The 72,089-nt window shown below is 36.5% G+C and overlaps 3 protein-coding genes across 22 annotated transcripts; all 3 read left to right on the forward strand.

Moving 5' to 3' along the window:
* The first annotated feature begins 1,294 nt into the window (after positions 1-1,294).
* On the forward strand, positions 1,295-19,459 carry wupA (wings up A). Of its 20 annotated transcripts, none has more exons than XM_034969128.2 (12): positions 1,295-1,433; positions 4,030-4,068; positions 5,703-5,720; positions 6,244-6,372; positions 6,652-6,775; positions 6,974-7,074; positions 10,487-10,530; positions 10,976-11,117; positions 12,498-12,515; positions 14,253-14,294; positions 18,492-18,582; positions 19,232-19,459. In XM_034969128.2, the coding sequence occupies exons 2-12, from the start codon at positions 4,054-4,056 to the stop codon at positions 19,234-19,236; spliced, it is 729 nt and encodes a 242-aa protein (XP_034825019.1). In that variant the 5' UTR covers positions 1,295-1,433; positions 4,030-4,053; the 3' UTR covers positions 19,237-19,459. The 20 variants fall into 20 exon arrangements, with proteins under 20 accessions (XP_034825019.1, XP_034825020.1, XP_034825018.1 ...); XM_034969129.2 differs by lacking the exon at positions 6,974-7,074 and adding an exon at positions 7,449-7,549; XM_034969127.2 differs by lacking the exon at positions 6,974-7,074 and adding an exon at positions 7,986-8,086.
* A 4,453-nt stretch (positions 19,460-23,912) lies between these two features.
* LOC117982737 (ornithine decarboxylase 2-like) lies at positions 23,913-31,421 on the forward strand. Its single transcript, XM_034969122.2, has 10 exons — positions 23,913-24,099; positions 25,832-25,949; positions 26,576-26,707; positions 27,234-27,354; positions 27,424-27,597; positions 28,351-28,482; positions 28,866-28,967; positions 29,930-30,156; positions 31,042-31,183; positions 31,411-31,421. The coding sequence occupies exons 1-9, from the start codon at positions 23,913-23,915 to the stop codon at positions 31,181-31,183; spliced, it is 1,335 nt and encodes a 444-aa protein (XP_034825013.1). The 3' UTR covers positions 31,411-31,421.
* A 486-nt stretch (positions 31,422-31,907) lies between these two features.
* LOC138402213 (ornithine decarboxylase 2-like) lies at positions 31,908-48,587 on the forward strand. The gene is made up of 10 exons (XM_069498970.1): positions 31,908-32,033; positions 35,245-35,434; positions 38,188-38,305; positions 40,030-40,161; positions 41,865-41,985; positions 42,881-43,054; positions 43,770-43,901; positions 44,542-44,643; positions 45,275-45,501; positions 46,890-48,587. The coding sequence occupies exons 2-10, from the start codon at positions 35,248-35,250 to the stop codon at positions 47,029-47,031; spliced, it is 1,335 nt and encodes a 444-aa protein (XP_069355071.1). The 5' UTR covers positions 31,908-32,033; positions 35,245-35,247; the 3' UTR covers positions 47,032-48,587.
* The last annotated feature ends 23,502 nt before the right edge of the window (positions 48,588-72,089 follow it).

The following is a 72,089-nucleotide window of genomic DNA, read 5'->3' on the forward strand; positions in this document are numbered from 1 at the left end:
TCACAGCAGTAGTATATATATAATCAATTTTAAAGGAAAACTATCAGGGCTATGTAAAGTGCGCAGGTTAAGGAGTTATATCTGTTTTTTGAGGATTGTGACTACGGAACCCTACACTGCGCGTGGCCCGCCAGGCACTTGGCCGGTTTTATTTATAATATGGATTTACAAAGCAGCGCGGCACTTTGCGGCTCTGCTTTGTAACTTTTGCTTTTGCACTTTGCAGCAAATTTGAAAACGCCCTTATTGTTCATTTTAAACACCTAGAGAACACACACACATTACACAATACCTTTCCTTATTCCCTGAACGGTTCATTAAAAAAATGATTGCAAGGTCTCGCTGCGATCGCTTTCAAAGGATTAAACAAAACTCGAGTGAGCCAAAAGTTACGCTTGTGCAGGTATCCTGAACAAACAACACGAGTGATAAAGGTACTTCCAACAAAGCCGGAAACTCCTCTACCAGTACATAATATATTAACACTTCAGTTGTAAAATAGCTATTCCAAGTTACTTTGTTGACTTTACTCTGGAGTTTAATAACAATAATTAGGGTTCCGTACCTAAAGGTGCCAACGGGACCAAAATTTGTATTTTCTCAAAATTTGTATGAAAGTCCGTCATTTCCGTCAGAAATAAATGCTTAAGAATTATTGGAAATTCCATTCCCTCACTGATTTTTACAAATTGCAATCGAGCGAAGCCGGGGCGGATTTCAAGTGATCCTAATAAGTTGACATAACTACGGTAAATACATACACTACTGCTTTTATTGCCTCGTTGGTCTTATCACTAATGTCTATCTTATTTGGCTACAAATCATGAAGTCCCGGGTTGGGCCAAGTAACTATTGGGTTTTAGATTTTTCTGTCAAAAAATTCTCATTAGTAGCCCAGAGTTGGGAAGTTAGCGGTGTTCCCTTGCGTTAGAAAGCCTTTTTTCTGTGCCTGATCTCTCTCCAGTCGTGTCGTATTGCCGTCCAACCAGACTTTGAGAATGACGGAATAAAGAGTGCAGTTGTAGGTATTTGTGCACAAAGTCGTGCTCGTAAAGATTAGCCGCTGTAACTGAAATTCTGTCGGGAGGAACATATTATATACCTTTACCTATTCGTAACTCATGGCTGCACACCATGGCTCAACAACTGCCCGGCATGTTCAATGTTTATAAGATCAAATATTCAAATGGAGCTTACACGTTGTGTTATTTCGGTGTTGGTGTCAAAACGACACTGCTCTAAAAATGACTGCGAAGGGGAAGCCGGGGGGAATCGATGCACAGAAGAAAGGGGGAAAGAGGGGAAAAGTGTGCGCGGGGGGGTTGCGCCTACGCATTGCCCACCGCACCTTGCCGCCCGCTGACCGCCAGTCAGCAACTGTGACTCGTGTTGGCTGAACCATCTGTAGGGCCATCTTCTTTTTCTTTTCGTAGGTGAGTCCGTGAAGTTTTCTATACTAACCACTCGAAAAATTGACATGGCCCACCGTTGAGTGCAAAAGTGAAGTGATACGGCCACGGCGTGCAATGGATTTGAAACGTGTGTGTGAAAATAATATGTTCATGGCGAAAATTTTCTACCGCGCGTCAAAGTGGTGCCGTAGTATGTCAAAGTTAAAATAATTCGGATTCCGTGCCGATTGATAAGTTAATCGTATGTTATGACGTCATCGATAAATATAGTTTCAACTTTCAACATCCGATTCTGAGGATCCGGCTTCAGGACTTGGCATTGAAATGAAACGGTTTCAACTTACAGTTAAATTTTATTCATTGATTTTTTAACTTCAATAATAAGGAGTTTCGATGATTCGATGCAATTTTTTTCTCTTGAAACTTTATTTAATTCAGGAAATTATTTGTTTATATGCTATTTTTTTACTTTTATTTGAAGTTCTTAGACCTAAAGTTTATGAACAGCATTTTTGAAACAGTTTAAGTAAACTTTATGATTGTAAATGATACAATGAAAATAGTATTTTGATACAATCAATTAACAATGATTGTAGAATAGAATAATTTTTTTTATTCAAATATACTTTTGAAAGCTTTTGATTATAAATTAGGACTCCTAATTTATAATCGAAAGCTTTGCTTCGAAATATGTTTTGATTCGACCGTAGCATTAACAATTGAAGCCTGATTACGCTTATAATTTTTTTTTAATGATTGCTATATAATTAAAAACTATATTAAAAAGTTTAAAATTCTTAATTTGTTTAAATTTAATTTTCTTTTAAAATAAAAATGTTTTTATTCCGATTAAGATTATTAAAACCTAGTACTAATTTAAAATAATAAGATTATAGTTTTTTTGTCATACAAAAGAATCTATTTTATTGATTTAATGATAGTTTAAAAAATATCTAATTACATAAATACCTACGTCCATAGAGCTCAACGTCTGAAAGGTTTGTAATCTAAGTCGACCGTTTGCGACCAAATTAGGATGCGCGGGAGTGCCAGCCAGCCTATTTCAGTAGCCCGCGCCGCCCGAGCGGTGTCGACTACGACCGAGTTTCCCCGAACTCACTCGAAGTTAAATGCGGCACCAGCCACCAGCATTACGTTAAGAGCGCACGTTGTACCAAAAACCACGTTTTCCACCCGTAATAAATTCAACCTGACCTAATTTAGATCTAGAATGCATTTCAGCCGTATTATGCAACATTTTTGTCAACTCAACAAAACGTAAGGCTTAAGCGTTTTAAAATTACTGGGATATACCTACGTTTTTGCGTAAATGTTAAAATATCAAATATCAGTTTCCTACATCTGGGTATTGGCGAAGGTCCAAATAGCTTCAACTAACAGATTTTAATGTATAGCAAGGTATTCGTCTAATGTGATTGAAATACATTCCATATATAATATTATTTGCAATAATTAAGTTTCTGCTTTCGATAGCTCATCAGCTTGAACAGCCCTTTTATTAGTTATTTGTTTATTTGATCAGCCAATCCAAGATGTAAAAGTTAAAGTATCTTTTTTACATATAAGTATCTTTTTGACACTGATATATTATGATCAGCTTTGTAGACTACTACTAGACTGCTGTAGGTAGACTGTAGCTTCAGATAAAGTTCAAGGTCAATGCCTGTCATCTGCCAATTACCAGACTTAACTTTGATCTGTTTCTCTTTTGAAGAACATTTCACTATGGCCTTTGCCTATGCCACGATATACAAAAGTGCCTAGGTACTATCTATTTTGTGCCTAGGGCTAGGTACCTACTGTAGATTAGAATTATATTTTTGTAGCGTGAGATCTCGGTTTCAATTAAATTAAATTCTTAGCCAATTCAGTCATTTATAATTTCTAAATTGCCTCAGGTCTGGTCTCAGGGGAGGCTTTAGCAACGGTTAGTAACTGTCATCAAGCTCAGCGAAAGCCTTATTAGCCTTATTATTCTACTTCATCATCATGATCAACCCATCGCCGGCTCACTACAGAACACGGGTCTCCTCTCGGAGTGAGAAGGGTTTTGGCCATAGTCTACTACGAGTATCATTCACGATTGGTAGACTTTCCTCACGATGTTTTCCTTCACCGTTAAAGCAAGTGATCTTTAATCATTACAACGCACGTTATCCGAAAAGTTAGAGGTTAGAGATGCCCGGGATCGAACTTCCCGACATCCGATTAGAAGACGGACGTCCTAACCGCTAGGCTATGACAGCTTTATAAATTCTACTTAGAAAATATAATCTACCTAATTCATATCTGTCCTTTTGAAAAATTATCTCTGGAATATCCAAAATTTTCAATGTATTTCTAAGCAAAACTCTCCCCCGAGGAAATCATAAAATACAGGGATTCAATTAAAACGGATGGATGATAAAAGTGGCTTGTTTTCTTTATTAATGGATGAACAATTTTCGTAATTAACTTGGTCCTGAATTTAATTTAAGTCTCGCTATGGAATTTGGTATCGTTGAAAAAATATTACTTTCATGATAATATTACGAGCGGATCTTTCTTTTTTTCGCAAAATAAGCAGTTTAAAAAATGTTACCTATTCTTTTTACAGGTCACCCCAATCCACACAAACACAATGGCGGATGATGAAGTGAGGTAAGCTTGTAAATTAATTATAATTATATAAAAAAATATAAAATACTTTGCTTTTATAGGTTAAAAGTATGCTTTATACGTGAATGGTAAGTATCACTTTCATTTTTCGGTAACCATTAATAAAGTAGTGATAGTGAAAATTGTTACATATTTATTTCCCAATAACTATTAAGTCTATTTATTAAACAAAGTAACAAACAAACAAAAACACTCATCTCTGCTGTTCTTAGTCAATTTTAAGGTAGCTACTTCTTGAAACTAATGTGAAAATTTCTTTAGACGCTTTGGACAATTAAGAAATGGGTAAACACTTCAAGGTCGCGTCATCGACTTGCTAATATTGATAGTGCTCAGAGTGCCAGTAAATGTAAAAACGATTGAATTTTTATGGTTTTAATTCACAAATTTTGAAATTTAAATTTTGAATACTACAATGAATTTGAAAATCCAAAAAGAAACCACTGTCCTTTCAAAGTTTCAAGTTTTCACTTTTGTCGGCAGTCATCACTGATTGTCGATTTTTCAAATTTTCAAATGATAAAATCTTAATTTTGTTAACATTTGTTTTTTTATTACTTTTCTTTCATTGCATCATCGCATCATCCGGTCATCGACATCTGGATTACAACCAATCTGCTTGATGACGACAATCAACAGTATTGAATTCTTTCTCTCATCGAGACACAGGTAGAGTATGATGAGTGACTAACAACAAACTTCCATTACTCACATAACATTACTGTACACAAAGACCAGGTACATTTTTTAAAATCATTACCGTTAAGTACTATAGAAGCATTAAATACATATTCCTACTTACTGAGGAAAGAATTCTTCGCAGTATTTTTTTAAATCATATACCTAATTTAAAGGAGGTGCTTATAACTTTATACGACACCTGTCATAACTATATATAACTATTTATGTAGGTGTTTCTAAAGTTTTTAATACAGAAATGTACAATAATATCAATATTTAACATACTTAATGAGAAATTATATTTTTAGAATTTTTTTATGTAGGCAGGTATACCTGCTTCGAAATATCTGTTGGTAAATAGCCGTATATCGAATGTTTTAGTAGAATATTTATTTTATAATAACTAATCTTTCCTTCGTAATTGAGATTTTACAGATATTTTGTAAATTACATATTATTTTGTTGAAAATGTCGTAAGTTGGTCGATAAATTCGAAATATTTTTTGTTCTTTTTTCGGCCTATTAATATTGTTACAAACACTAAAATATTTAATAATAATACCAAAAAAATGGCGTCAATGTTGATTTATATCGCTTTCGTTATTCACACACCAGTTTTTACACCATTTGTGATTCACACACATTGCGTTTTTCAATGCACAATAACAATATTTTGAATGATTAAAACATGCAATGTTTATTAATATTATTATTACGTAAAATATTTATTATACTACTTACTGCCACACAATGCTTATCTACACTGCACATTTTTAAAGATGATGAATTAAATAATATGTGTAACTTCTTTATTATTAAAATAAACGTTATATTTTTGTTTTTGAAAAAGTTTTTACTAAAACACAAACACACTAACCAACTGAATCTATTAAAGATACCCTCTCTATAATGTTAATTTTTCTTTTACAGAAAAAGCGTCTCGATGAGGTAAAGTAAAGAAGATTAAGAAGAAATACACATACACAAATACACACTCATACTCATACTCATATAATAACAAACAAATAACTCATATAACAACATTTTGTTAAAGAATCTTTATCAGTTATTTTTAAAACAAAATATACATATAAGATATAAAACATTTTTCTCTGTAAACTCCTGATGAAAAAATAATGTCCAAAATATTAGTAAAATGCATTTCACTTGTGTTTATAGCATTAAAATACGCAAAAAATCCATTTATCAAAACACACTCGCACACTATATTGAAGCGAAGCTTCACAGAAGTCTAAAGATGACCCAATTCACAAAAAGTAAAGCGAACTAATGTGACAATGATATTCGCCTCATTGATTAGGCAGCGTGTACACTATGAGCCCATAAATAGTAAGCGAGAGTAAAAGATTTTATATACAATACCTAAGAAGCTTCGCTACTGTCAAATTTCTCACAGCTTAGTATTACCAACCATTGTTCCTAATTCTACTGTGTCATGCAATGTCTCCAGGCGAAGAAGGCCAAACAGGCTGAAATTGACCGCAAGCGCGCTGAGGTGCGCAAGCGGATGGAGGAAGCCTCCAAGGCCAAAAAGGCGAAGAAAGGTTTCATGACACCAGAGAGAAAGAAGAAACTTAGGGTAAGTGTTCAGACAATCAAAGCTGTTTAGATAATAAATGCTGTTGAGACATTTCAAAAATATCCCATCCCATACTCAATTAATTCTTATTGCGGCTAGCTAACTGATTGACTGACTGATTTTTAAAATAGCTACTCCATAAAACTGGCTCCACTGTACCTTTATTCAGTTTTACCTACTCTTAAATGACGATAATAATTCAGACATATCGTCTGTTAAATAAAATAATAATTATTAATAATTCAACGAAAGATCTGATAGTGTCTTGGTAATTTGTAGTTGCTCCTCCGTAAAAAAGCCGCTGAGGAATTGAAGAAGGAACAGGAACGCAAAGCTGCCGAGAGAAGGCGCATCATCGAAGAGAGGTGCGGTAAACCCAAGAACGTTGACGATGCGAACGAAGGTAAATATTCATCTCCAAAAACAAACTACTCTTATATTAGATAAACATTTGTGGAAAGTTACAAATTCACGTATTTTTGTCTAGATATATCCATAACATCTGTAACTGTAATCATTTCTGTCATACATCTCACAAGGCAATGCAGAGTGAGGTCTTTGCAACATTGTTACCCATGTAAACTATCTATTCGCATTGTAGATACAGTTGCAAGGATTTGCAGAGAATACCACACCCGCATCAACAACCTAGAAGACCAAAAGTTCGATTTGGAATACATCGTTAAAAGGAAAGACATGGAGGTAGTGAGACGAGCCGAGCGGAAACCCTATTTATTGACAAACTTACAAAACTTACCAAACTTCTTCATTTTAATGCTGTGATGTCAAAATGCGTGTTGTCTATTGTCTTCGTCTATTTTAATATGTTTCTGCTGGTGTGCCAGGAAATCCCTCTGGCCTCTTATAATCTAATGCGCCTTTTCCTTCTGAGCTAAGTAGCTGTTAAGTCTAAGAACCAATAATTTACTTTCCTTTTTAATAATTCATTAAATTTCTCTCTAAGACTCATACTCTAGCTTACTTTCTATAATGTTAATACGCGAGCGCTGACGGAGACGGTTAGGTCTAGGACACGGAAGCTTAGCGGCGGGAGTAACTTGTGGTTGATGTTGTAGCCGCTCTCACGAGCATCATTACGGGATACCACCAGCGTATCGCGCGGCTCGAGGAGGAGAAGTACGACCACGAGATGGAAGTGGCCCGCAGAGCTCTTGAGGTCTGACCCGCTTTGCGCGTACAGCAGTCATGTATTACGCTCTACGTTTGAGTAGTTCATGCCGACAATGTGACTAGTAAACGACATTTATTTGTTTTCGCAGCAGACTCATTTTTATCACTTTAGGGAGCTGAAAATTAAAAAAAACTTAAATATCTAACTAATGTGGATAACAATAATGAAATTTTTGAATTCGCTAAAATAACTTCGTCCCGTTATCTGAATTGGAGCAATATAGAATGACAAGTGTAGATATTTCATCGAGTTTTAGTTAACAAAATCTTAAATTTTGTCGCAAATAGAATACCCACCTTTATATCATGTAGCTTCGCTTACGCTTCCATACCCTGTAAACCGACACCACCACCGGAATGAGAGGCGGACAGCGTCACTTTCAAAATTGTTTGTACGTTAAAATGTGATTGTTTTTCTTTAGCGGAACTGCAGACGATATGTCAAATGTACTGGCACAGAATATACAACCTTGAGGGGGATAAATATGAACTAGAACGAGCTATCCAAATTAGGAAAATGGAGGTAATCTGCATATTAGGATTGGGAATGCATATTCTGACGTGATCTGAGTTCATTATGATAGTTGTTACGACACGACATGATAGTTGAACGGCTCACCGCACACATGCACACGTCGCTCCGTCGACAAACGCAGGCCACTCACACAGATGCCCATGCTCATCATGCCGGCTAAATAATCTGTCTTTCCTTTTTCTATAGCATTGCTCAAGAGAATAATACAGGAGTATTATGACCGCTTGTATGTGTGTGAGGGCCAGAAGTGGGATTTGGAACATGAAGTCAGGAAAAGAGATTATGAGGTATTGACCCATGAATTATGACCATTGTGAATATCACAGTCATCGATTATGTAACAAACGTGCGCGTGTGACAATACGTGTTTACACTTTGATAATAATATAATGCTTTGTAAGTTTTCGGTTGTTTGCTGTTGGATTGTAAATAACGGTCGAAGCGCGGGTTAGTGGTGTACTCATAGAGCAGGGTGTGCCTGCGCGTTATTCGGCACCCGCGAACTGCGCCCGGTCGAGCCACGGTAAGGCATGCGGTGCAAAATCGATCTGCCGACATGGAGCTTACAAGATTAACACTAACGCCTGCTGCAGCCATCGGCGTAACACTGTTCTCATCCTCATGGACTGCCTCGCTGCATGACCGCTTTTCATCGTACCACCACCATTCACATCTCGATATCATGTCACACTCCATGTTTGTAACTGATGTCGTTAACGGCGACTCGTCGACGGAAGAAACTTCTGGTATTTCGTCGTTGGCATTGATTTTATCTTAGCGGCTTTAATTTTGCATGACATAGCAAATGATTAACAAGCATAAGAATCCCGATTAATATATATCCCTGATAGTATGGCACTTTAATATTAATCGATAATGACGGAAGCGACAGCATTAATCGAGTACCTACCAACCGTCGCTGCATTTGACCGTTTGATGCTTCATGTGTGGTGACAGCTTACTGGCCTTACTGAATTTTCTCTTTTTATTGATAACTTAGCAGTAGAATTACCGATATTGAATTGGAACGTTGGACGGGTTCCTCTATTGGCACACGCAAGTGCATAGTTTAAGTGAAACTTCTTGTTCCAAATCTCCAGCAATTCATGTATGTGCCGTTTGGTTTCGCGCGAAATGTTTGCGTGTTCGGATGCTGACACATTTATGTTACCTCTTTCCTGCGAACCCCGTATATGAGTAGTTGGACACCGAGTGCTAAATTAAAAGTGCCATGCTGTGGTCGATCCTTCTTATTCCTTTTCCTGCCCAGGCCGAGGAGATGGTGCCCTCGCTCGGGTACAAAACCACAACAACACACAACATCGACATACCCACATGATTTGCCGATCGATTTTGCACCGATACTCTTCTAAACACACTGCAACAGCGACGTTATGAATAAACGACTATTTATATGTAGTGAACTGATAATAATATAAATCAGATCGTTATTGTACATTTGTTAGTAAGATATAAATGAATTCGGCGCTCAATATTATACGACTTCGATAGCTATTGATAGGCAGGTAACCAATAAAAACAAAAATTGATGAAAAGTAACGAAAAGGATATTTTTATTGATCCATCATCGAAGTGGTAGAATATTGCCAGCGTTAAGTTTTTGCACTTGTGTTATATCCCGCACAGTGATTTAAAAATAGAAGAAAGTGCTGCTAAAGACCAGCTACCAGTTACAACGCACAAAGAACACGAGACAAAATTACACAACTAGCGGTTAGAGACATTGATATATTTAAGCGAAGAGCACAGGCAAAATACATCTTATCACAAATTGGATTTAGTTATAACTTACCTTGATGTGTATATGCAGACACATGGTGTAAACTGTTCTACAGCTCGCAAATAACACTGCCTAATCTTCGCTCAGTTCTCTACCTATCTTGTTTTGTGCTTTAGTCGTAATAATCAAGTAGTGTTTATCACCAAATTAGTTACATTTAAAACTTATTTGGAAATAAGTTATATCGATATTGCTCACTTCTAGTAGCTTACTTCAATGGTTATTTTAGCGCTTTCGTAGATTACCAATTTATTTTCTTTCTTATGCATGAGATTTTTTATAAATAATTTTAAGCTATTTTCATATTTTTTCGGAGTTTCACTTTTCTTATGGTGTTAAGATCTAATTGTGTGACATAATTTTATTAATAACATAAAACTTAAAAATTCTATATTCTCGTGTTACATTGAATTTTTATATTTTCCAATCTCTAAGCTTTTACACAATTATCTTAATTTTTTTATACTCATTACATATTATTTCAATCAATATTCAAAAGCATTTTTGCCAAAAGCATTCTATTAAACATTGTTTTCTGTTAAATTTATTTTTATATTGACTAATCATCTGCTTAAATATTTTCATAGATCTCCGACCTGAATACTCAAGTCAATGACCTCAGAGGAAAATTGTAAGTATATTACTATCAATAAAAATTTATTAGTAAAACTAGCTGCCCTGGCGAACTTCGTTCCGCCTAACAGTCGATCCAAATTTTTTAAATTTTTTTGCTCCGTAAGAACCATCCCCGTACTTCAAGGAATATTATAAAAAAAAGAATTGGCGAAATCGGTTCAGGTGTTCTCGAGATTTGCGATGAGCAACACATTTAGTGATTAATTTTTATATTATAGAGAAGATTATTACCATACTTTACCACGTCAAATTCTTCCCAGTTGACGGGTTCTCTACAGTCCTGCAAGTTATGTAAATGTTTGCGTATTGTAGACGATCTTATTGCTGGTGTTAAAAAAGTTACTTGTCAAAATTTTCTGCTAAGTTAATATCCACGTGGTTCTTAAAATTCGCATTTCTTCATATGAAATGTTCATCTTGGTTCTATATTTCACTTCTAGCGTCAAACCAACACTCAAGAAGGTGTCCAAATATGAAAACAAATTCGCCAAGCTGCAGAAGAAGGCTGCTGAATTCAACTTCCGTAATCAATTGAAGGTTGTCAAAAAGAAGGAATTCACCCTTGAAGAAGAAGACAAAGAGGTAAGCATATTTAAAATTTTGTACCTATAAAATAAATAATTAATACCTATTTTACGGAGGTGGTTAAGCTTTGTCTAATCATCATCATCATCACTGTCAACCGATTGATGCCGCCGGCCACCTGTATCCAGCTTGTGTAATACTCAAACTCAATCAATTGATTTTGAGAGAGTATGCAAATTTAACTGATCCGATTTATATTGGTCATGGTTATTATACTAATATTTGTTAATCATAAACTACTACGGAACTATAATGGTTAAAGATGGAGCCTTAAAGAACAAAAATAAGGATTAATGTTTATCTCCTTAACCGTAACCTACGTAAAAGAGAAGATATTATTAAATTGGTAAAATGTTTTTGTAAACATTAATAATTGGTTACCATAATATGGAATCATACAAGTTAGATTATATATAAGAATCTAAATATAACTAAGTAGGTATAGTTTAAGGATCTATCATAATTCATAACGAACCAATCATATTTTTTATTTTAAATATGACTATGACTACATCTTCTTTCTATAAATAACCTATAACCTATAGTAATATTTTCTTTAGTAACTATTTTAATCTATTCACTTCAATTAAAATCATCAATATTCCTTGCTGTTAAAAAATACCTATTCTTTTACATTGCATCTTATATTTCTTCCATTCCTGATAGTTCCACAATGTAGTGACTGTTTTATCAAACGAATTCTTAGAATATCTAACAAGAAGATTAACAGTTTAAGATATATTTTAGAAATGACGATAAAATGCAATATAACATTATCATTAATCATGTCCCAACAGGCCAAGAAAGCAGAGAAAGCTGATTGGGCTATCGGCAAGAAGTGAATTTGCTTTACATATGAATTATATTCAGACAACTATTTCCATCGCATCAACTCTATGATGATTAATTTATTCTAATTTATCATTTAATTTTATAATAAAAGTATTTGTTATTTATTGGTTAATTGTTTAAAATTTCCCATGAATGTCAAATCTGAAAAATAGAGGTGAGAAATGTTTGAAGCGCGAGCGTACATTATGCTTCTCCCCTGCGTATATTATGTGAATATTGTGCATAACATATTTTGTTTTATGAAAATCCTACTAGAGCTTCAGCTAAAACTTAAATCTTATAAAAATTGTTCTTCATGGCTTTGCAAATCTTGAGTTGTTAGGTTTAAATTCAATTTTTAATTTTTCTGTGCTAATATAAACACCTTCCTCGACTAACCATTCATTTTACCCATCACCTAAGATTAAGTATATTCCAGGTTCTACTTTACGTAGTCCTCATACATTTTTTTTTCTCTGAAAGTAATATAATTTAAATATTGCGATCTAGGCCCATGAATGGTTTCAATAATTACGATATTTACAGGGTGGTGCTGGCGCTAAGGTAACTCGATAAATCTGAGTAAAAAAAAGTTTTATCTAGATATCACCAGACGCATGTGAAAGATATAGCACATCTTAGATAAAACCATTTGTAGAATGGTTACTGGCTGTATTATATTATTATATCCCTATGACTTTTGATAACTATTTCTACAAAATTATCAAAATGTCTCCGAGTTCACAATATAATTTAAACTTTTCTACAGAGAGTAGAAATATAAGATAAAGAACTATCTATATACCTATCTATATTATTTTCAAATTGGAGTGTAATATTTACCGTAATTATTTGTGTGTCGATTTCGACTATGTATTAAGCCAAAATTAGTAATCGATCTATTATTCTGTCGTTATGTTATAACGTTGTTATTAGTCAAAAATTGTATGATATTTTTTGATAAATAACAACAACGTTGCTTAGTGATAGGTAGATTAAAGATAGGTTGATTATTATTATTATTAATTTTGGCCATTAGTCTATTCGATTTTGTGTATTACCTACCTGCCATTTATATAATACATTTAGTTGTTGACATTCTAAGTGATTCTTTATTACCTGAAATAGCCTGAAATATTTTAGTTCGTTACTTTTTGATATCATCTTGGAAAGTTAACAATTGTTTATTAATTTGTATTTGCGCTGAAAAATACACGCTTATTTTGATAGTGAAATATATTTTCCACTGCTCTATATATACGCTTCTATATACAAATGAAGATACAGTTTTAGGGGTTTGACACTGCAACGAGTAAAAATAGTTGCTTTATTAAAATACAAAGTTTAAATTTCTTAGTAAAAACTGTTACAAAGTTAAATATGTATGAAAACTTGAAGTTGCACAAACTATTACTGTGATTTTTATTCTTTCTTATACATATTAAATTTAAACTACGTTGTAACAGTTTTTTCTTTACTTTGGCCAAGACAATGCTTGTGTCTAGGACTAAGTAGTAATAGTAGATAGTCAAAAGGTTGGAACTTATGGCCTTTCATATTTCTAACCATCCTACAGTCAATACTTCATATAGAATTGAGGGTTATATTTTATTATATTTATTGCTCTATTAAATTGCACATTTCACACTTATATTGTCAGAAAACAATGGCTCTAGAATTTGATAATTAAATATATATTTGATAATTATTATATATTCATAATTTTGCTCTGCTAAATTTAAATAGAGCTATTTATTTTGTGAATAGTAGTAACTACCTATAAGTGATTCGGTATCTCAACATCCTCAGCTACAAGCTAGTATTATTTTTATAAATCAATTTCTTATCAGTTTTTAGCTGACTATGTTGAATCTAAATTAAATGCACAATTGTATATAAAACGTAGTATGCACCTTTATACAGCCTTGTTCTGTTCACGTATATGTCATATGTGTATACTATTGTATTCTAATTTATGCATATATGTATATTTATGTTATAAAAATTATTAGCCTTTGGTTTGTTAAACTCCTGTCCGGAAAACTTTAATTTATTATCTTTAAACTTTTTCTATGCTCTGTTATTAGGTAAAGTCAATATTGGAGACAGAAAAATGCTGTATGCGTTGTAAATATGCCTTAAAACAGACTATATTTATATATATGTACTTGTTTTAAGGTGTATGTAAAATTGTAGAAATTACATTTCGCCGGCAGCGGTGTTGAGTTGGTTTGAAGTAGCTGACGCTGTCGGTGTATATTTTCAAAAACATAATTCTAATATATTCATATTGTTTTACAGAAAAAGCCAGACTGGTCCAAGGGCAAGCCAGGAGACCAGAAGGTAAAAGAGGAAGAAGTTGAGGCATGAAGTGTTTCCCTATCATAAACTATTAATTGTAATGTGACCTAAACACCAGCTGACCAAAAAGCATTTTGAAATGAACCCCTTGCGACTAAGATGTTAGGGGTTAAATTTCCTTGAAAAATTCCTCCATCATTTTGTATGTATTTGCTAATGACCTAGAAACTTCGAACGTCAAAACCATTTTATGATTATTTATTTTTTAAATAATGTTTTTTGTAAGTTAATAATACGTTAAATAAATTAATTTCTGTATTATATTACATTTGGCTATGTGAGCTCATTTTTTCTCCTGTGGCCTATCCTTCCGATCCTTACATAATATAATATTCTCCTGTATTTTGTAATTTAGAGTAAAGGGTGGTAAATAATAAATAAAAATTATTTTCTGGAAAGATAGTAAAGAAAGTAATTAGAACTATATTACTAAACTAGTCTACATTATATACTTAGGTCCTGTTAATAAATATGGCTTACGTAATCTATGTGTTCTAATTTTCATAAGAATTTTGGTAAGAAAATTTAACAAATCTTCCCTTTACTATTAATATTATTATTGTTTTGTGTTTTTCCCACGAGTGTTTACCTCCTTTACCTTTTTACTTTCAATTATAAATTTATTACATACAGTGAAGGTATTTTTATGATAAATAATTACTAGAAAAATAGTATAGTATGATATATACATTAAGTTATAATATAAAATATATATTTAGCACAAAAAGTAGTATTCTACAACAGCACAGGTACACTATATTCAACTACATATTTACTATCAAGTAGGTAATATACGTAGGTACCAGTGGCGAAGGGTGAAAATCTGATAAAGGGAAGCCGGAAACGTACTTACCTAAAAGAATATCAGCTGTTCGATTTTTGTTTTCAAAACTTAATTTAGAAAAATTACTATCGTTACGTAACAAGAAATCTGTTAAACAACAATCTATGTGAATTAAGGCCATTTCTGATTTTGGCTTACCAAACTGAATCAAAATTACCGTGAACTTACCACTTATAAGTTATTAATCACATCCCCAATTTATTATATCAAAATAAAACACCACTAACAACTTAAACAAACAAGCATGGCCGCTTCACAAAAACAAATGTATCAATATCAAATCACCCTTCAAAATACAAAATACTCAAAATAGTAGCATGTACCTGTTAAAACAATAGTATTAATATAATTTTTAATTTGGAGGTATTATAGGGTAACTCGGATCCAACCGAGTTATTTACGTCAAATTTGTCTGACCTGTCAGAGTTCCAAATTCGTATTCGCTACTGGGCCAGACTAAATTGGTGTGCTCTTTATTAGTCGACCGTAGAGCGAGACAGACCTAGTTCGTTCCTTTCGCTTTCGCTAGGGAAATGAAAGAGATAAATACTAAGCAAAAATCTAACTAGGGAATCCGATATTTTACGGCTTGTATGGTGTAGGACTGTAGGTGTATGTTACTTACATTAGCTGTTATGTTTTTAACTTAAATTAGTACTTAATAACAACAAAAAAAAAATAGCATTTGTGACGATCGAACCTTTGTATTTACGAATGTATTACGGAATTTATGTGAATAGTACCTACTTACGCTATATTATGCCAATTCTTAAAGGGAAGCCGATAGGAATCGTGTTATATTGACTCTTCGCCGCTGGTAGGTACCATAGGCACCCATAGGTCTATTTTTAGTATCGCGCCCTTACTTAAGACGATATATTAATGTGTGATACAATCAATATTATATTACAATATGTACAGCAACTATTTATGTGTTTCATCTAGAACTTTCAAAAAAAATTACAGTTAGATAATTGTTATAGAAATACATAATGTAAACACATTAAACGTAAAAATACAAAATCAGACTACCACGTATTACCTGTCAGAAGTTTAGGACAAGAACCCCTGGATAAAGTACCCCTTACAACTATGAAGATGAAATTAAATATACTTACGTATATTTTTACAGTGATTTTATATTTACAACCTAAACTTAACTTTATTGCATATCATGTACAACTACCTAATCTACGAGTGAGAGGTAAGTTTTATAATCCTAATTAACTATGCTTTTAAAGAACAAAAAATAATTTCTAGAGTGCAGATACATAATAGATTAGAGCATAATATTTACTACTAAAAAAACTAATTATATAAAGTAAAGACTTTTTAGTATAAAAGGCAATTGATACCATTATTTACTTTGCTTTATTCAACAAGTATGAAATATTTGTTATTACAAGTACGTAAATTCAACTGTACATACTTCAATAATAATCAAATAAAATAAACAGTAATACATTTGGTTACTGATAAAACAAGTAAATATTTTACATTAATATTCATAGTAGGCTTAATTAAATGGCCTCCGATAAACGTAATAATTTAGATATGCTTTTGTTTTACCGAATGCAACCGTATGTTTTAAATCTTTTATTTATAGATACTTTTGATAAAGCAATAATTTTAACTACATTTTAGGATTCAGGTATTTATGTTTTTAGACACATTTTTTTTATTTTTTTTATTCAGATACAAGTTAGCCCTTGACTCCAATCTCACCTGGTGGTAAGTGATGATGCAGTCTAAGATGATAGCGGGCTAGCCTGGAAGGGGTATGGCAGTTTTTTATTAAACCCATACCCCTTTGGTTTCTACACGGCATCGTACCGGAACGCTAAATCGCTTGGCGGCACGGCTTTGCCAGTAGGATGGTAACTAGCCACGGCCGAAGCCTCCCACCAGACCAGACCAGTTTAGAAATTATAAAATTCCAAACCCCTGCCAGGAATCGAACCCGGGACCTCCCACTATTAAGACCACAGCGCTCACCACTGCGCCAGGGAGGTTGCAATAAGAAACAACAAAAAAAGTACTTAATGATTTGTGAATATCATGGGTCGTCGGTCGTCACGTCAAACGCTGCATAAATAAACGCTCTGAATTACAATAAATAGTTATAAATCTGAATAGCTTTAAAAATGTTATTCAGAAAATCTCAACAAAACACGTCTACATAATATTATTATCATCTAAATAATTCTTAAATATTAACAAAGTATAGGTAGGTATAGGTATATTTACTTATTATCATGTAGTAAATTACATTTTAAACATAAAATGATTAAAAGCTTATACAGTGTAATTGATTTAGCAAAAGCTTAGTGCTTAAATAGCTATACAAGTATGCTGGAAAAAAACTTGAGCAAATGAACAATATTGATTCTCTCTGAAGTCTCTGTGACAGACCGAAAGGTGCGCGAGAGATTTCTACCACGCGGGAGCACGAGCGGGAGAACGGAGCGATTGATTGATCAGTTGTCCCTTATTTTTAACCGACTTCAAAAAAAGGAGGAGGTTCTCAATTCGTCGGAATCTTTTTTTTTTTTTTTTTTTTTTTATGTATGTTCCCCGATTACTCGAAAACGCCTGGACCGATTTTGAAAATTCTTTTTTTGTTTGAAAGGGTATACTTCAAAGTTGGTCCCATTTCAATTTGGTGAAGATCTGATGAACATCTTCGAAGATAGATACTGGAACTCCTCAACGGATAAGAGTAAATTGCTCGCGATCAGTGTAATAGCTTAGTAAACAGTAGATTTTTAACCAGTCATAGCATAATTCCATGGGGCCACTAAAAATTGTGAAATAAATTTTTTTTACAAAAAAAATAAAAACCGACTTCGTTACACAAACACTAAAAATTGAAAAATAATTTAATTTATTACCGATTATATTATGTATACAAGAGTTAATATAGTTCCATAATAATATTTTTTGGGGTCGGTGCCAATGAGGTGCCATTGTGGAGTCCCATAAAAATATGAAGTCTAGACGATTCGCGCAGCTAAAGCTAATTGGCACCGGCACCAAAAAGTATTATTATGGAACTATATTAACTCTTGTATACATAATATAATCGGTAATAAATTAAATTATTTTTCAATTTTTAGTGTTTGTGTAACGAAGTCGGTTTTTATTTTTTTTGTAAAAAAAATTTATCTAAACCATGTTATTTATAATTTTCTCCCACTAGGAACGACACTGTCTGCTCAAGTTCTTCGTCAGATACTGTATCTATTTTGTTAATTAATACATGTCATGCTGGCTGCTACGCTTGTTACTCGTAAAAGTCATATGTATGAGACTGTATTATAATTTCTCGTGCACAGGAGGGTGCCCCTGGCGAAGCGCCCGCGACGCCGGCGGCGGGCGCGCCAGCCGCGGCACCCGCAGCTGCACCTGCACCCGCTGCAGCTACAGGTAAATATAGTAGGTACAGTAAGCGGCAGAAAATATTGTACATCGATTTTTAGAAAGAGATAGCGTTTTAGTAGAGCGTTGTCTCTATCGTTGAGACCGACAAGACGCCACATAGGTACATATGAGTGACATAGACAACGCTCTACGAAGCCGGAACCTCTTTCTAAAGGTCGATTTACAATATTTCCTGCCAGCTACTGAACAATATTATTGTGCTAGCTTATGCCCGCGACTTCGTCCGCGTGGACTACAAAAATTTCAAACCCCTGTTTTACCCCTTTAGGGATTGAATTTTCAAGAACCTTTCCTAACGGATGTCTACGTAATAATAGCTATCTGCTTGCCAAATTTATGCCCGATTCATCCAGTAGTTTGAACTGTGCGTTGATAGATCACCACACAAGCATCAGGCATAGCCCATCGGCCGAAGCCTCTCGCCAGGCCAGACCAGACCAGAGACGATTTTAGAAATGATAAGTTCCAAATTTTTTCAGTCCGTGATTTTATAGTACAGGATCTTTGAATAATATTTCTATATGTGCCCCGCCGAAAGTCGAACCCGGCGATTCACACTTATAAGAACAAAACTCACCACTACGACAGAGAAATTAGCTATAAGAAAAATAATGTTTTTTTTTCTGTTTTACAGCATAAATGGAAATCTAGGCTACGGAAAACCATCATCGGAAATCATCATCGACCGCTCCATCAAGATGATTATATTGTACACGTACTGTTCCATCTCATCGTGATATTAAACCATCATATTCATTATTGCGATTTATGACAACTGTAGTAACGTACGTGTATCATTCAATCTGCTATTGTTGTTAATTTTTTTACAAATATTATATAAATAAAAAATATCATTCGTTTATCAATGTTCTTTAATTTTTTACCTAAATTTTGATCTTTTTTCAAATATTTTACAATCAGAGCTTCGAACATAACTTTTGTCGTCGGAAACAAAAGTCTTAACCTTCTAGGTAGGTACTATTATAAAATTAATGGAAAGAGGTGACCTATTTCCATTAATCTTATGACCCTCAGAAATGAAAAATGTAATGCAGAGCGAACTCTACAATCTAAGGTGTTTCAACTCTATCCGAATCCTATTTAGTACTAGGCCAAGGCTGTATACGCATCTCCCTTCATGACTTCTTCTCAGATCAGAGCGTTTCTGGAACTCTTGTAGTTTAACTTACGTAATTTAACCATTACATCAATTTAAAAGTCAAAAAGTATATGGACTAAGAGCCAGCGCGTGCTAGACCTCCGTTATTTTATAAAAACTGAAAGTTTATCTGCGTATTGTCGCCAACACTGGGAGGAACGTTTGTTTGGATGTACAATGTTTGGATCATGGGTTAAAGTTTAAAAGTTTAAGGGTGTCTGGCAGGGGATTGTCACCATACTAAGTGTCTACCAATGCATGACGCGATTTCTAATACTAATCCGAAGAAAATATAAAAAAAATAGACTTTATACTTTGACGTAAGATTTTTTACACCTTTATCACCCAAAGCCAACATTATCCAAACAAACGTTCCTCCCCAGTGTTGGGGACAATACCCAGATAATCTTTTAGCTTTTATAAAAAAACGATGGTCTGGCACGCGCTGACTATCTCTCTCACTGTGAATGACTGTGTGTGTGTAACTGTGAATGTGTGTGACTTTGACTTAGTTGAAGCTAACTTCAGTAACGAGGTATTTAATACAAAAAAATTACACTCGAGTCGGATTCTTGAAAACCTTTTGAAAACCGAAAAAAAGATCTGCTTAATCAACTCATACAATTATTGGAAAAAGGTTAAACGGTTTATTGGTCTTAAGCCGGGTTAAACTGTTTATAAATTAGGCTGAGTCAGACGGTCGGAGCCCATACGCCCCGACCCTAGTATCTATCTCGACGTTTATTGCTCTGACCCTATACCGAACACATTTAAGGTGAATTATCCTTGTCCTTTCTCGGAGCTTATATTCTCTTTCACGATGTAATGTGAACCGCTTCAGAGAAGGGAAAGGTTGAGGTTGAATGTTTTATCAGTAGACTAGTTTATGCCCGCGACTTCATCCGCTTGGACTACACAAATTTCAAACTCCATTTCACCCTCTTAGGGATTGAATTTTTAAAAATTCTTTCTAAGCGAATATCTTCATCAAAATATTTGGTAAATGCTTGTCATGGGACGAAGTTTATGGCAGACATATTTAGAACTTTTTGAGAGGAACTATTCAACTCCCGTACTTGCCCATAACTTTGAATGCGCGAAAATAGCTTCAAGAGCTGGCGAACACAACGGCGCGGTGTAATTACACGAAATTAAATTTTAAAACAGAATGAAAGCTGTTGAAACTTTACTGTACCGTTCTGCGGGGTGATTCGCCAACTCACTGAGTTCCGAGCTCATTTGACACTTGGAATGCTGCTTCGTATCACTCGAGATCATGTAAGTTTTTAAGGATAGGTCCAATACATCCAAATTTGTTCAGGCATGTAGAAGCTATGGTGAAATAATGAAATTCACATGCCTACATGTCATACATTACACACTCATCCTTTTTTGGGCAGCCGTGCAAAAAGGTGCCATTTTAGACACGCCACATTTAGGTATTCCACCATTGATGACGGACCCACGCCAATTCCACACAACACTCAGAAATCTTATATCTTAGATACACAGCATATTGAAACCATCCTCACTTTGAACTTTCCCATTCACACGACATATTCACGTCTAAAACGTCGTCCTATAGCCTTCGGCAGTTTAAGGGTCAAACTATATAGGACGAAACTTGACGTATATGAAGATTGCACCGTTTACTACGTACCCCGTTTGTGAAATACTTTTAAGGGATGATTTATGCCAACATGTGGCGGGTGCGGGCCGTGGACAGCAGTTTAAAAATGGTAAGTACGAGTATATTACAATTTAATGTTTATTATCTTATCTCCAATATTTTGGATGTCTGTAGCATTATCAAATTAAGTTTTTCTGTCTGTACCCTTTTTACGGCCCATCCGACGTAGATTTAGGTTTTTAAAAATCCCGTGGGAAGGATTTTCACTATTTCCACTCTCCAGGTATACTACTATATAGTCCGTAAAAATAACTCCACAGTACTCACGCGCCATTTTAACTCTACGAGTCAACTGTCATATTATCAAAAGTACGGTTCGCCTTTAAAATAAGGTCTAAAATCGTATTTTGACATGAAATTTGATACAAAAAGTAAAAAATGGCGCATGAGGAGTTAAATTTTACGCGTTTTACCATACATCTATATTCTATACCCACTATACCTATGCGAAAAAATTGCGTCGATCCATTTCTTTGTTGCAACGTAATTGAGGGATAGGTAAACCAACAAACAAACATACTTTTGTATTTATAATAATATGGGTAGTGCTACTGGTATTATAGTGATAGGTAGTAATGTGAAAATATTCTCGATAATTTGATGAAATATATTTTTTCCTTAATTTGATTAAGGTTAATCTGGGTCACGTATTTGTGACACACAAAATCAATGACATAAATTACATGGAGCATAACTTACAAGCTGAGCAACTTAGACCGAGTGGATTTTTTATTAAATTTCGTTGGAACTTTTTAGTGGGATCTGCGTTTAGAGCAAACCTGTATAAAATCTCATTTTTTTAAATCCGGTTTGAGCTAATACGTTGATTAATCTTTTAAAATATCAACGAGTTAGACAGAAGACAGGCGACAGCACATTCCGAACAACGTACGTAACGTAACGTTTTGCGTGCTGCAACTTGATTTTGCAGTGGCAACAACTTGATGTGCCGTCTCTCTCATATTAATTTTGACAGCTTTGTAAATCACGAATTCTTTAAAATAGATCTTTATAGTTTAACCCTCTAACAAATAAACCTGGAATAGCGGTGGAATAGTTATACTCTGTTTTGTCTTTTTTTTTCAAATGTCCAAATTACTGATGACAGAGAAAGACAAAACAGAGTATAACTATTCCACCGCTATTCCAGGTTTATTTGTTAGAGGGTAAGGGTATTAATTTAGTTAAACGTTTAATAAAGATTCATACAAATTTTTAAAGAATCGGGTGGCTAATCTTCGTAAAACTATAATTTTTTCTGCGTTTTACGACTTATTAGTAGTACCTACAACAGCTTATCACCAAAAAACAGCTTCTGATTATGCCTAATCTATATCTATAAGTAGTTTTCCTAATCTTCAGCCTTGAAAAAAAGTAAATGACCTATTTATCAGACTTAGATACTAATATTATTAGATCTTACATAAATAACTGATATCACAACAGAATTTTATAGCAAATAGCTCTTTTGTCAGTGCAACATCTAGTAGGCATGATACGTGCTAATATTTTTAAATTATAAACGCATTAAAGAAACTGTTACCAACACTGCCGGCAGAGGTTGCTGGAAACGAAAACAGTAAGTCTTATATTCATCGACTTTAAAAAAATTAATTTAAAAGTTACCCTCCCGTGAATAAGTTGGGGAAATACGCTTAGGAAAACCTTATGTTTTTATTGCGTCAACTATAGCATAATATGCAAAGAAATCTTATTTTTTACAATGCTATGCCGTGATAGCCTAGTGGTTAAGACGTCCGCTATTCAGGAGGTCGGGGATTCAATCCTCTAACTTTTCGGAGTTATGAGTATTTTAAGCAATATCACTTGAAGGAAAGCATAATTGTTTGATTATTGACAAAACAATATGTACAATACAAATTTTCAGTACTCATTCTGTTTACCTATTCGATAATATTTATAAGCGTCACTTAGAAAAGCAGGTGTTATTTAAATATTTTTAACGAATTATTGGAATGTCCTCCCAAAACCTACGCGAAGAACTCGGGTTCAACGCCTACAGAGGCTATCCGAGAGTTTTAATCTAAAAAACTAATGCCAAAATAAATTAATTAGGCAGAGCACGATTGCTATCTCAACATCTAATTATCTAGTTCAACGATCTAAACACCAAAAATATTCAATAATTGCGCCGAATCTTGTAAGGAGACTGAACTAAAAACTTTTAAAACACCCGTATTTTTACAAATTCACTCCAGTTGGCCTCCTAGGACCTACATAGTTACAGATCGTATGACATTGATAGAGTTAAATATAGATTTAACAATACTTTCTTTAGATACTTAAATTAATAGTTTTATATAACTTCTGAAACTTCAAATCAGTTTTTAAAAATATCGTTACAATAATTATACTTCCTAAGATGTCATTGATATCAAAATGAGGTCTCCCTTTTTTCTATAAAAGAAAAGATATCATAAACATAATTGCATTTTTTTTAAAGAAATGGACAGTCAACTCATTAGTAAGACAAGTGTGATAGTGCTGGACAATCATACACCTGGCGATGTCGCGAAATCCATGATAGAGGAAGGACGACAGAAAGAACCCTTTTACATATTCGATATGGACGAGGTATATCGCCGCGTGGAATACTTCAGGAAAATGATGCCAAGGGTTGAGATGTTTTACGGTAAGAACATTCATGTCGCATTTACTATATAGTGTGATATTTTTTTACAGTGTGAATTTGTGATAACAATTTTGGCATAAATACTATCTGTCCCGGCTTACTCACGTGTGTAGTCGACGTTAGCCCGACTAGTTTCGAACCCATACGGGGTCCTTTTTCAAGGGAGTCCGTCCGCGCCCGCGCCGCGGTTTTGACTGCGGGACGCACGTGCCGCTGCCCGTAGAGCCCGTTGTGAGGGTGGCTGGGGTGGGGGGGGAGACAGCTGCCGATCGTCTCCCGACAGTTCCTGCTGTTCTTCATCACTGGAACCGTCACCGAAATCCAGGCACGCGGAGCTAATGGTGTCCCGTCCCACGACTGATGCCCTTGTCTTAGCGTCAAAAAGCGGTTTCCACGCTGAGGGTAGCATCCATCCATTGTCACGATTGAAATTCGGGTGGCGACTAATTTCGATCGCTTCCCGTATCTTCCGCGGTACTAGAAACTTTTCCCGGGACAACACGGAAACCTTGTCGAATCGTATGTAGTGCGTCGTACCCGAATTCTGGATATGTTCTGCTATTGCTGACCCATTGGTGTCTACATTGGAGCCACCCTCACAACGGGCTCTACGGGCAGCGGCACGTGCGTCCCGCAGTCAAAACCGCGGCGCGGGCGCGGACGGACTCCCTTGAAAAAGGACCCCGTATGGGTTCGAAACTAGTCGGGCTAACGTCGACTACACACGTGAGTAAGCCGGGACAGATAGTATTTATAATGGAAATCACTCACGGTAGTTTAAACGCTAAAATTTTGGCATAGTAAATTTTTTGGACAAGTTGTCAATTATATTATAAATTAATTAAATTGATTTTTTTTTAATGCTGATCGATTCAGTTTCATGTCAGGATTATTTCATTGTATCGAAAGAAAAAAATCGTGACAGCAGAAATTGATCATGTGTAGTATATATAGGTTACTAGCTTTTGCCTATGACTTTGTCAGCGCCGCAAACGAGGTTATGGGCACAATTGTATATATCATAATTCATAGGCTACTTCTCTACGAAAGTATTCCTCGAAGTCTATTTCGAGTAAACTACGCAAAAAAATCAAGGCAAATTCATGTTTCAATCAAAAAATTACCAAATTAATATACTCGCCCCGCGTGTATTATGTTATCAGCTTCAAATGCCATTTCAACGCTGACCTAAAACTTCAACTGGCTGAAATATTTTTATTTTTTACTTATTTGTAAGCTGGTTATTAAAAGCTGTAGGCTAGTAGGTAGTTTTTACCGGTTGGAAATTTTGAAATAAGTATATAATATTAAAGCGTTTCCATTTTAAGCCTAGCGATCCGTACCATCGTACAAGTTATTGCACTATGTAGGTATACTTTTTTATTTGCATGGTGGCCATTTTGAAATTCGCGATCTTGGTTTTTTTATTTATTGTTGATATAGCGGCAATAGAAATACACACTCTGTAATAATTTCAACTCTCTATCTATTACGGTTCATAAGACACAGCCTCAGTAGGTAATAAAGTTCCGTTGGCACCCTTGGATAAGGAACCCTAAAAACTACCACTCAGTCGCGATTTTGTATATTAATTTTATTTTGTTTTAATAATTGACAGAATTTCTCCCTGGATACTTAGCTAAATACCTAAAAATATTTACCAACGCATTTTAGTATTTATCTAAGTACTAGGTTTAAATATTATGCTACCTACTTTATGGATTTATTGCAGCTATGAAAGCCAATGACAGTGATAAAATGATAAAACTGGCAGCTGCACTAGGGCTCGGCTTCGACTGCGCCTCGCCGGGGGAGATTCGTAAAATACTTGAGCTGGGTGTATCGCCTGAGTGAGTCACATTTGTAAAAGTATAATCAGATGGAAACTCTTAGATTCACTAGGATAAAAAGTAGCCTATGTCACTCTCCAGGTTTTAAACTATATCCATGCAAAAAATCAGGCCGATCCGTTCTCTCAGGCGCTCCGTTCAGGCGTGATTGAAGGACAAACCAACAAGCCAACAAACAAACAGGCTTTCGGTGGGGTAGTGACATAAAAAGTACTGACTCACTGATTGATTAACACATCAACACTTAGCCCAAACCCTTGGACCCATATAAAGCTTAAATTTTGCACATAGATACCCTTTATAATATAAAGAAGAAAATATTATACCGAAAATCTCATGGGAGTTTTACAGCAACGGTTTAACCCCGACTGCGCGGCGGTTGATTTTTTAATAATTTTATCTAGGCGCCCAGTGCCACCCGTGCCATCAAGACAAATCTAATAACGTATCATTATCTAAATCGGTTGAGCCGTTGAGCGGACCGAATGGATATAACATACATACAGGTCAAACACATAACTCTCCTTTGGGCTTCGCCGCAGTAGGGTAAAAAGCAGAACGGTTTTTTATATTCGGTAAATTTGAATCATGGTTATAATAATAATGTGTTTAATTATTTTTCATAGAAGTATAATATTCGCCGCACCCAGCAAAACCCCGGATTGGATGATGTACGCGCGTCAGTCCGGTGTTCGACATACAACATTCGACTCTTCATATGAACTGAAGAAAGTCAAGCAGTACTGGCCAGATGTGGGGTAAGACACTTTTTAAACCATTGATATTATCATTAATATTTCCTGTCTATACAGGGTGTAACCAGAACGCTGGCAAAAACGAAGACAGGTGATAGTACTGGCGATTACTGATATGATACCACAAAAAAACGTGAAAAAAATATAAAAAATTGTTATAATTTTGTAAAAGTTTACGATGTATTGCAAATAAGACATCAGACTGACCTAGAGCTTAACGATCGTTGCGTAAGTAGGCCACTCGGAGTCAATGCCGCGTTGTAGGCGGGCATTGACCCGAGTTTTGCACGCTATACATTGCAGATTTGAAAAATACTAAATCACTAAAACTACAAAATGAGGCAAATGGTTATTGGTAGTGGATTGTGTTTAGATAGTATACAATAACGCTAAGTATAATATTATGCTGGCGTTCTGGTTACACCCTGTATAGCAATTAAGCAATAAACCGCCTTCGGAAAGTTTATGACTTGGAAGATTTGGATCATTGTTTATACGTTTACTTTGTTCATTGGTAATTTGTTTTCAGACTCTTAATTCGTATCAAGGTTGAAAGCGACAGTATTTATAAACTAGGAGATAAATTCGGCTGTGACTTTGAAACGGAGGCTACCGATTTACTTGAAGAAGCGGCTTCACTTGGTTTGAAGGTAAAGTTTGATAAGGAAGAGTATTGAGGAAATGATGGAGAAAAAAAAAACATAATACCTTTTTTATAGGTGGTTGGCGTAGCTTTTCACGTAGGCAGCAGTTGTTCTTCAGCTCATAGTCACGTAGAGGGGCTACAAAACGCGAAGGCACTTTTTGACTACGAGGTTCGCGCGGGCAGGGGGATGAACATCGTAGACATTGGAGGAGGTTTCCTGAGTGATCGGATTGATAGAATTGATCAGGTACCTACTTTTCATGTTTTTTTTATTATTCAGATACAAGCTAGCCCTTGACTGCAATCTCACCTGGTGGTAAGTGATGATGCAGTCTAAGATGATAGCGGGCTAACCTGGAAGGGGTCTGGCAGTTTTTATTAAACCCATACCCCTTTGGTTTCTACACGGCATCGTACCGGAACGCTAAATCGCTTGGCGGCACGGCTTTGCCGGTAGGGTGGTAACTAGCCACGGCCGAAGCCTCCCACCAGACCAGACCAGAAATTTAGAAATTATTATTAGAATGTTTGTACATTTATATTTGAACACTCTCTAACTTTCAATGGCAATGCAATCTCCCCTGGTAGTAAGTGATGATGCAGCCTATGGAAACGGGCTAACCTAAAAGGGATGCGCTTATGAAACCCTAACCCTATGCATATATCCCGAATTGGTTTTTAAACAACTGGAACGTTTGACAGTATGGCCAACTAGCTATACGCTACGGCTGAAGCTTCACGCTAAACCAAACTTGATTGATGTCGTCTGTCCACCTAGTGGGAGTCTTCAAACTCTGCGCTTTGCGGTGCGAGGTTGTCAATATTCTACCATCTTGGGGTTCCAACGTCTATCGGTTTTTCAAACTGATTTACTGTTTCTTACCGACCGAGCTATCGCGGTTGCGGCTTTTTGGGCTGCCCGTATTTGAGGTGACCGTCGTCGACTCGAAAAGAAGAAGACTGATTTACTTCACCAAATAAATGGAACCGTAATCAACAGGTATCCAAACTGATAAATACGACTTTGGAAGAACTGTTCCCGGAGCGGAGCATACAAATAATAGCGGAGCCGGGGAGGTATCTGTGCGATACCTCGTGCAATCTGTACTGCAACATCAACAATATTCGACGGGTAATTTATAGCTTTTGTAATTAATGCCTCAATTATTTCTCAGCCATTATTATAGAGGTAGCATTTATTTAGCCCACTGGCTAATCCTGGTGTGCGACAATAGTGCCAGTTTCTGAGGTACCATGCTCATTAATTATTATTGATTAATCATTGTAGGTTGGCGGTTAAAACTGCACCCGTTTGGTGGGGTTTTAACCGCCAACCGTTCAGCTAGGCTCAGGTACTTATTATCGATCGATCAACGTTTGTAAACTGCTCATAGCTACATTTACAAAGTACTACATTTGTAAACTAGAGCTACATTTGTAAACTGTAGCTACAGTTGTAAACTGTAAACTGATGCCATGTAAAAACTTAAAAAATCTTACTTTTGTCTTTCTCAGGCCACACGTGGTGGTGAAAAAGTGAATATGATATACTTGAATGATGGCTTATATGGATCTCTGAGGTATAGTGATCCATGGCAAAAGGTGAAAAGATTCGGGGTAAGATTTAACGTATTTTGATACTAGATAATGCCCGCGACTTCGTCCGTGTGGATTTAGGTTTTTATAAAATCCGTTGGAACTTTTTGACTTTCGGGGATAAAAAGCAGCCTATGCTTTACCGGGATGCAAGCTACCTCTGTACCAAATTTCATTAAAAACGGTTGAACGGATGGGCCGTGAAAAGCTAGCAGGTAGACAGACAGACACACTTTCGCATGTATAATATAAGTATGGATTTTTATTTCACAAAGCTTAGTGCATGACTGCGATCCTTTTTTAACATGGTATGTTGCTGGACCCACATCACATAGTAGAATAGCTTTGCCGGTAGGGCAAGAAGCACATTGTCGAAGCATTTCACGAGATCAGACCTGAGCAAGTTTTTAAGGTTCCGTACCCAAAGAGTGCCGACGGGACCCTATTACTAAGCCTCCGCTGTCGGTCCGTCCCTGTCCGTCCGTATGTCTGTTAGTCAGCGGGCTGTATCTCATGAACCGTTATAGGTAGAGAATTGAAATTTTCACAGTGTGTTTGTTTCATTATTGCCCCTATAACAAGAAAACATACCAATTTCAAAATGGCCAACATTAAAATTTTAAAATTTTAAAAGTAGGTACATAGTGTTATATACTGTACGATGTTACGGAACCCTTGGTGTATGAGTCCGACTTAAACTTGACTGACTTTTTTATTACCTACTAGCTGATGCCCGCGACTTCGTCCGCGTGGAATTAGGTTTTTTAAAAATCCCGTGGGAACTCTTTGATTTTCCGGGATAAAAAGTAGCCAATGTCACTCTCCAGGTCTTCATCTATACCCATGCAAAAAATCACGTCAATCAGTTGCACCGTTGCGACGTGATTGAAGGACAAACCAACAAACAAACACACTTTCGCATTTATAATAAGGGTACTGATTGTCTAGCAGTAGTCGGGAAAAAATTCTGTATTTTTTTGTAGAGACATGAAAGTATAATAAATGAGAAGCTAGAGAAAACAATCTTGTGGGGTCCCAGCTGCGACTCTATGGACCAAGTTATGCAAAATGTGGATGTTATGTTGCCTGCCTGCACTCCTCTTGATTGGTTGATATTTAATTCACAAGGAGCGTACACATTTGGATTCGCTACACAGTTCTCATGCTTGCCAACACCTCAGATGCGATCAGTTGTATCACAAGTATTGTGGTGAGTACCTATTTTTAAGCTGTAATAGATAATATTGTGTAGAATGAAAACAGGAACCCTTATAGGATCACTGCGTTGTCTGTCAGTCTGTCAAGACCCGTCAACAGGATCAAACCTATAGGGTACTTCCCGTTGACCTAAGATTATGAAAGGCAGGTAGCAACGGCTTATAGCACTAGTAAAGGTACTAAGAATCTGGAAAACGTGTGTGAGTTTATGGTTATTATAGTCCAGTTAATTTAGCTCAAAAAATAGGGGTAAAGTTACATTAAAGCGCATAGAGCTTAAAATTTGTACGAATGTTTGGAACACCACTATAATTAATGAAATGTGAAAATTCCCCATCGATCCGACACTATGCGAAAAAAGATATTTGCATAAAGATAGTTTGAATAAAGATTGTGCAAATATCTTTAAAAAATTAAATTTATATCTTTAAATTTTGTTTCCTAAGCATCTCCGTTTCTGAGGTATTAAGAAAGTATATTGAGAAATTCGCAGACAACTTTAAAAACTAAATTCACACGAATTTAAAAAGAAAGGATTGTATAAGATATAATTATAGCATTGCTCATCGTTACGTCGTTGGACATTAAAAGGTAAACAGGCATTTTAGTATGGAAACCATACCCGCGGCGGTGGACACAAGCGAAATTAACAGTACCTACTTATCTATGTATTAAAATACGGCTCTGACAGGGCTGGCTCTTCCAACATAAATGGCTCTGATCTACACTGACACAGGGTCATCAGAATCACGAAAAAATTCAAATCATTTTTACAATAATATCTATGATTTAAAATTATGTTGGTTCATGTCCGCAGAGCGTGTCAATTATGCCTAATTATCTTAGTTTAAATGAAAGTAATAATGATTTGTTTCAGGGCAAAACTGAAAGACAGCAAAGTATTCAGTGAAGAGGATTTTGAACAAAACCCTGACATATCAGCACCACTTCCTTCGTCCTTACCTCCAATAGTTAAAATGTCAACCTTTGTAAAATCAAATACTTTAAAAACTAACTAAGTAAATTAAGTCTAAATCCTCATCAGTGCGGCTGTGAGGTTTTTTTTATACAAAATGGTGGCCGCGTTTCCTTTTTGGATGGCCAAACAAGCGCAGATGCCTTCGAAGGTGTTTTGAACTACCAGAACATTGCACTAATTTTTCCTAGGGCTGCCGATAAGTGTCAGGGCTGGCACATAACTGAAACAACGTTGAATTTGTATTTATTATGCATTACTTTAGTTCAGATTAGGTACTGGTATATGGATAGGTGTTTAACTTATTTTTATTTATTGTTAATACTTATGTTAAAAAAACAAACAGGCATGTTTAGATGTACCATAAAGGTTTTTTATCTGGCTCGTCATATATGTATATATTTATTATGATCTTTTTATTTGACTACTTAGTTAATTTTAAGTACTTACCTCTTGTCTGCGATCATGCCTATTTACTTACCGAATGGATAGTAGATCCCGCCAAAACATTTCATGTAAATGTTGCTAAGACTCACAAGTTCACTCGCTGGGTCTTAGTCCATAAAATGTGTATGGACGATACTAGATTTTTTAGCCCATCATAAATAAAATGAGGATGAGACTATTTTGTCTATCAATTCAAACATCAGATATAGAGCACTGATACTATTACTACTAACTCTTTGTCAGACACACAATAATCGTTTTATGTTGTTTGATGAGCAGATATTACTTATAGAACTGATATCACAAATGCATTTCATACTAAATAGTTATTTCATCGATGGAACATCTAGTTCATGTTAAATGCTGTTACATATTTTGCTAGCGTAATATTATTATAAGAAGAGATTTGTATTACCACTAGCTAGCAATAGAGACAAAAACAGTAGGTAAGTAAGTCTTTTTTTCCGTTATTTGTTTAGGGGCTTTTATATTTATATACATGCCAGCCCAATTAGTAAGTCTAATTTTCGAATTTTAAAAACAGGTCTCATTATCTTATCACATCCCCGGCTTACTACTGAGCACGGGTCTCCTCTCAGAATGAAAAGGGTTTAGGTAGGCCATTAGCACCTTTGCCAACATTATCGAGAACTTTCATAATATGCAGGTTTCCTCACGATGTTTCCCTTCATCGTTAAACCAAGTCATATTTAATTGCTTAAAACGCACACAACTCTATTTTTTTTTAATTAGAGGATAGAAAATTTAGAGGTGCGTACCTACCCGGAATCGAATCCCGGACTTTATGTACAGGAGGCCGATGTCTTACACTAGGTCTTACCCACTTAAATTCTTAATAATACCAAGTAAGATTATAAATTAGAGCCTGCCTGCTGTGTGTCTATGACCTATGTAGATCTATTTGAAAGCGCGTTACCAAAAATTTTTGAACGGATTTAAAAAAAAAATTCAGCAGTAAGTAAATATAAAGAGAAGGTCTGTCAGGCAAGATTTTGATATTATTGTGAATCCATACTTATCTTATAAATGCGAAAGTGTGTCTGTCGGTCTGTCTGTCTGTCTGTCTGTCTGCTAGCCTTTCACGGCCCATCCGTTCAACCGATTTTGACGAAATTTGGTACAGAGATAGCTTGCTAGCTGCATCCCGAGGAAGGACATAGGCTACTTTTTATCCCGGAAAATTAAACAGTTCCCACGGGATTTTTAAAAGCCGAAATCCACGCGGACGAAGTCGCGGGCATCCTCTAGTTTTTAATATATGAGGTACTTACCTATAGTACGCGACGTAGAAGTAGTATCGGGAAGGGAACGCCCCAAACACCTAACCCGCGCTAAGCCGATCTAGGCGAGCGCGGGGACGTGCGGGTGTGCGGGGTGTCAACCCGCCTCATACCCCGATTGCCATCGCAACCTGTCGCGGACTATACCTATGTTGCTGGGGAGAGTCAATTAAATGGTGCAGTAAGCGCTACATCATTTATTTTCTATCAAAAATAAATAAGAGATTGATTACCAATCAGTGTTTATTTACGACTAGCGACCCTCCCCCTGTTCGCCCGTGCGAAGTGAACTTATTACAATTTTCGTAGGGATCTAATTTTTTGCTTGCGTAGCTTTCTACTAGTGAAAGAATTTTCAAAATCGGTTCAGTAATTCCAGAGATCACCCCCTACAAACAAACATGCAAACTTTATCCTGACCTCCTTAACCTTACCTAAACCTTATCCTGATTGGTAGGTACCTCCAATATCAATTCATAACCGACAGTTTCAAAATCCCATCAGTTTTGGTGGGCAGGTTCCGTACAGCATCAGGATTGAGGAGTTGGAATCCAATTTTTTCTGGTACAATGTCGCAAAGTTTCTCTATCGATTAAAAAAAATACGCAAATCTGTTCAGAAATCTCTGAGATTTCGGTGTGTACATAGGTAGAAAAACACAACTCCTTTTTTGAATGCAATGTCTTAAAAAATTAAATGAGGTAGTTATTTCGAAATTACAGACAGACACTTCAATTTTATTTATTAGTATAGGTTAGTATAGAACTATACAGATTAACAACAAAGAATAAATAATTACTTAAATAATTAAGGGCAATAACAATCAATTAATAAGTATCAATTAATAAATCAGAAATATATTATTTAAGATACATCAGTCATTTTCCAACTGTTGCAATTGCAGCTGTGGTAAAGATATTTGTAAAATTGCACTGTAAGTTTGATAAATCATGCTATTCTGAAACTTTTTTGATGAAATACTTAAAGTAAAAAAATATACCTAAAGATAAGACTATTCGTAGTAACTCACCAAGAGGTAAGTGAGGGTGCAGTCTAAGATGGAAGCGGTACCCCGCTACCTGGAAGGGTTATGGTTTTTATAAAAGCCCTCCTTTTATGAAAATATACTCTTTTGGTTTCTACGCAGCATCGTACCGGGAATGCTAAATCGCTTGGTGGTACGGCTTTGCCTGTATGATGGTAATTAGCCACTGCCGAAGCCCCCACCAAATAAATTGACTACTATGTATAAAGTATTAACTAAGTACGTATAATATAATAATAATCTATACTCTATACTAATAAACAAAATTGAAGTGTCTGTCTGTAATTACGACATAACTACCTCAAATTAAGCTTACCTATAAGGTTATTTGAACTGTAACTCACACGTAAACCGTTACGTTACCGTAACTGTACCTGTACAGTTGAACTGTAACTGTATCACACGTTTTTAAAATTTTTGTCTGTCTGTCTGTCAGTTTGGGCGGGCTAATCTTCGGAACAGCTGAACCTATTTTGACGGGACTTTCACAGGCAAGTAGAAGATTAAGCAAGTAGTAACATAGGCTACTTTTTAACCGAGTTTCAAAGAAGAAGTGTTTTACTACCCATATATGTACACCGAAATCTACGAGAATTCTGAACCGATTTGAGTAATTTTTTTTATCGATAGAGATACTTTGGGACATTGTCCCATAAAAAATTTGGATTCTCTGAATCCAAATTTTTTATGAACTCTTGAATCCTGATGCTGTACGGGACCTGACCACAAAAATTTATAGGATTTAGTAACTGTCGGTTATAAATTGATATTGGAGGTACCTACCAAGTAAAGACTTTTTCAACTCGAGAATCCAACTCCTCAGGCCTGATGCTGTAAGGAATTGCATTCTTAAATCGTGTTGATCCCACGGGATTCTTAAAGCATCATCCATTTAAATGTTTTTACGGGTACTAAGATATCTTGCATCTCGGGGACGGGCTAATGCGGATAGGCTACTTTTTGTCCTGGAAAATCAAAAGTTCCCACGGGTTTTCAAAAATCTAAATCCACATCCAAATCTTTTAGATAATGGGACTTAGTGAAAATATTATGCTTTAAACTACTGTGCCATTTAATTGCGTAAACGGAAACCTTGCTTTTTACAGCAGTCGTATTGTCTGATTGTTAAAAAAACATTTTTATGACACGTTTTAGTAGTCGGTCTGTTATTGGATAATAATTTTATATCATCAAACTATCAATCAACTTTATAACTCATGAATGAGGAAAAAAGCAGTGATAAAAGTGTTTTTTTTCTATAAAAAAGTAAGGATTCCTAAAAAATAGTGTACAACTCATTTTATTTTCAAGAAAATGGACAGTCAACACATGGGTAAGACGAGCGTGAAAGTGTTGGAGAATCTCAAGCCTGGAGATGTCGCGAAAGCCATGATAGAGGAAGGGCGACAGAAGGAGCCCTTTTACATATTCGATATGGATGAGGCATATCGCCGCGTCGAATACTTCAGGAAAATGATGCCCAGGGTTGAAATTTTTTACGGTAAGAACATTCATGTTGCAGTCACTAAATATACAGGGTGTAACGCAACGCTAGCAAAAACGAAGACAGGTACTGATGATCAGAAAATCCTAAATTTTTACGATCTATTGCAAATAAAACATCTTGCTGACGCTAAAAGTCAACAAACGTTCCGTATGTAGGCCACTCGGAGTCAATGCTGCGTCGTAGGCGGGGCATTGACCCGAGTTTTGAACGTTATACATTGCGGGTTTGAAAAATAATAAATCACTAAAACTACAAAACGAGGCAAATGGTTATTGGTATTGGATTGTGTTTGGGTAGTATAACAATAACACTAAGTTTTTGCTTGCGTTCTGGTTACAACCTGTATTTGTCAGTGAAAACATTCCTAATCTCCTATCACTGACTTTGATACAGAGTTGTTGTGAGGTTTATAAAATAAACGACGTGATGCGAGGGTAGTGCGATGCACAACTGCACGTCAGCCTACTGATTCGCTAACTCAGTATCTAAGACTGAAAGAGCTAAATAATCCATTGAGGGTTTTCTCGAAATATTATTGTAAAATCACTCAGCGAAACAGCAATGTTGAACCAACCAATGTCAAATCAGCTCGGTGGCTATCATTCAGTGTTAGACACCCCGCTGGAGATGGACATAGGCTTCGCCGAAAAATCAAAGAGTTCTCATGGAATTTAAAAAAAAAATATTAGTCAACACGGACAAAATTGCGGGAATCATCTAGTCTAGTACATGACAATTATTATGCGCAAACAATGTTATAAGGCGCACATTTGATTACTTTACTATAATATTTTATTTACTTAAAAGAGTAAGTGTGCACGCGTGTGTATTATTTGTATGATAAGGAAATATATAAAACGCTCCATACCTTAGTACGCAGTACGCACTATGCAGCATCGGCGGCAGTGTAAACTATTAACGCCTAGTTATACATTTCCACTGTCTACTAATCTACTACAACTAATTCTAAAGAATCGCTGTAGTGCGCTCCAAATAAACGTGATTTGGTTCGCACTTGAATATTTGGTATCCAATTAAACTTAATGAAATTATGTAGATACGTTCCTGTAACTAATATCTGTGTCTGTGATTTATCAGATTTTCGTTACAAAATATTTGATTTCAAAATTACACAAGCTCAAGGATTTACATACAAATCTTAAGACCCCTGTTTCATTATGGATATTTTTACGGAAACGTGGCAAACTACAGATGCAGTACGTGCCCAAAAGTGATGAACATCGATCTTTAGAAGGAGACAGCAGATTTGTAGAGCACTGTCTCGGTCGTTGAAACCGACAAAGCGTCATATGGGTATGAGTGACAGAGACAACGCTCTACAAAGATGAAATATCATTCTAAAGGCCGATGTTCATCACTTTCGGCCGCGTACTGTACAAATATTAGTTCTTCAGAACGTGTCACTTCATAGTCGCTGATCGTTCCTCCCTGTGTTAGGGACAATACCCAGACGAACTTTCAGCTTTTATAAAATAACGAAGGTATGGTACGCGCTGGCTCTCTCTCTATAACCCAATTAACTACTAGTTCAATGCACTCTCACACGTTTTCTTATCAAAGATAATTGAATACTATCGAATACTGAATCTCTATTTGTTTTACTCTTGTATTAAGTATGATAATAATCTGAAACATATCAATCAAAGGCGCCCTTTAATTTGAACAAAAAATCCAATATTCGGAAAGGTCTCTATGAACAAGACGTTAAAGACGCAATAATAGACGCATTACTGTAATCTCACCTGGTGGTAAGTGATGATGCAGTCTAAAATGCATGCGAGCTAACTTGAAAGGTGTAGGTATGGCAGTTTTATTGAACCCATATCCTTTATTAGTTTCTACACGGCATCGTAACGGAACGCTAAATCGCTTGGCAGCAAGGCTTTGATGGTAGGGTGGTTGGTAACTAGCCACAGCCGTAGCCTCCCACCAGACCAGACTACAGACAATTTAGAATTCATAAATTCCCAAATTATTCTTGCCGGGAACCAAACCTGGGACCTCCCACTTATAAGACCACAGCGCTTACCTCTGCGCCAGGGAGGTCATCGTTGTTGAATAAAGTTGAAGCTATTTAAAACACGTTTGATTTTATTACTAAAGAAGATAGGTATTAATACTCGATAAAATAGCTAACGAGGTCTTTGGAATACCACCTAGTATGCTCCTGGTATTTTATCAGCGTTTTAGATGGCGCGAATGATAAAGAGACCCTGATAATTAGATCAAAATGTAGTATTTAGTGTATAGTAGATCGAACGAAAATAATTTTTCAAAAAAATATTTGTGTATGTATTAATAAAATACAAGGAATTATTAGGAACTAGCTGATGCCCGCGGCTTCACCCGCATCTATTAAGGTTATTAAAAATCACGTTAAAAATAAGCGTGGCTTTAAACTAGCAAGCATGTGGAATCTAGTGGTAGAATCATGCAAACCAGGACAGCATCGTACGACATGTAATAGTGACGCTGTGAGTGTATTTTGCCGGACAGCTCATGAAGTTTCAGCGAAAAGATCAAGAAAAAGGGTAGTTCGCTACTGCCAATGACAGTTCGAGCTTCATCTCTCGCAGCACTGCAGTCCCGTCGTGACTGTGGTCGTGACCACGACCCATGCATTTGGGTCAAAAAATCGACAAATAAAACCCATCAAACTAATCGTGGTATGTACCCGTTATGTACATTAAAATAATAAATAATAATTGAATTTTTTATGATTACAGCTATGAAATCCAATGACAGTGATAAAATGATAAAACTGGCAGCTGCACTAGGGCTCGGCTTCGACTGCGCCTCCCCGGGGGAGATTTGTAAAATACTGAAGCTTGGTGTATCGCCTCAGTAAGTCATTTTTACTTTCATACATTACTTACATGAAATTATTTGCTGTTTTTATCTCCTTATAAGTTTAATCTATGTTGTGATGATATTAGGTAGGAGGTAGGTATATGCATTACGAAATTGGTACAAACATTAAGTACCTATACGTCTGCGACGGTCGAGATGGCAATGGAGGTATGAGACAGGAGGACGCCCTGCACACCCGCACGTCACCCGCACTCGCCCGCATCAGGTGAGCGCGGGCGCTGTGCGGGTGTGCGAGGCGTTCCCTCCCCGATTGGCATCTCGACCTGTCGAGTACTATATTACTTGTGTGAAAAAAACAGTTTGAAATGAAATGAAATGAAAATTTATTTATGACAGCCTTATCTAATTACTATATAAATCATGACCGCGTGGAATGGTGCCAAGAATACTGGCTGCATTTCCGCGCTGGACAGCCAGGCTGATCCGCTGCGCAAAAAATGAGCCAGCCCTTCTGTCACCAGTTGAGGCTATTAATCGCGGTGAAATGTCTTATGACAACAATGTCGGTTTACAGTTTAGTGTCTTGGAAACTAAATCAGAATAAATACTTCATAACAAGTGATATTTAATTGCGTGGTATTATATTAATCATAATAATATTATGATTTTTATCTTAGCTAGGCAGTAAGATATTATTATCTTACCTTGGTGCTTAGAACAAAAATATCATGACACATTGATAAAAATTTAGGCTTGGTAATCTTATCTATTACGGATATGTACACTCAGGCCGAATCGAGATGCACCGAATTTAGCCGTTTTGAATTGAATAACAAGGTACGCGTATACTAAGAATAATATGATAATAATTCGATTCGACTCAACTGGTAAAGCTTTTTGGTAATAGACACAATTTCATAGTGAATAATTATAAAATGATATAAATAAATACAATTAAGCCAATCATTTTGGCGATAATGGACGATATAGGCCTTTTTATATTTTTCTATGAGTTAAAAGATAAGAAAAAATTAAATTAAGATTTTATAACAGCAATAACAATTATACTTACATAACAAGAAATTATAATAACAACAAATTCGATATTTGCTATTCTAGCACCTTTGGGTCCCAACGTCTATCTGGTTTTCGCTATGTGGCCTGCCCATTGCCACTTCTGCTTCGCAACCCATCAAGCTATGTCGCTTACTTTGGTTCTCCTACGGATCTTCTCATTTCTGATTTGATCACGTAGATTTCGTTGATCTCAAAGCATATCTCTCTCCATCTCCCGCTGAGTGTCTATGGGCTTTCTTATGAGGCCTATAATAAGAGGGCATTTCTCGGATGAGTTTGCTAGTTGATCTCCCTGGCGCAGTGGTAAACGCTGTTGTCTTATTAGTGGGAGGTCCCGGGTTCGATTCCCCGCAGGGGTTTGGAATTTTATAATTTCTAAATTTCTGGTCTGGTCTGGTGGGAGGCTTCGGCCGTGGCTAGTTACCACGCTCCTAAAACCGTGCCGCCAAGCGATTTAGCGTTCCGGTATGCCGTGTAGAAACCAAAGCGGTGTGGGTTTAATAAAACTGCCATACCCCTTGCAGGTTAGTCCGCTAACCGCTTCCATCATAGACTACATCATCACTTACCGCCAGGTGAGATTGCAATCAAGGACTAACTTGTATCACACTTAAAGCTTCGTTTCTGACGAGCTATACATAACGTATTACAAGTATAAGTACTTAGTAAATGTTTTACAGGAGTATAATATTCGCCGCTCCATGTAAAACCCCAGATTGGATGATGTACGCGCGTCAGTCCGGCGTTCGACATACAACATTCGACTCTTCATATGAACTGAAGAAAATCAAACAATACTGGCCTGATGTCGGGTAAGGGACAATCTTTATATTATTTCCCTTCCTGTGGGGTGATTTGCTAACTAAGTGATCATCACTAAATAAAAGCCATCATTACAAAATTCATTTCATCATTGAAATAAAAAAAATAGCATTTTGGCAACGTAGAGGTTTTTGATATCGTTTCCCTTATATGTTTATCGGTCCATAAATAGGTCCCTTTTGGATTTTTAATGTTGATATATTGTTATTGTAGAAACTGTGTGGTTATATTCTCAAAATATACCTAATTACTCTGTCCAAAGCCGTGATGGCGTTTCTTTTTTTTGTATTATTGTATAAGTTAATAGTTACGTCGTCTGCCTCCTATTCGGAAGGTCAGGGTCCATCCCGGAGCTATGTGCGTTGTAAGAAATTAAATATCACTCGCTATGCCTGAGAGTTCTCCATAATGTTCTTAAAGGTATATGAAGTCTGCGCCGGCTATGGGTTGATCATGATGACTCTGTCCATTCTAAGATAGCAAAATAGCCCATAGGTACCTAAGGTTTAAACTGGGTTCGATTCAGTTACGTTTTACAGCAAAACCCATTATTTCTAATATCCAGACTACTATCTCATATAGCAATAAATCAGAGCCTTCAGCATTAGAGCCCATATGCCACATAATCTACCTTATTGACATCTTTATTACCACTTAGATAGCACGCCAGTACTATTTACCCGACCTAATAACAATGTAATAGATATATGCCCGTGCTTGTGTGCTTAGATTTTCTATGTACATTTTCTCTAATCTACGTATAAGTCCCGCAAATGGCCATTGCGCTGGAACAATGTATCATTAACATCGAAATGGCGTCATTTTGACGTCAGCCGACATAAAAATATACCATCAGCTCGAAACTTCAGTCCTAATGCTGACGTCACTAAAATGGCGGCCACGCGCATTAGCACTTTGCGGGGCTTATTACTACAAGCATGACAAGCTATCGCATACAGACGCTCGAGCATGTTTTCACAAAATGGTCACAAAAACAGACATACCAAGATTGTATAGAACCACTTGTAAGTATTTTATAATAGGACATAAACCGTAGTAATAATACGTTTACATCTAAGGCTGCCTGTCCATTGGTGCGGAGTTAGGTAGCGGAGCGGAGCGAGAAATTTATGCGGAGCGGAGAAGGAATGTATCTGTCCTTAGACGCGGAGCTAGGTAGCGGGGCGGATCGAAAAAGTAATGCGGAGCGGAGTTGCGGAGTGTGTTTTATGTTTTTCCATATGCGGAGTTAGCCCCGTTCTGCTTCCATGCTCTTCTTCTCCGCTCTGCTTCCCCGCTCCGCATCTCCACTCCGCTTCTCCGCTCCGCTTCCCCGCTCCGCTTCCCCTCTCCGCTTCCCCGCTCCACTTCCCCGCTCCGCTTCCCCGCTCCGCTTCTCCGCTCCGCTTCCCCGCTCCGCTTCCCCGCTCCGCTTCCCCGCTCCGCTTCCTTGTTCCGCATCACCACTCCGCTTCCCCGCTCCACGTTAAAATTTATGATTTTGTAACTAGTCCGCAAATCCTAGTCCACTTAAGCGAGGCAGGAGTTTTATGCAATTCCATTGATTAATTTTTGCACAGCTCCGCTCCGCTCCTGTCTTCTCCGCACCAGTGGTCCTCATATTTATACAAAAGTTCATCATAAAATCAACATGCAGATGATGTAAATGTAATAAAAATGGAAATTTTTTCAGACTATTAATCCGTATCAAAGTTGACAGCGACAGTATTTATAAACTAGGAGACAAATTCGGATGTGACTTCGAAACAGAGGCTACCGATTTGCTTGACGAAGCGGCTTCACTTGGCTTGAAGGTAAATACTGTATAGTTCTTGCATTTCACGAGTGTGAATGGCTCATGGTTGTGTGTAAGTCGTATCGGTATAAGAAAAGTACACTAAATGTGTGCGTTTGCGAGCGCTTGCTCGCGACTGATTGGTCCGACATGCACGCACACTTACGCAATGTCCGTGTATACGACGTAACCACAAGTAAAGTCCACTCGCGTTCGTGAATTGCAAGAACTGTAACTGAAAACTAAGTATGTTTCGCTTTTTGTACAAGGCCTTTTCAACAACCAACATCAAATTAAAAAATAAATGCTTTTTGAAAGTTGAAATACTTAATCGTACCAGATTATTTTTTAAGGTCAAATATAGAGAGACCGCCCACTTAAGCAAAGCGAAGCGGCGACGTGCTCAGCAAATATTTGAGAGATGACGTAATAATTTTCCTTTCTTTAGTGGGCAGGCAGCCTTAGCCCTTAGTACCTATAAATACGCAATTTGAAGCGAGGAAATCCCTCGCTTTCAACTCCAAGCTAAGCAAGAAATGGTACTTAATATTGCTTAGCAACAAAGCTGATTATGTAGGCATTGTTTGTTGGTATATGGTACTAACTACCGAAAACAATCAGTACCCTTATTATAAATGCGAAAGTGTATTTGTTTGTTTGTTGGTTTGTTGGTTTGCCCTTCAATCACGTCGCAACGGTCGCAACTGTGCAACGGATTGATGTGATTTTTTGCATGGGTATAGTTGAAGACATGGAGAGTGACATAGGCTACTTTTTAACTCGGAAAATCAAAGAGTCCCCACGTGATTTAAAAAAATCTAAATCCACGCGTACGAAGTCGCGGGCGTCAGCTAGTCATTAAGGATATCAATTAATTTAATTTAACAATACCAAATTACTTAATCATTTTATAGGTGGTTGGCGTAGCGTTCCACGTAGGCAGCAGTTGTTCTTCAGCTCATAGTCACGTAGAGGGGCTACAAAACGCGAAGGCACTTTTTGACTACGAGGTTCGCACGGGCAGAGGGATGAACATCGTTGATATCGGTGGAGGGTTTCTGAGCGACCGGACTGATAGAATCGATCAGGTATTATTTATTTATTTTATATATAATTAGAACGGCAGTGCCACTTACACTAACTAGATGATTAATAATAAATTTAAATACAAATAAAGGTACAAGAAAAAAGACATTAAATACAAAACGATAAAAGATCAAAGGATTTTGAATATGTACGTGACTTAGGTATGTGACTGTATGTTCACCTGGTGGTAATGTTAGAGCCTCAATAGCTCATCAGGTAACGGAGTGGACTGAAAACCGAAAGTTGGACGGTTCAAACCCCGCTCATTGCACTTTTGTCGTACCTACTCCTAGCACAAACTTGACGCTTAGTTAGAAGGAAGAGGAGGAGAGGAGGTTTCCTTTTTAAAGGAAACATTAAAAAATAATGTTATTTCTTGTACGATGGTACGGAACCATACGTGTGCGAGTCCGATTTGTATTTGACCATTTTTTTAAAGCCCAATAGTGGTTTTAGGCCTACGATTATCTTATCTTATTTTTATTATCTAAAAGCAAAAAGTTAGAAGTAGTTTCTTATTTTACTACTTTCTATGCCACTGTTTGACCGGAATAAAATTCTCGTCAACCTCTAGCTTAATCCGAATTTTATGTCGGCGACAAATATATTATTTAGGTGATAAAAGAATTCTTTCCCGCGATATTTATCAAACGTAACGCATGTAAGTACCTGCTTTTGAACTAAGTTTGTCGTAATAATTGGAACCGTTATCAACAGGTATCCAAACTAATAAATACGACTTTGGAAGATCTGTTCCCGGAGCGGAGCATACAAATAATAGCGGAGCCGGGGAGGTATCTGTGCGATACCTCGTGCAATCTGTACTGCAACATCAACAATATTCGACGGGTAATTTATTATTTTTTGTTATTGCTTACGTCTTCTCTGTATGCTGCTCCTGATAAAAATAATATTAATAATGAATAAGAAATCGAACGTGCTCACGTAGAAAATTTACTACATGGGCGCTTGAATGTCCACACCATTTATCTAGAATCGAAAACGTGGACGAAAAACCTTTCGTGCGAGTTCATTCATTGTTAGGTATATAATAATATATTATGCTGAATCCACGTCCGACCATTGCATCGGAGATCAATTTTTTGTCGGCAAAAATTAAAACACACCTACAGATTGCAATATTGAAACGCAATAAAAAGTCGGTCAAAATCCATACTAATCCATACTAATATTATAAATGCGAAAGTGTGTCTGTCTGTCTGTCTGCTAGCTTTTAACGGCCCAACAGTTCAACTGATTTTGATGAAATTCAGTACAGAGTTAGTTTAGATCCCGGGGACCGGAAAATCAAAGAGTTCCCACGGGGTTTTTAAAAACCTAATTACACGCGGACGAAGTCGCGGGCATCAGCTAGTATCTATTATAAAAGTCAGCAGTCCGATTATGGGACCTACAGAAAGTCTGACATAGTCGGAGCGCCTTAAAATTCTCAACAGCCTGATCAACAATAAACACTTTAATTTTCCAGGTCACACGTGGTGGTGAAAAAGTAAACATGATATACATGAACGATGGATTATATGGATGTTTAAGATTTAATGATCCTCCGCAAACGGTTAAAAGATTTGGGGTAAGACACCAATTTCCAAGTTTATACTTATTTCTTTCGACGACAAGTTAAGTATCGCTTGACTGCAATTTCACCTGATCGTAATGACAGGTTGCGGTATGGAGGTTTATTAAAGCTCTAATTGGTTTGTACATGACAACGGCTTCGCGATAGATATTTTTGTAACATGCACATGGTCAATGCCTTCCACTAGACCAGGACTGAGACAGTTTAATTTTTTTTTTAAATTATGTATGCCGAATGTAGCCCGAAACGTTGAGCGGACCAGGTAAAGGAATAATGACTTTACCATGGTATCTACTGTGCTTATCAATCGCCGGAAAACCAGCTGCGTTAGAAGAAGACCATGAAAAGGGTCAATAGGAGCCACGATGTTTAGTAATAAAAGAGTGACATGAGGAGGAAGATACAGGCTTGCGCTTGACTGGAATCACACTCAATAGTATGATGCATGGTGATGATGATGCAGCTTAAGCTAAATTTTATTTGAAGGTACCAATATTGTAACTGGCGGGGAAAATGGAAGCTGGAAGGTTGTTCCATATTTTAACAGCGCGAATGATCGTATTTGGGCATTTATAGTCCAAATACCAGCCTAAAATAAGTCAGAAATTCTGTATTCTTTTTGTAGATACATGAAGGTGTAATAAATGAGAAGCTAGAGAAAACAATCTTGTGGGGTCCCAGCTGCGACTCTACGGATCGAGTTATGGAAAATATGGATGTTATGTTGCCAGCGTGCACTCCTCTGGATTGGTTGATATTTATTCCACAAGGGGCTTACACCTTTGGATTCGCTAGTCCATTCTCATGCTTGCCAAAACCTCAGATGCGATCAGTTGTATCACAACAATTGTGGTGAGTACTGAAAAGTTGTGTACTTATAAGAACAAATTCCGTTATGCATACATCCCACAGCTGACCTTGAGGGGCAGTTAGGACAGTATATAGTTGACTGTCCATTTTGATGTATTCCTAATTCTGTGTTCTTTACCGTTTTATGTGAATTTTAAACTTAAGCTACAGGATCGAGGCCTACTATTACATAGTTGGTAGTATATGCAGAAGAATGTTAGACAAAAAGGCCGCTCGCGGCTTTTCCGCATATTTACATCTATGTGTAAAAGGAATAGTTGACTGACTGACTGACTGATCTTCAACCCGATCCATCCAATAGTTTGAGCTGGACGGATCGAGTTGAAATTTTGCATGCAAATAGCTATTATAACGTAGACGTCCCCTAAGATTATTTTTTTATAATTCAACCCCTAAAGGGATAAAATAGGAGAAATTTGTGTACTCCACGCCGACGAAGTCGCGGGGATAAGCTAGTGATATATTATATTCGGTTAAGAGGAGTTTAGGTGTATGATAAATCTTCTCTATAATATAAGAATCGCTAAATGTGTTGCTCATCGCAAATCTCGAGAACAGCTAAACAGATTTCGCTAATTCTTTTTTTATAATATTCCTTGAAGTACAGGGATGGTTCTTACGGAGAGAAAAATTTAATTCAACCTCCCCCTTAATTTTCTAAACTCCACCCGAGCGAAGCCGGGGCGTGTTAGCTAGTTGGTTATATGAATTAGTTTAACGCGCTAGGGAAACTTTTCTTAAGAGGGGACTCTAGTGGGCCTTTCTCCATACAAACGTATTCTGCTGATTTCTTCTGGCTAATGCCTCCAGAGCAATGGTTTGAGGAATGATACGAAGATGCGCGCTCAAAGCCGAACGGAACTCGAATAAGGTCGGATGACTTTGCCAATCGGGCGAGACGAATGAAAGCTGTACACAATTATTATAGAAGTTACATCGTATCAGTTTTGTTGTAAAATAAGGCCTACTTGCACGAGGAAACTTAAACTGATTGAGTTAAAAAAATTACTGCTTTAGCTTTTTGGCAACCACATTATGCTCTGGTTAAAAAGTGACAGCATTGCAACACGTAGCTAAGGACCGAATTTTCAGTCCTCAAATAGCTTTTACCCGAAGAATAAGAGATATATAGAGAAAATAATAAGAGATTTTGACAGATTTTGTGCAGGAAATCTGTCAAAACGACAAATTTATTCGTCGTAATAAATCAGCCGTAAATCAGTTTAACTGTTCTTGTGCAAGTGGGCCTAAGTTTCTCTTAAAAACTCGACGAGCAAGCTTTATCTAGAACGTAGCAGCAATAATGCTGGTTCGTATTTGCTTGAACAAACTTAAACATATCGTTGCTTTATAATAATGATTTGTTTCAGGGACAAATTGAAAGACAGCAAAGTATTCAGTCCGGAGGATTTTGAACAAAATCCAGACATATCAACACCACTTTCATCGTCCTTACCTCCATTGATCAAAAAGTCATCCTTTGTAAAGTCAAATACTTTAAAAAGTAACTAAATTAAGTATTAAACCTCATCGACTCCAACACTGCGAGACTTAGGCGAGTTTTATGCTAGATATTTTTGTCATTTACGTTATGCTCTTGCCAAAAAGTGACAGCATTACAAAATTTATCCTAAACTCTATCCACGGAGAGAAGTTAGTAAAAGGCTCTCTTTCTAACGTTCTTTCAAAAAAGTCAGTGGGCGTTATCCATTTTGAGTAACCAACCAATTACAAACGAACCTTTTTTCAGTACTACTCTATTAGAGAATCTATGTTTTCAAAAAACATTCAAAATTCAATTCGTAAACATGGGTTCGTTTGTGATTGGTTGTTCACTCAACGCTCTCTGACTTTTTTGTTTTTTGTCGTTGTATGGGATAACGTAACACTGACTTCTACTAACTTCTCTCCGTGGATAAAGTATACATAAGTTTAACTGTCTTGAATGCAAATGGACCTTGGTGTCCAAAAAAGCATTTCAGGTACAAATTCTCGCGGTGTTGATATCCATTGGATGTATAATAATATACTATACGTTAATAAGCTGCCTATATTCATAAATAGGCACAATAATAAGATGTTTTTTTTTTTGGAAACGATAAAATAACCCGCTTGTTGAAAAATTGCGTAATTTCATAGAATAGTATTTTGAATGCAAATGGACCTTAATACCCAAAAAGCATTACAGGTACAAATTCTCGCGGTGTTGATCGTGTTGATATCCATTGGATGTATAATAATATAATATACGTTAATAAGATGCCTATTCATAAATAGGCACAATAATAAAATGCATTTTTTTGTTTTGAAACGATAAAATAACCCGCTGGTTGAAAAATTGCATAATTTCATAGAAGACGCCAGAAAACTAAGTTGACCCGAGTTATTTAAACTTTACTCAACTTGAAGCTTACATTACACTCTCAAAGGAATTTCTTTACAAATTCTGTTTTAACTTGGCTTTGACATTCCCCTTTTTACAACTTTAATAAATAAATAAAGCTGTGGTAGCCTAGTGGTTAGGACGTCCGCCTTCCAATCGGAGGTCGATCCCGGGCACGCACCTCTAACTTTTCGGAGTTATGTGCGTTTTTAAGTAATTAAAATATCACTTGCTTTAACGGTGAAGGAAAACATCGTGAGGAAATCTGCATGCCTGAGAGTTCTCCATAATGTTCTCAAAGGTGGCCAAAACCCTTCTCACTTTGAGAGGAGACACGTGCTCTGTAGTGAGCCGGCGATGGGTTGATCACGATGAATAAATAAACTATCCTTCGTCTCATGTTTGTCTTTATTTCATAAATTTAATTAATATTTACGCATAGTACTTTGGAATAAAAATTTAAAAACATTTTTCCAAAGTTTGCTTGGCTAAAAATATTTAAGTGTTCAGTACAGACTGAGGCGACACGATGCGTTTCCAGTGCGTTGCGGCGCAGCACCGCTGTTGATTTGAGTATTGGATGCCAGACGGGCACTGCGTTGTAGAAGGCAAAGCATGCAACACACCACCCCTCCCCGCCTCGTCTCTCTGGTCCCAAGTCTGTTGCACGTGCGGTGCGGCGCCGCACGACGTCGTACCGCATAGTGTGGCATGGTGCAGTGATTTCTATGGAGGACAAGTTGATGTCGGCGACTTCGTTCGCGTGAATTTAGATTTTTAAAATTCCCGTGGGAACTCATTGATTTTCCGGGACTAGCCTATGTCACTCTCCAGGCCTTTAACTATACCCATGCAAAAAATCACGTCGATCCGTTACTCCGTTGCAACGTGATTGAAGGACAAACCAATAAACCAACACTTTGGCATTTATAATAATCTATGTAGGACGACGCAGCGGCACCGCTCAGGCGCCGCACCGCCAACGCAACGCATCGTGTGGGCTCTCATAGATAACATTGCATTGGTCACTCTGGACCGCACACAGCTCAGCAGCACAGCAGCGTTAACTCAGGAACGCTTCGTGATCTGTCTTCGCGGCTTACAAATAAATTTGTATTCGAGGGAGCATATTTTTACTCAAAAGGAAATTCACTTTGAAGATATTTCAGGTCGTTTATGCGCGCGGCTTTCGTTAGAATGGTTTCGGCTTGAAAAGAGTTTATACTATAACAGAAGCGATAAAGTAAAACGCCCTGTTCGAAAATCTGTCACAAAAGAGCTTTCCCGTGTACCACGATTTTTACAATGCTCTTTAATATACCTTTAGGTGTTTTATTACGTAGCCTTGTGTTAGTATGTGGTAAAAATATATCTAACCTTAGCTACATTCGTAACTACCAACAAGCCGGCAACGCATTGGTGGTTCCTCTGGTAGTGCAAATGTTCATGGGCGGCGGTAATCACTTAACATGGTGACCCGCTTGCTCGTTTGCTCGCCATTTATACTTATTAAAAAAAATTGTTTATTTCCATGAAAACATTGTTGACATTATTTTCTGTTTTTTTGCTGATTGGTGTGAAGAGGATTTTAGGCTTATTTCGTGGTTTAACATGTGGTTTAATGACTGACGTATTAGAATGTAAATAACGGTACATATACCTATCGATTAACACGATGATTTTGGATTATCGATATTTCGACCGAGTTGCATGAGTCGTGGTCACATTATAATAAATCGAGAATAATTGATTTAATCAAACCACGAGTAGATCAACCACTTCTTTTTGAACGTTGGTTTACACTTTAAATGAACTTTAACTCACATTTTTGTAATTTAAATGCACTTAGCCAGCGTGGTGGGTAATCCACCACGTCGTCTCATTCTGAGAGGAGACCGTGCCAACGATGGATTGATCATGTTGGTGATGATATTTTGCAAAGATTACAAGAATTGTGGTTGAACCATGCTATTTATCGTAAAATTCATTCATTTCCATCTAAATTCAGACCAACTCCGCCAAAAGGCAACACTTTGAATTTCAAAAGCGTATACGCTTTTCAGCATTAGCACAAATTTGACAACCAAATGACCAAAGAGAGCTCTCCGATGAACCTTGTAAAACAGCTGACGGGTTCGCGAATTCACACCATAAGATACCCTTTTGGTTTATACACGCTAATATTTTTAGAATGGGAATATCCATTGCAATTTTTGTTTGCTACGAAAAAGTTCTTGTTGCTAGTTAAACAGTAATGTAAGACAAATATTTTACTTAAGGCGAATTTTCATCGGTATTACAAAGGCGGGCGACGTAGAGATAGAGGCCGATACGTTTTTAGCCAGTAGAGTTGTGTCGTGGGGAACGAAATCACGTTTTTACGGTGATCTCTGTCAGGAGGTCCTGTCGTCGATGTTATGTATGAACTAGCTCACTTGTGAACTGCATTGTCTTGTTTTTATTTTGTACGCTATAAAGGTGAGAGTCGCATGGCTTTGTTGTTATAAAGTTGGACAGTTTTATGTGAAAACTATATGGAAAACTGTAACAGCTGTGTTTCTAGCTTGGATGTAAACTACTAACGAGTTTTTCGGTTGAACAGGTGTGTATATAGAATTCGAAATATTACAAAATAGTATAAAAGTTAATTGGTACTTGTTTTTTATGTGTTAAGTTAATCTGTATACAAAAAGTATTAGGCATTGTAATAGTAGGATGGATTAATACGCTAGGAATTTTTGGAGAAACTTTTAAAATAGGACTCTGAAATTTTATTATAATATTTAGAAGAAACTGTGTCTTTTTATTGCACTAATAAATATATTTTTAAGAAACAATATTTTTTATAGTTACGTCATTTTGAAATCTATTAAAAACTTTAAAAAGAACAACGAAACATTAGGTACCAAATACTTGCAATATTATTTAGTTTTATCTAAATTAAAATCAACAAGATTTTTTGAAAGTTCAATGTCATTCGCCTTAAACCTAATCTTAATACAAAAAATACTTCTCGTGTCTACAATAGCCGACGACCTTGCTATAAATAGTGCAAGAGCTTAATGTATATTTGTCCACACCTAAGGGACATCCTCTAAATATAGTGAAAATTTTGAAACTCACTCGCCATATTTGCTCTATATGTCAACTGTCATGTCAAAAATACCATTTTAGTCCTTAATTAGGATGAACTGTACTTTTGACATGACAGCTGTCATGCAAACACTGATAACAACATTTATCAGACACAGAGCAAATATGGCTAGTGAGTTCTTATTTTTTTACATACAGTTCTTGCAATTCACGAAGGCGAGTAGACTTGGGCATTGCGTAAGTGTGCGTGCATGTCGGACCAATCAGTCGCGAGCAAGCGCTCGCAAACGCACACATTTAGCGTACCTTACTTATACCAATACGACTGAGCCACTCGCCTTCGTGAATTGCAAGAACTGTACCAGTAAATTTGCTTTTTTAACAGTAATAAAATAAGTCATTCCAACGGTGTTTTATTAATTATTCTATATAATATTATATTCTATGTTTCAAGAAATTAATAAATTTTAAATAAGTAATTCAAAGACAATTTTGGCACTTATATCTAAAGACTAACGACCGACCTTGTACTGTACCTATGATTTCTCGTTTTTTAGGTTTCCGTAACTCAAAAGGAAAAAAGGAACCCTTACAGGATCACTTTGTTGTCTATCTGTCTGTCCGTCTATCGGTCTGCCGTGTCATAGAAATTGCAAACTTATTTTTTTAATCCTCCGATATGAGAATAACAACTATCGGCTGATCAAAGATTATAATCCGCGGGAGCATTTACATTTTACACGCCTTTACTACTCACAGATTTTGGATTCTAGATCATTTTTTTATTTTTATTTATTGGGTTTACTTACGGCTACTTACACTACCTAATACATTAAAAATAATACTTATGCAAAAAATATTACTGGCTAAGGGCCGGTTGTTTCAAACCATTGGTCTTCGTAAGATACGTTCGTTAAAATTTAACAGACGTAGACGAATTTTAACATTTGTTAATTTAAGAGCGTTGCTTCATTGCACAAAAAACGGTTCGTCATTGTTATTCTGTTTACGAAACTAACCCTTAAAATTAACTTACTTTTCCGTAACCTTTTTTATTTTATTTTATATTAAATTATATAGTTATTGATATTGCTACTTCGCATTTTAAACACTTTTTCTTTTTTTTTAATTCTCTTTCATCTTCAAAAAAACTACCATTAAAAGCATTGAATTCAATTGATTCCATTATAATTTGTAAATAAAATATTCCGTTTGTAAGAAGTATGAAGTTATGAACTGATTTGACGATTACCAATGGTGTCAGCACTGGTTAACGTAAACGTAACTTTTTAACGAACGTTAGCGCTAATAGTTGCTGAATCAACGCTTTTTCTTTTCTTACGTTCGTTAGCGCCATATTTAAAGGTTACGTGTCCGTCAAAATTTGTTGAAACAACCGGCCCTAAATGTAGTAGTAAACAAGTAAACACAACATTTAGCTTAAAAATTGGTTAGCTACAAAAAATACTATTAGGTACAATAATAAATCGAGGGCAAATACAAAAAGACACATAGTGAAGTGTATCTTCCGTAAAAAGAAAAAATTCCCCCAACTAGATTTAAGAACTAGAAGATTCTTGAACTATGTTACGTCATCGTGGATTGTGAATCATGTTCAATGAGGCGAAGTGAAGCCATAGAAAAAGTTCAAGCGTTATTGGTGGGAGTATGTAAACAAATACCTACCTACTTCATTAAACTTCGTTTACGCCAAGGCAACATAGTGTGACATTCCAGCATGCCAAGGGCCGCATGGTACAATAATTTAAAATGTAGCAAGAATCAGTGGTGACTATCATGCCGAAATATTCCAATACTCTAAGCATGATCACCCATCAACTTATAGGTACTGATTTGGGTCGACGAATTTTAAGACATTCCAGTAAGTGAACCTCAGAACTAGTAGTAAAGACGTCTACCTTCTATTCGGGAGGTCAGGGATTCGATTCCAAGCACGCAACTGTAAGTTTTTTTTTTAATCAGGTACAAGTTAGCCCTTGACTGCAATCTCACCTGATGGTAAGTCATGATGCAGTCTAAGATGATAGTGGGCTACCCTGGAAGGGGTATGGCAGTTTTTATTAAACCCATACCCCTTTTGTTTCTACACGGCATCGTACCGGAACGCTAAATCGCTTGGCGGCACGGCTTTGCCGGTAGGGTGGTAACTAGCCACGGCCGAATGCTCCCACCAGACCAGACCAGAAATTTAGAAATTATAAAATTCCAAACCCCTGCCAGGAATCGAACCCAGGACCTTCCACTAATAAGACCACAGCGCTCACCACTGCGCCAGGGAGGTCGTCGAAGGGAGTTTTCAACATCACTTTGCTTTAATGGTGAAGGAAAACATTGCGAGGAATGCCTGAGACTCAGGTATCTATAATGTTTTCAAAGGTGTGTGATGTCTGCCAATTCGCACTTTTGGTAAGCGACACGGACTATCCTTCTTATGATTTATAAAAACATAAATAAATAAATAATAAATAAGCCTTTATTATTCTGAGGGTTCACAATTTACAATTTGTTAATTTAAACAATTACATATTATTAATCTAGTAAGTATATAAATAGCAAGTTGCGTCTTCGGTAGCCGTTTTAACGCCTCAGTGTCTTCTGACATAGGCCTCCTCCATTCCCTTCCAAATTGTTCTATCTCTGGCTTTTCTCTGCCATGTAGCCCCTGCTACAGACTTAAAATGTCATCTGCCCATCTGAGATGTTGCCGTCCCCTTTTACGTTTACCATCCCTTGGGTACCAATCTGTTATATCATCGGTCCACTTTTGTGTTTTGCTTCTTACCATGTGACCGGCCCATCTCCATTTTTGTTCTCTCATTATAAAAACATACTTATCAAAAATTGCGGAATCGGCACGATTCGAACCTACGTCTTCTGGGATCGCACCCGACGCTACGAGAGGCAGTTGCTTCAGTACTGAGTGAACATTACATACACAGATACATATTCCGTCACATGGTAGCAAGCAAACTATGGCTTAGCGTGGGTTCAAATCCTGCCGTTTCCGCAATTTTTGATATGTAGGTACCTATTTGAAAAAGATTTAGAAATTTCCTTAAAGTGTAGGTAAAACACGATCACATAAATTATAAAAAATATCCTTATTCCAAGAGGAGACCTGTGCTCAGTAGTTGGCCGGCGATGGGTTGATCATGACGATGATGAACCTCGGGCAGGTCAGCTAGATGAATATATATGCAAACATAGACACTATAATAAATCATACAGGAAAAAATTTGAACTTAAATGATAATTACGCTTTTAAACAGACGTCACGGTAGATTGACTTTATACCTACCAGGTATATAACGTGACTGCAGTCACAGACAACATCTGTTAGCAATTATACTTTCTAGCCCTATAAGGAATGGAGCCGGGCTTGCCGGCGTGGAGACCTCCTTTTTTGGCGCGCGCTGGTCAAATACCCGACAGCTTTTTATTATTAAAAAACAGTTCGTGTTTGTTTGATACAATTCCACTTTCGGTCTGATTTAACTGTATCTATTAAGATGTTTTATACTATTGCAAGTTTGAAAGCCTTGAAATGATTTGCAGATTTTTGTCGACGGTGATTTCTTATACCTTTTTTAAGAAAAAACCGGCCAAGTGCGAGTCAGGCTCGCGCAACGAAGGTTCCGTACTACAGTCGTATTTTTCGACATTTTGCACGATAATTCAAAAACAAAAATCTTTTGTAGAATGCACAGGGACGACCTTTCATAATATTATAATACCCCACTTGATATAGTTATCTTACTTCGAAAATTGAAAATACTAATTATTAGTTCATGACCACAATTTAATTTTGTTTTGTGTGATGTAATCACAAATTCACGGTTTTCAGATTTTTCGCCGAATGTCTGCTATACGACCTACCTATCTGCCAAATTTCATGATTCTAGGTCAACAGGAAGTACCCTGTAGGTTTCTTGACAGACCGACAGACAGACAGGCAGACAGACAGACAACAAAGTGATCCTATAAGGGTTCCGTTTTTCCTTTTGAGGTACGGAACCCTAAAAATTGGTCAAGTACTAGTCGAACTCGCACTCGAATTGGTTGGCAACCATTGGCACCCTTCGGGCACGGAACCCTGAAAAAGTGTCAAATATTGTAAAATTGAAATTTGAATGAGTCCCGCAAATTGCTAATGCCATTTTAGTGACGTCAGATGGTATATTTTTAGTTCGGCTGATGTCCAGCGTAATAGCAATTTGCGGGACTTATCAGTACCCTTATTATAAATGCGAAAGTGTGTTTGTTTGTTGGTGATTTAGGTAATTGACGTGATTTCTTGCATGGGTATAGATAAAGACCTGGAGAGTGACATAGGCTAATCAAAGAGTTCTCACGGGATTTTTAAAAAACCTAATTCCACGCGTACGAAGTCGCAGGCATCAGCTAGTAACTACTAAAACTAAGTTCTTATTTTCCTTTGCTCTACAACTGAAGAAGATGATGTAGTGTAGTATGTAATTAAAGTTAGAGAAGTTAACTCTGAACTAACTTTGTCTCAGGCTTGAATAGCGTCTTTACACGGAATTACAAACACTACACATGCACCATAACGTTTGATAGTACTTAAACTAAACTTAGCACCCAACTGTCATAATTTACGACATACACTCGCAATTTGTAGTTCATTTCATAGCAAAATCTTTGAACCGGCTTGGAACTGGCTATTTTTAAAAAGAAGAAAATGATGGCGATAAAAGTGTACGAGTTTTACCGGATCTACGTTACATAATCCTCAATGAATACATGTTGATAAGGTGCAACGGTTTCTAGGTAATGTTTTCTCTTATCTATCAATCGTCGATCTTTACTATCTTTCTATAGAAATACTTAGAAAGATTTTTTATTCATATAAACTTTCACAAGTCATAGTGCTTTTGAATCTTCAAGTCAATCTTTCACTAGTTCGGAATGCCCTAAATTAGCAAGACACTCAGCGATAGAGTTGGCTTTATGTAAAAAAGTCTCTGGACAAAAGAGAGGGGAATGTATGCAGCATCGGCAGAATTTGATGATAGGTACTATGTCAGAAAGAAACCTTTCCGCAAGTCGCAACAACAACTGTACGAAACTTTAAAGTTTAACACAATCGAATTATAGGTGCTCGACCGCATAAATAATAGACAGACAGATAATATACCAACATTATGAAATTAGATCATTTATAAAATAGGTACCTACTTATACTTTTTATTTGTACTAAAATAACAATTCCAAATCAAAAGAAAAAACCTTGCTCTCACAAGCTAAAAGATTTGACTTTCAGTTATTCTTCAGTTTAAATATCGTGTCTCCTCAAATATCAGGTCATGGTCTCGCGGGCATAAATCAACATCCGTTTGCTTTTCCGGGTATTTTTTCTCGTTATTTCTTTCCCGCTGTATTTACTAACCGATATTCATTACTACATGTACAATTATTATTATTTGGAGATTGTATGTCAGCCGCAGATATGTTATTAATGATATAGGTCACTGCGAGTAATCTATCTGTAATTTTTCAGTCAGTCACAACGCTATTATTTTGTCCAATAAAACCATAGCTACAACTTATGACAAGCATTGATCGAAATAATTAAGTACCTACCTATAAAAGGAATATTTAACACAAATCATGTTTGAAGTAATCCTCGAATAAGCTCTCTTATACTCAGGGTTATTAAAGTGCCGTTATGTTAACATTAAAAATAAGAACATCCATACCAATTAACGTTAACTAGATATCATTATTAATACCGGTAAAAGTAACGATACTTATACCGGTAAATTGTACATCTATCTCTATCTAATGATGCCATGTACAAAGAAGTATCGTCGTTCTACGCGCATTTACCATTAAAGTAACGATTAAAATACTATAATGTTAAATCATATTTGTACACCGCTACTATTCGCAGTATCTTTTTAACATAAACTAACGAAATGTTTTGGTAGTTTTAACGTTAAAGCAACAATAATCGTCTCTATCTATTTGAATTTAGAATGCCTACACGTGGCCTACCTTAATAGGTTACTACGTGACATCGTACTGAATGGAATCTGTGGCCCTACCGCGGTTGTTTGACAGCTAAAATGTCACGATCGCAATCATCTCTGATTGGTTAATGCTCGCTCACTATTGGGCACAATGCATTGTTGGAACAAGAATCGCACAAATTCAGCCAATCAGAACAATTGAGATTGTAATAATGATTGATGCAAGTTTTAGACAATCGCCCTACAGCACTACTTTGACAAGACTTTGAACCTTGACTGATTCGACCAAAGTCTTCCACCAGACCTAAAGCCTTACAAAAACTTTATACTATTAATTCAACTTTCATACTAAGTATTTCTGTCCTTATATTATCAATTTTATTAATGTAAGTTTTTTGCCTAGCTGCAATTATGTGAAAATGCAGCCAGTAGCATTAGCAAACTAGCAACCTATTACTGACACCATTCCATGCCAGCATGGTTTTTACAGTAAGTATTAAAGTTAGTATAAGTCCCGCAAATTGCTATTGCGCTGGAACCATGTCTCATTAACATTGTAATGACGTCATTTTGACGTCAGCCGAAATAAAAATATACCTTCAGCTTGAAACTTCAGTATAGTGCTGACGTCACTAAAATGGCGGTCACGCGTATTAGCAATTTTTGGGACTTATAGTAAGGTAGTAAACTTTTATTGTAACATTTTGAAAGATTATAAATGTATTTTGCATTAAATTTGTCTTTTATACGTTTCTTTTACTCTGAAACGTTTTCTTTTTATCACTTTGTGCGATCTAAGACGACCTTAATTTCCGTTCAGGAAAAATCTTTGAAAAAGAATATTTTGTACACAAATATCTCAAAGTTTGACAATGGAAGTAAATTAGAGGAAGCCGTAAAAAAGATTTTTTCCAAACGTAAAAATTTTCCTCTTAGTGGATTATTTACGCGTTTTATTTTCAGCTGTAGCACACGAGTAGATATCCCTAGCTGTAGGCTGTAACCGAATGAGCCAAGGACAGTAGGTAAGTATTAAAAGTGAGCCTATTTATAAGATTTTACACTTATGTGCTTATGCTCTCTTTTTCTCTTATTGGTGAGGGTCGTGACCTCTCTCGTTAATTACAGAGGGTTTCTTGTAATAATAATGCGGTGAGATTCTACCGCATACGAATCGGAGTAGGTATGATTTCAACTATAACGGTAACAGTTTTAACGATTTTACTATCAGAAGTTTGTGATTATCTGGATCAACGCGAACGTGCTCTTCCAGACACGGCGCGGCGGCCTAGTATTTAGGTATAAAGTTTATCAATATTTATTAAAAAAAATTGTTTACCTGTCTACCTATCTATCTATCTATACCTGGTTAATAGCTCCCAAGAATGAAAAGTAGGCACTCAAGTTATCACTAAGTATGTTGTAAAGAAAAAAATTCTAACTGAAAAAAACTTACTGATATCTAATAATTATTATTTTGAAATAGATTTTTAACACAAATTAATTTATGAATATAATTAGAATGTCGTTTTCAAGACTATTGTTTTTTGTAATATTCCAACTACAAGATTCAAAGAAAAATCTTCATCTTAGTGACAACGACTAAGTGGAGTGTGAAGCAAGAAACACTTCACAGATTGTTTTCACTGAGATGAAAAAGCGAATGAAAATCATAGGGGCAGAATGTTTAGAGATTTTTCAAAGTAAATAATAAGGTTAGATGATTGAGTAAAACTACATTAAATGAAAGTTCCTGGTGTTCAAAACTGGCGATAGCCCAGTGGTTAAGACTTCGGCCTCTTATCGCCAAATTACAGATTTCTAGCATTAATAGTCTCTGAGATTAACCGAGGACGGACGGACGGACGGACGGACATGGCGAAACTATAAGGGTTCCTTGTTTACTACGGAACCCTAAAAAGTAGCTGTAACAATATTTACTTTTTCAGTCTCTGGGTAACTCGGTTCAAAAAGTAACTTGGCTATGTTATAGTATACAGTTGCATCTAGAAATCAGTTAAAGCACAGAATATAATATAATAGTACTACGTGTTAAAGGTATAGTAAATAAATTAGTGCAGTCATGAGTTCAGTTTTCTTTTAGAAAATTGGACTGGATGAATGGAAAAATAGCAAATAAATATTCCAACCTTTGTTATATTTGGAGGAAAATTAATGTGGCATAAAAAAATAATGTGAAAAAATACAATGCTCTCATGGTTGGTGATAATAAAAATTCAACGCGCCCCCAGTATTTTAGTGGGAAAATACAGCCGAGACGTGTTTTAGCGAGTTTGCGAGAGATGAGTTATCCTTTGAGTTTCGGATGTTGGAACTACGAGTATGTTTCATTCGTATGTATGAAAACTGTTAGTCTCAGATTTCAGTGAGCATAAAATATAAATAGTTAAATTCCAATTTTAAAAATCCTCTAAATATTGAATGAATGAATTTGTTTTTATTTGTACTTACATTAACCAACAGTAAGTACTTAAAATCTATAAAATGTGTCGTGCTGTAAAGGCCCCGAACTCAGCTAAATGTTATAGAGAGAGAGAGAGCCAGCGCGCTAGAGAGCTAGACCTTCCTTACTTTATAAAAGCAGAAAGCTTCTCTGCGTATTGTCCCCAACACTGGGAGGAACGTTTGTTTGAATGTTTGTTTGGATCATGGCGGCTTTGGGAGAGAACACGTAATAAAGGTGTAAAAAATCTACGTCAAACTATAAAGTCAATTTTTTTTTATATTGTCTTCGGAGTAGTATTAGAAATCACGGCATGCATTGCCAGACACGGTATGGTGGCAGCCCCCTGCCAGACACCCTTAAAGTTTTATAAATTACTGACTAACTAGTACATTTTCCATAATATCGTATTTTCAAATAATTCTGACATATTTTTATGATTGCTAAAAGCACTCCACGTTTTTCACTCAAATGCTAATCTAAATATTGCACGACTTTAATTTTTAATATCTCGCAAAATGTTTAATTTTTACCAGCGTTCCATATTTTCTAAACCAATCTTCGAATAACCAATCTATCTTAAATCTACAACGATCTCCATGTACCTACATCTCTATACCTATCAAAAAGATTAAGGTATTATATGATCTTGTTCATCTTGGTGAATAGATGTATCTTAACATCGCTCGCTAGTAAAGCGATTCAAGTTCCCTAGGGTAGGGTCGGATGAACTCCCTATAATATATTTGGGGCTTATCCTCTTATTCTTTCAGATTTCGACCAGTCCTAAGGGAGTATTGTATTGTGGTCTTTATAAAGATTTGATGTGGTATTGTGGTTACTGAGGGATGTGTGGGCTAGTTGTGACAGAGGGCATAATATTCGACTGCATTGGGTAAGCAACTTTGAACCATGTTGGTAACTGGATGGGTGATTCCAGTTATCTATATCTCTAATCGTAAAATCAAGAATCGAAATCTCGTTTTCTTGGCCCGTGTAGTTTAGATGAAGCTAAGTCAGCCTGCATTTTTCTTTTGGTGTACACACGTTTGAAGTTAAACAAAAATCGGTCAAGCGCGAGTCGGACTCCCACACAAAGGGTTCAAAGAAATAACACTTTTAACTTTTTTTTAATTTCCATGGCAGCCATTTTAAATTTTTAATACTTCATTTAGAGATACTTATAAATTCTGTGAAAATTTCAACTCTCTACCTATTACGGTACAGAGACAACGCTCTACGAAACTGCTATCGCTTTCTAAAGGTCGATGTTACAATATTTCCTGTCGGGTATTGTACTTACCGAGTATTACTACCTATACATTTTTCTGCTAATGGCAGACATGAAAAATTCAATCCCTAAGGGGGTGCTGTTAGCCAGCGCTGGCTTAGCTTGAAAAATTATTTATACAAAGCCAATACCAAGCCAGTGCTAGAATTCTCGGTTCTCGACGGAGGGAGTCCGCCGCATTATTCTGTCATAGCCCACTATAATATGATTAATGGGAAGGAGTTCATCATCATCATCTCAACCCATCGCTGGCCTACTACAGAGTTCGACGGTTCGTTCTCACAGAATGAGAATGGTTTAGACCATGACGGAACGACAACGGGCTTAGCGGGCACGACTCACCCTCAAAATGCAGAGAAAGTAGTTTTTGGAACCGCTTAGTGGATTGTCCCCTGTTATCTATACTTCTAGTACAATATCGAAGTTCGGTTTAAATCTTAAAAACCTGTCTAGAAGATAAATGCAAAAGAGGTCGTAGTATGACGACTCTTGTTACGAAAGTTGGTCGGCGTGTTTTATGCTAAAAGTTCCCAACTCGAATATTTGAGACACCATATCTTTCTAACTGTTAGACAAACGATACCAAAGTTATTCCTTTGATAACCGAGATATGACAGAGTTGGAAATTTGTTTAACGACTTCGCGTAGATACCTAAGTAGGTACCTACTTACTATGAATAGAAGTCTGTCTACGTTGGAGTAGTGTTGCAGGTATGGTAACAGAGCAAAGTTTTGTGTTAAGTATACTAGCATTAGAATATAAATTAACGTAAGATGTTGCAAACATTTAGCTGGGAAGCTGGGTTTAGCTTTACTTTGGCTCGACACATATTAGACGCTGATGAAGTATTTTCTGTTAGTGCTTAGTTTAATATATATGTATGTATAAGTTGGATGAACTAATAAAACGAATTCAATTGAGTATATTGTTGTTTATTGTAGTGCTTTGTTTATTATAGAAAAATATTAGGAACCGTTCATTCATGGTTTTATTATTTTAAAGAATTTTTTAATTCTTTAAAAAAATAAAACTATAGTTGAAAGGTTCATAACAGTGATGTGGTAATATCTCGTATCATAACTCTATGGTTCATAACGATAACTCTTCTGAGTTATCGTTTTTGAGCTTTATGTTGTTTATATACGTAGGAAGAGATGGGTAATTTAATTTTGTACAACTTTGACAATTTGGCAACTTGTTTAGGTTGAAATTCGGTGACTTATTACATTCAGGGAATAAAGTGAGGAATGTTTAATTAAAATGTGACTTGACAGTAACAGGTCGTAAAGAATAGATAAAGAAGAATTTTCAACTAATTATTATGCTTTACAACGTTTGCACGTGTAGGTAATGAATCTGTGTAAAAAAATAGGATACGGGTCCTATGGTCCCGGCAGAGGATCCTCAGCACTCAGCAGGCACCGCTGGCTGGGTCGCGCGAACCGGTTTGGTCCCGTAGCCCAGTCTCAAGGTAATGCGTGGGACACCGTAAGGTTTTAGTCGGTAAGAGTCCGACACAACCTCCGTGCTTCCCCGAGTGCGGTGGTATCTATGCATGACGATTTCCCTACGGAAAAAAGTTTTGAACTTGAAACCGATTAGGTCGTTTTTTTCGAGCTACATTACATATGGTTTTTAGGGTTCCGTAGCCAAATGGCAAAAAACGGAACCCTTATAGATTCAACATGTCTGTCTGTCCGTCCGTATGTCACAGCCACTTTTTTCCAAAACTATAAGAGCTATACTGTTGAATTTTGAAACTTGGTAAGTAGATGTATTCTGTAAACCGCATTAAGATTTTCACACATAAATAGAAAAAAAAACAAATTATGGGGGTTCTTCATACTTAGAACTGAAACTCAAAAATTTTATTTTCATCTAACTCATATTATATATAGTAGAGACTAAAATCTCAGTGGGCGCTAACACTTTTCAGTCACCAACCAATCACAAACGAGACTATGTTTTCTAATTGAATTGCGAATGTTTTAAAAACATTTTCGAACTGAATTTCGAGTGTTTTTAGAGTTCCGTACCTCAAGAGGAAAAACGGAACCCTCATAGGATCACTTTGTTGTATGTCCGTCTGTCTGTCAAGAAACCTACAGGGTACTTCTCGTTGACCTAGAATCACGAAATTTGGCAGGTAGGTAGGTCTTATAGCAGACATATGGAGAAAATCTGAAACCGTGAATTTGTGGTTACATCACACAAAAAAATTAAATTGTGGTCATGAACTAATAATAATTAGTGTTTTTAATTTTCAAAGTAAGATAACTATATCAAGTGGGGTATCATATGAAAGGGCTTCACTTGTGCATTCTAGAACAGATTTTTGTTTATTTATATGCATCATAGTTATTGATTTATCATGCAAAATGAAAAACGACTGCAGTACGGAATCCTCGGTGCGCGAGCCTGACTCGCACTTGGCCGGTTTTTGAAAACATGTTTGTGATTGGTTGGTGCATTGAACGCGTTGTTATCGTAATAGAAGCACATAATATTCTAGTCTTTTCTCTGCAGACTTCGTCTTTTGTTTCTTTGTGGCGGCTCTATGTAAAGTGAAAGTGATAAGGAAAATCAATATTTCCATTTGACGCTGTTCCAAAGCCTCTGTTTTATGACATACGTTATCTGATCATTCCGTACCATTTATTTCCTATCGTTGTATAAAATATAGAAGCTTTATAAAAAGAAATTGTAAAAAATTTTTTTCATTACTTTCACAATTTTTACTAGTGTACTGTTTCATCCATAGATTAATTATTTATTGGTCTCGCTCCGCTCTACGTTTCATCATGATCAACCCATCGTCACGCGTCGGTCGGCTCACTACTGACCACGGGTCTCTTCTCAGAATGGCGGGTTTGGCCATAGTCCATCCAAGGTACAGTAAAATTTTTGCTCGACATGCGGTGATAGCCTAGTAAGACGTTGGCCTCTCCAACTTTTAAGAATCATTTGTTTGTTTTAAGCAATCATCCTGAAGGAAACATGCACACCTAGACCTACATACCGATCTGAGAGTTCATAATGTTCTCGTTTCTCAAAGGTATGTTAAGTTTGCCAATGCACACTTGCCCTGCGTGGTGGACTATTGCCCAGCCCTTCTCATTCTGAGAGGAGACGTTCCGTGCTCAGCAGTGAGCTGGCGATGAGTTGATGATAATGATGAATACTTATTTATGTTTACTAATATAATTTATTAGAGCACTCTGTGACGAATTTTGTGTCTCCCACTCGACGATCAAGTTTAATCCTGTGACAACAAAGCCAACAAATCCGAGCCAAAGTTAGCGCTCGCTGGTTTAACGACTTTGCATACTTTAAGTATTCTATACTTTGTTCAGGGATGAGTACGCATCGGTTTTTTGTTTGGAACAATACAAAGTTCTGAGCTCTGTTGCTCTTTGGAAGCTTTAAAAAGCATTTCATGATTATAGCCCGGAAGATATGCCACAATCAGTACCCTTAATATAAATGCGAAAGTGTGTTTGTTTGTTGGTTTGTCCTTAAATCGTGTTATCGTGACGTTAATATCTAATTATTTTAAAAATGAATAAAATCATGATTTTTTTAATTTCTCTTTAATAATGAATTCTAGTCACATAAACTATAACTAAACTATACAAAAACTCACGTTATTTCATGACTACAGTCCAAGACGCTATTATAGTCAATTTAATTGATAAAGTGTGTAAATTGGAACCAATAAACAAATAAGTCAGCATTGTTGAAAACATTTAAAATGAGAAACTGTGTACGTTCCGCTATCAGAATAATTATTATCATCTACCAACATTGTCGGACGTTTGCTCGATTTCGCACGTACACGAGGGCTCGCATTTACATTTTGCACAGTTATTGTGTTAAGATAACGCTAATTACTTTGGTTGAAACGCGTGAAATAAATTATACTTACCCACCCCTTTTGCTTGCAAATATAAAGTACGTCTATTATTGTATTTATTTATTTTAGACATACTAGAGTAATCGACATAGCTCAACGGGTTGTGAAGCTAAAGTGGCAATGGGCAGGGCACATATGTAGTTCGTAAAACCCATAGACGTTGGGGTCCCAAGGTGCTCGAATGGCGACCTCGCACCGGAAGACCCAGCGTTGGAAGACCCCCAACTAGGCTGACAGACGACATCAGACGAGTCGCAGGTAGCCGCTGGATTTAGGCGGTGCAAGACCGTAGCGTGTGGCACCTCAACCACCACCTCAGCACCTCAACGGCCATCCAGACGTTCACTGGAAATCCCTACAAGAGACCTATGTCCAGCAGTGGACGATGATGATGATGATGATGAAACAGAAATTGGCTGCATAGGTATATTATTATTGTCGCTTGATCATGAAGCCTCCGTTTAGCAGCCATATTGTCAAAAAAGAATCTCTGTTATCTACGGAGCTATGAAATCATTTTTCCCATAGTAGGTATTATCCCATAGCACTGAGATTTTTTCGCGCTAAATTTCTCAGTGTCTTTCATCAAGATTGGTTCAGCATGTGAACCACAGATTTTAACACATTCACACTTTCAAAATAATAAAATTATAGTCGTCAATTATGATTAAACAGACCTCATACAGCTGTAACAGTTTAAAAGAAAATCTTTTTTATTTTTATAACTAAAAAAATAGACTTGCGCTTGACTGCTGTCACATACACCAAGCAGGAGATGATGCAACCTAGGTGAAGCGCACCTGCCCAGAAGATTATAAAGGATTAGCCTTTCGGTACACATTATACCCAATCCTGTACTGAAAAGCGCAGTATTAAGTATAAAGACTTATAGATAGACAATATCAAACGAGTCACTGGACACAAGCGGCACAAAATCGTGAAATCCGTTCTAAAGATCCATATTCAGCCGTGGATTTCCATCGGTCGGTTGAGATAACCTATACCTTTAGACACCTACTTCTAAATTACTACGTACCGTATTGAAAATCGTGCGTGTACGATTTTCTGCTTTAAAAATATAGCTGATGCCTGCGACTTCATCTGCGTGGACTTAGGTTTTTAATAATCCCATGTAAACTCTTTGATTTTTCGGGATAAAAAGTAGCCTATGTCACTATATCCATGCAAAAAATCATGTCGATCTGATGCTCCGTTGCAGCGTGATTTAAGGACAAACCAAACCAACAAACACTTTCGCATTTATTTGGGGAGTGATCACAAGCGACGGAGAGGAAAATGTCGTATTATTAGAAGCCTTAAAAGGGTCTAAGATGAATATGACACAGTCACGCCACAATAGCGCCCGGGGAAAAATTCAATATATTCCTAGGTGACTGTCGACAAGCTTTTAGCCCTTTTACGAATAAAAATAAATTTGTCGTAGATCTGTGAAATCTATTTTGGCTGGTTCAGGGTGAGAGCTAAAGTGAACGAAATAAGTAACTCTAGTTTCCGAAACGATAATCAATCAGTAAATTCTTGATTATTTCCAAATTGAGCTGATTGATAGATTAATTAAACCAAACATTTCGATAACATTTTCGACATTTCGGCAGTGCCTGGCAGTGCTATCAAAAAGTCATACCTATTTGAGTATACATACTTCTATACTAATATTATAAAGAGTTAATTTATTTTTAGTTTGTATGAATAGAACTATTTGAACAGCTAATGATCCGCAAATTCGAATAAGAATTCTATTCTGAAAATTCTTTCACTGATAAATAGGTTTCACTGGTATCTTCGTATAAGCCCCGAGTATTATTGACTATAAATAATATATCACACAGACGAATTCACGGGTAAAAGCTAATCTGTTAATAATTTGGACAGTGTTTGGAAAGTGACTGTCAGAGTGTTATCACAGAATCAGCAAGAGCAACCGCCGGGCACAGAAGAGCAACCGCTGAGTTTCTTGCTGGGTCTTCTTGGTACCTAGTGAAGGCAATCCGAACCAGTGGTAGATTCTTTTGACGATTCAAAATCACTTGTAAAAGTTTATTTGAATCTTTCTGTTTAGTTCTGTTTATATTTCTATTCCTATTTCAAAAAAAATTATTAAAATTAAAATTAATTAAAATTAAATTAATTAAGTATTAAGTACTTTTTATTATCTACTAACTACTACCTACTAACCATTAATTTTAAGTTTGTTTGTACCTTAGGCATAAGATGAATACCTATACAAGTTTTTTTTCTTTCTTTCTTCAAAAATACTAACTGTATGTATGCTATAACTGTATGTTTTGTTGGCAAATTTTTCCGTATAAAACGTTGTCTGACGATCTAGCTAGATAATCACTGTGTTATGATGATCTCTATCCAAAGAGAAAACTGAAAACATGCCCTGTTTTACTGTACCGACAAATCGTTATTGCTCTTCAGAAATATAAACATAGGCTATTTCAGCCGCCTCTAAACGAGTGTAAAACAAAGAGCTTAGGAGTGACGCTCGCGTACAACGTAATGTACTGTTATTAAACCTTTTGTGTCTTATTGTACTGCACTCACACAATATTTTATTCTCTTTATAATAATAAGTAGGAATGTGAATATTTCATTTGCATTTTGCTGGACTTTATGTGTAACAAGTCTTGAAAGAACAAATGTTATGCCTAAGTAAATAACACGTAACTTGCTGATGCATTTTAGTAAACAAAATTAGACATTGGGGCCGATTCTCTTGTACACAATCTCTAAACTTAACTAAAATGACACCTCTAAATATATTGCTGTCCCTTACATGATGTTGCTTGCGGAAAAGGATAGCACTAGATTTAGACCTGTTAATTTAGTTTAGTTTAGAGATTGTGTACAAGAGAATCGGCCCCAATGTTGCTTATTCAACTAATCTAATCTAATCTAATCTAAATCTAAATAATATATTAAAGAAAAAGGTGACTGACTGACTGACTGATTGACTGACTGATCTATCAACGCACAGCTCAAACTACTGGACCGATCGGGCTGAAATTTGGCATGCACATAGACATTAGTAGGCATCCGTTAAGAAAGGATTTTTGAAAACTCAAGCCGTAAGGGGGTGAAATAGGGGTTTGAAATTGTGTAGTCCACGCGGACGAAGTTGCGAGCATAAGCTAGTTTATTTCTAAATTAACTAATAATAAAATTTTGATCTCCTATTTGGGGGGGATTTGGGCGTTCGGTCATTTGCTTGAAACGGACATAGTTATGAATAGTTATTCATAACTATGTCCGTTTCAAGCAATTAATTACTATCACTTGTTTTTACGGTGAAGGAACAAATCGTGAGGACACCTGCAAATCAGAAAGTTTTATAAATATTATTCTTGTGCCTTCATTTTTAGGGTTCCGTACCTCAAAAGGAAAAACGGAACCCTTATAGAATGACTTTGTTGCCTGTCTGTCGGTCTGTCAAGAAACCTACAGGGTACTTCCCGTTGACCTAGAATCATGAAATTTGGCAGATAGGTAGATCTTATAGCTGACATTCGGGGGAAAATCTGAAAACCGTGAATTTGTGGTTACATCACCCAAAAAAAATTAAATTGTGGTCATGAAATAATACATAGTATTTTCAATTATCAAAGTATGATAACTATATCAAGTGGGGTATCATATGAAAGGGCTTCACCTGTGGATTCTAAACAGATTTTATTTATTTTTACGCATCATAGTTTTTGCATTATCGTGCAAAATGTCGAAAAAATACGACTGTAGAACGGAACTCTCGTTGCGCGAGCCTGACTCGCACTTGGTCGGTTTTTTTCGTCAATGGATCCTATTTTTAGCAAAGTCTGACTTCATCACACATCTATGGGCGTACATACAAATGGATGTCTCGAAGGGAATGAAGTTTATTTTTACTTTATAAAAGACCTAAAAGCGAAGCGGCCTACGAACGTACCTATTCAATTTATCCCCAGGCGTGTTGTAGTAGGTTAAAAGCCATCTTAGATCTACTGTTGTACGTCTATCTATGTGGATAGATACGGGCATTGGATGCCGTGATTGTATTTAAATTTTAACTGTATATTTGGTACCAGTATCTATAACAAATGTTGCGGTTATAAATCTAAACATATAAAAGGAAAAGGTGGAAATTTGGCATGCAGATAGCTATTATGACGTAAACATCCGCTAAGAAAGGGTATTTGAAAACTCAACCCCTAAGGGGGTGATTAGGGGTTTGAAGTTTGTTTAGTGCACGCGGACGAAGTTGCGAGCATAAGCTAGTCTATGTAATAAATTACGTACCTAGGTATTTGAAAGGGAAAAAAAGGCTTGTGATTAAGGCTTCGTTCTACTATTTGAGGGGACCAGGATTTGATCACTAACCTCTAACTTTTCGAAATTAAATGCGTTTTAGGCAATTAAAATACTTTAATCGGTGAACGAAAACATTCATCGTGAGGAAACCTGCATACTTGAGACTTCTCGGTGCATTTGGCCAGCGTGGTGGACTATGGCCTATTCTACATATTACGGCATATACTTCTTATTCCGAGAGGAGACTCATGCTCAGAATAGATCAGCGATGATTAGTTAAGATGGTAGTGGTGGATATAGAAAAAGAAACTGACTGACTGACATATCAACCTACCGTAGGGGTCTAGAAACATGAAATTATGCACGTAGGTTTTCACATTGTAGACCTCCACTATCAGTGAATTTTGAGAAATTCCAACAGAACTTTTGAAAACATACTTAAATCAATGCGAATGAAATTGCGGGTATCAGCTAGTTACATAGGTACCTACTATATCTGTGATATTCCACGGACGAGAATCTACAATATAATTAATCAAACAATAAAACAACTGCGGGTTAGCATAGAACACGCATATTATGGTTCTCTAGCCATGCTAGTTGCTAAAAACTTTGGCGCTCTAATTTTCTTGAACAATAATTATTATAGCTGTGACGTTGCATACATAGATAGTCAGACAATTGGACACACGAACTAGACAAAACTATAAGGGTCCTATGTTTTACTGCGGAACCTTAAAAGAAAATGAGAAAACACCCCACATTATAGTAGCTGTTGCTGTATTAGTTCTTGTCCGAGACACTCATTGTCATATTAAGCTGTGATAGAAAGCCGCAGACTGTTACATTGGCCGCTCGCCAAGTAGCCAAACCACCCTACATCGATTAAGCGTACAGATTACTACGGGATATTGATACAGATTGGCATACAGGAATAGTACATTATTGCAAAGGCCGGGAAATAGGCAATTGCCAATTCCCGCCGAGGCATATATAGTGCTTTTATCAAAAGAATGCAGGGAAATAAAAGTAGTTAAATTCCCATAATTTTTCAAGTTATTGCCGTTTTTAACATGAACTGTACATTTCAGCATGGAATAAATTGCCCATGATTTAGATAGATGGCTTTTTAGTTTTAGCAATCTTATTAAAATACGCCAAAAATACTGTTTGGGAGAAAATGTTCACTTTTTCTCGTTAAAGGTTTGTACGCACCTGAGCGGCGCGGCGCGTCGCACTAGCGTCACTGCACTGCGCGTCGCTTCGCTGCGCTTCAAAATATTCTCTCCAGCCGTGACGCGCGGCAACGCGCAGTGAAGCGCTGTGCAGCGCCGCTCTAGTGCGATATGCGCCATACAAAATTATAGAAATGATATTTTGACGCTCTGTGTCGCGACGTGCAGCTCGCTGAAGCGACGCGCCGCGCCGCTCAGGTGCGTACAAACCTTTACACCTCCTAAAATTTTCATATACCTACTTTCACCCATATGTACCTACGCTTAGATCTTTCAAACTACGCAACGTATTTCAATGTGGTTTAATCAATAGATAGAGTATTTCAAGAGTATACTATATTAAACTAATAATATAATTAATAATAGTGTTAATTTGTTGAAAACTGGCAATAACTGTTTAAGTTCAAGAAATCAAGCCGACCGACTGAGAGAATCCAAAATGTCTTATTCTATTCAAATATAACAAAACTAGCTAATTCCTGCGACGACATTGCGAGTAACAAGCTAAAATACAGCGTAACATATTATTAATTCGCATACTTGATAAACGAGAAATTAATGAAATTCGCTGAATAATTCCAGTGTTTCATCTCGTTCCTTGCTCTTACTTCAGTCGGCGTGAGCTCATTACGAAGCAGTTATATGATATTAATCCTCGCCATCCAAGGATTAATATTGAATTACTATGACTGGTGTATTTTGGGTATGAAGTAGATTTTATGGTAGGTACCTATCTGTCTCCTTAGAAACAGTCGCTTTCGACAAATATTTTATGAGGCGCATTTACCTATACCAACAATTTACATAACTTATACAGTACTAGCTGTCCCGGCGAACTTCGTACCGCCTAACAGTCGATTATTTGCAGTGATTTTTTTCAATTTTCTCTCCGTAAGAACCATCCCCGTACTTCAAGGAATATTATGAAAAAAGAATTAGCGCAATCGGTTCTGCTGTTCTCGAAATTTGCGATCAGCAACACATTCAGCGATTCATTTTATGTATAGAGATGTGACATACTGTAACTTTATTTTATTTAAAACGTGTATTTCGACATGATGAAACTTAAAACGCTCAAAAGGGTCAAATTTATGTGAGGAATTTTTCGTTCTATTGGAATTTAGATAGTTGGTACTAGGCTGGGTAGGCTTCTCGGCAAATACGTTCCAAAAACTATGTTGTAAGTTAGCAAAAAAAAAAAAAAACAAGAAAACATACAAATTTTAAACATACAGTTTTACCTACACGTAAATTTTTGCTAACAATGTTTTTGAAATCATCCTACTGTTTTTATATGAAACGTTAAAATACTGTAACAAATTATTGGAGACTAAAAACATTTGAAAGATTTTTTATTTTTATGATAACCAAAATTATAATCACAAACCATTTGTACTCATAACTCAATTAATAAAGGTTCTTACAAAGGAAATTTGCCAAAGCGGGGAATCCTATTTAATTTAATGTCCAGCCATATGCCCGTGAAAGTTGAAATCGCTGGAGATAATACCTACCTAATTTAGTAAAACAATTAGAGAAATAATTCAGCGGATTTGTTTTCCGTCCGCAATGATTTAGGGTTTTTAAAATCTCGTGGGAACTCTTTAACTTTTCGGGATAAAAAGTAGTATATGTGTTAATCCAGGATATAACCTGTCTTCATTCCAAATTTCAGCTAAATCCGTCCAGTAGTTTCTGCGTAAAAGAGTAATAAACATACACACATACTCACAAACTTTCGTCTTTATAATATTACTAGAACTAGTGTCAAGTGTCAGATAAGTCCCGCAAATTGCTAAAGCGCGTGGCCGCCATTTTAGTGACGTCAGCACTAGACTGAAGTTTCGAGCTGATGGTATATTTTTACT

This window comes from Maniola hyperantus, chromosome 6, assembly GCF_902806685.2.
Source record: "Maniola hyperantus chromosome 6, iAphHyp1.2, whole genome shotgun sequence".
NCBI lineage: Eukaryota > Metazoa > Arthropoda > Insecta > Lepidoptera > Nymphalidae > Maniola > Maniola hyperantus.

Bases quoted from the DNA above. Each gene is read 5' to 3' on its own strand.
- wupA (XM_034969128.2), top strand. The intron at 6,373-6,651 runs GTAAGTGTTCAG...GGTAATTTGTAG, and splicing joins AGAGAAAGAAGAAACTTAGG to TTGCTCCTCCGTAAAAAAGC. The intron at 10,531-10,975 runs GTAAGTATATTA...TTTCACTTCTAG, and splicing joins AATGACCTCAGAGGAAAATT to CGTCAAACCAACACTCAAGA.
- LOC117982737 (XM_034969122.2), top strand. From the start codon at position 23,913: ATGGACAGTCAACTCATTAGTAAGACAAGTGTGATAGTGCTGGACAAT. The intron at 25,950-26,575 runs GTGAGTCACATT...TATTTTTCATAG, and splicing joins GAGCTGGGTGTATCGCCTGA to AAGTATAATATTCGCCGCAC. The intron at 26,708-27,233 runs GTAAGACACTTT...ATTTGTTTTCAG, and splicing joins CAGTACTGGCCAGATGTGGG to ACTCTTAATTCGTATCAAGG.
- LOC138402213 (XM_069498970.1), top strand. From the start codon at position 35,248: ATGGACAGTCAACACATGGGTAAGACGAGCGTGAAAGTGTTGGAGAAT. The intron at 35,435-38,187 runs GTAAGAACATTC...TTATGATTACAG, and splicing joins CAGGGTTGAAATTTTTTACG to CTATGAAATCCAATGACAGT. The intron at 45,502-46,889 runs GTGAGTACTGAA...GATTTGTTTCAG, and splicing joins GTTGTATCACAACAATTGTG to GGACAAATTGAAAGACAGCA.